At 44.2% G+C, this 70,926-nt stretch overlaps 4 protein-coding genes across 7 annotated transcripts; 1 reads left to right on the top strand and 3 right to left on the bottom strand.

Moving 5' to 3' along the window:
- The first annotated feature begins 35,450 nt into the window (after window positions 1–35,450).
- On the top strand, window positions 35,451–38,171 carry LOC111601976. Its single transcript, XM_023318855.2, has 2 exons — window positions 35,451–36,915; window positions 36,981–38,171. The coding sequence occupies exons 1-2, from the start codon at window positions 35,809–35,811 to the stop codon at window positions 37,836–37,838; spliced, it is 1,965 nt and encodes a 654-aa protein (XP_023174623.2). The 5' UTR covers window positions 35,451–35,808; the 3' UTR covers window positions 37,839–38,171.
- A 1,508-nt stretch (window positions 38,172–39,679) lies between these two features.
- Window positions 39,680–41,235, bottom strand: LOC111602021 (cAMP-dependent protein kinase catalytic subunit 2). Of its 2 annotated transcripts, XM_023318920.2 has the most exons (5): window positions 41,155–41,235; window positions 40,654–41,089; window positions 40,418–40,583; window positions 40,073–40,350; window positions 39,680–40,008 (listed from the first exon to the last, which is right to left on the bottom strand). In XM_023318920.2, the coding sequence occupies exons 2-5, from the start codon at window positions 41,046–41,048 to the stop codon at window positions 39,792–39,794; spliced, it is 1,056 nt and encodes a 351-aa protein (XP_023174688.1). In that variant the 5' UTR covers window positions 41,049–41,089; window positions 41,155–41,235; the 3' UTR covers window positions 39,680–39,791. The 2 variants fall into 2 exon arrangements, with proteins under 2 accessions (XP_023174688.1, XP_030080727.1); XM_030224867.1 differs by having other exon boundaries at window positions 40,654–41,162.
- Window positions 41,236–41,240: 5 nt separating this feature from the next.
- LOC111601975 (cAMP-dependent protein kinase catalytic subunit 2) lies at window positions 41,241–42,951 on the bottom strand. 3 transcript variants are annotated; one of them, XR_003944302.1, is made up of 6 exons: window positions 42,582–42,950; window positions 42,292–42,521; window positions 42,057–42,222; window positions 41,715–41,992; window positions 41,378–41,662; window positions 41,241–41,323 (listed from the first exon to the last, which is right to left on the bottom strand). XR_003944302.1 is itself a non-coding variant. In XM_023318853.2 (5 exons), exons 1-5 carry the CDS (start codon window positions 42,756–42,758, stop codon window positions 41,654–41,656), a joined length of 855 nt encoding a protein of 284 aa, XP_023174621.1. In that variant the 5' UTR covers window positions 42,759–42,951; the 3' UTR covers window positions 41,576–41,653. The 3 variants fall into 3 exon arrangements, 1 of the variants encoding a protein (XP_023174621.1); XR_003944303.1 differs by lacking the exon at window positions 42,582–42,950 and having other exon boundaries at window positions 42,057–42,242; window positions 42,292–42,373; XM_023318853.2 differs by lacking the exon at window positions 41,241–41,323 and having other exon boundaries at window positions 41,576–41,657; window positions 42,582–42,951.
- An 8,948-nt stretch (window positions 42,952–51,899) lies between these two features.
- Window positions 51,900–52,988, bottom strand: LOC111602006. The gene has a single exon (XM_023318893.2). It carries the CDS (start codon window positions 52,736–52,738, stop codon window positions 51,983–51,985), a length of 756 nt encoding a protein of 251 aa, XP_023174661.2. The 5' UTR covers window positions 52,739–52,988; the 3' UTR covers window positions 51,900–51,982.
- Between the last annotated feature and the right edge of the window lie 17,938 nt (window positions 52,989–70,926).

The following is a 70,926-nucleotide window of genomic DNA, read 5'->3' as shown; positions in this document are numbered from 1 at the left end:
TTAGCTTATTTTCTATTGTATGTTGGGTTACAACTTAAATATAAATGTTAATTCATTTTCCCATTTCATAATCAAAGTAGTAAAGTATAGAATTTCAATTTGAACTACATCAGGAAACGAATCGAGCTTCAAAGCTTAAAGTTTGATTACTTAAATCAGATTCAATCAAAGCCAGTCGATTCACTATTGATATGGATTTCTGGAACAGCAGTTTGAAACTGATATTCGAGCGCTGTTTGGAGAGGGTTTGGCGTTTTCGGATTGGGCGTAAACATTGTACACCTAAACACACAAAACTGGGCCATGCACCACTTGAAGCATAATTCCTGTGGTGGTTGTAGGCGCAGCAGCACCTTTTGAGGCCATATCAATTTCAATCATGGCTCAGCGTTTCGTTTGATGACCCACTGTGCTCTGCGCGGGGTCGTAAAACTAAAGCGCTTAAGTTACGACATTTTCCTTTCCATGTTTTTCGTTTTTTTTTTTGCTGGCAGTTGAAACTTTAGTTGGTTTATGGGCTCGTTGGCAAATTCAAATCAAGTGGAAGTGCTGGAACAGGACTTAGAACGACTTGTAAGACAAAGGCATTAATGGCGCCTGGCGTTGGCCACGCGAATCTTTGTGCCACAATCTTCGCATTAGAAATCAATGTCGAGCGCTGCAGTTATGATTATTGCAGTTGTCAAAAGTTGTCGCGCTCTCTCCCACTCTCTCTCTCTCTCTCTTTCTATTTGTGTGAGCGTAATGGGTTATCCCGCTTGCTGGCTAGGTTTATGCAAATGCGAAACGCTTTAGCGCTGGCAAACAGACGTCCAAGTAAATGTGACCAGGGCACGCTAAAAAATGCTTATGACTTGTGTAAACAATTTGGCATTCGCCAAGTCCAACGCCAACAACCCCCGAGGCTGCTCTGCTCCTTTTACGTGTAGGTATGTGGCCGTTGTGAAGCTGTATCCTGTGCCTCGATCTGCTGCAGCCGTATAAAAAATATTTTATGGACTTTGGGTGCAAAAGTAACTTTGTGTCTTGGACGATAAGCGAAGTTTGCGTATGTGACTTCCGTTTGTCCTTGCATGTCCTTTCGCACATGAGCGCCAGCATGTGTGTGCATATGTGTGTGTGTGTGTATGTCTGTCTGTCCTGCGCGTCGCTCCTGTTTGCTTTCGCACAATTTTTATGCATTTTCTTAGCGGCCATTTTTATGCCCGCGCACGTTTTCCATTAGACGTCAACGGCTGTCATTTCCGCATTCGCCTGTTTGATTTTCGATACGTATCCTTTTCGAGGCGTTTAATTGAAAGTGGGTCAACTGCTGGACGCCCATTAATCACATTCGCCCTCGGCACTAGCGCAATTTGCATTCGCGCTCTTAACACAATTATCATGTTCCAACAATTATTCTTTGTTAAGCGAAAGTTTCTTCCGATCTAATTGAAACGGTGAAAGCGGCATTAATCTTCATAAGGTTGACAACTTCATTAGAATGGCGACAACAACAAGCCCGCCATTGATTTGCTGGAACACAGTTTGCCAATCTCAAGCAAACACGCCTGGCCCCCTAGCTCCAGCCTCATCAGCTCTTCTGCTTTTCTGCTAATTAAAAATGTAACACACACACACACACACACGCTTACACATAGAACTTAAACCGCTCGCAATTTATCAAAGGCATAAAGCGGTGCGTTTTTTATGCCGCGGATATAATTTTTTAGCAAGGCGCTGAAGCGCGGCGCGTATAATGCGCATAATTTCTATGCCACGTTGGTCGCCCGCAAAATGAATGTAGACGCACAGATCCAACCAAGCGGGGTGGAGAGGGCGGAGGGGCGTTGCAAGGCACTAGCCGACCTTTGTGCCAGCTCCAGTCACAACAACAGGCACAAACATGGCGTCAGTTTTTGGCAATGAGCAGAATATTGAACGAGGAGCTGGGGTAAGGCGGGCAGTTGGGGGGAGGCGGGGCCACATGAACAAAAGAGGTACACGCGAAAATAAAACCTATTACCGGAATCATAATTATCTTTTATGGCCGCGTCTGTCATGACGACATTATGGCCAGCACGGCGCGGCCTTCTGGCCTCGGCCTGCACCGTGCCAACACGAAGCAATAAAAAACCGCGAAATGCGGCCAAGTAGCAGCAAAAAACGAGCAAGTGGGGCAGCTGCAAGCGGTTGGCAATGACTTCTCAATGCCCGCTCACAGCCCTAGAAGAAATTGTAGAAAATTGCAATTGAAGTTCAACCCAATCTTCAGCTGTAGCCAGAGGCGTTGCCAAGAGTAGTTGGCTCTGTCGAGCAGAAAGCGGGTATGTCAAGATATATAGAGGATCTCAGAAGATATATATATATATATAGAAATGTAGTTCAAGTGGCCAGCAGTTGCCCATGCAAAGCTGATATACGCCTTTTCACCTCACAAACAGAGTATAGAAAGCATAAATTACAAGCAGACAGACACACACATAGGTAGGAGCGGGCAGGGTCAGGCGGGGGGCAGACAGGGACACCAGCCCAGCACAAATTATGTAGTCGGCATAATATTGTGCTTATTTTCATTACGCGTTGGCTAGTGGGTGGCGGGGGGGTCAGGCAGCTGTTGACAGCGACGCTAGAAACAGGTGTTTTCTAATTTATTGAAACACCCCAGCAATAGACGCACTCGACTGGTGTCCTGAATGTTGTCCTGGCAGTTGTTCTGGTTGTGTTTGACTTTGAGTTATTAAAAGTGCGGCGGGCGGGTTGGGGCTTTGTTAGCGCCTGTCTGCGGCTGGCAGACAAATCAAAGTGCCCCGCGACGCTTGTCATGTGTTTTTTAATTTCTAATATTTCACGCTGCAGCCAGAGCTAATGCTTGAGGGGCAACTGGGTAGGGGCAGGGGCAGATGCAGGCGCAGGGGCCGGGTAAGCTGCGCTATTGTTGTGCACTTGCAGTAAATTATGCGAGACACGTTGCTGTGGTTCTGCGACTCGTACTTTCATTTGCTGGCGAGGTGTGCCTGAGGTGATGCACACACACACACCCACTACAACGTGTGATAATTCAGCGCGCCAACAAAAGTTTTCTTAAAAATTGCCCAAGGCCAAGTGTGTGTGGCATGTCCCTTGCTCCTTGCCCTGTGCCCCTTGCTGGCTGAGTCTGGTCGTCTCTCCAACGAAAAGCGCAATGCACGTGCGGCCTTTGTGCTCCTGCTGCTGTTGTTGTTGTAATTGGTGCCTGTTGACAGGACACTTCAACTATTGTTGTTGCCGCTGCTCCACTCCTGCTTAATTCAGCATGAAATTGGTTTGTATTATTATTTTTCACTCGCCGCTCGTCGCTCGTCGCTCGTCTCGCCTCGTATCGCCAGCGGCGCTACAGCTACACCTCAGCACGCTCCACTTTCAACTGCCAGCTACACTGGCTTAAAGCTTTAAAACGCGCCACAAATCGAAATGGCATACGAAGAACGAAATGCCACAAAATAATTCTAAAGCAAAGTTTGCTTTGATGCTGTGCGCTGCTTTAATTAAAAACTGCGCGCAGTGAGTAACTAGCACTTGATTAATTTTTGGTTGCACACAAAAGTAACGGAAAAAAATGCGCAAACACACATACACACACTTACACACACGCACACCACAAAGCAGCAAACAGCAACAAATTGCTGGCCAGTTGCTGGGCGAAGTAAAAAAGTGGTGAAAAAAAGGATCCAAATTAATTATGTCCATGGCGCGCTGTTGGTGGCGCGTCGTACTTTACGTTATCAACGCGTGCTCTGCATACGTGAACGTGGATCTGCACCCAGCTACATAGATGCATAGATACGTAGATAGATACACAGATGCTATGTGCTTCTAGAGCGAACTCCAAGCGCTTGGCCATTGCATGCTTTTCAGCATGCTGAGACCTCTGGGAGGGCGGGCTTACGTTTGCATTGCTTTGATATTGAATTTTTATGAAATGAAATACGACTAGATGAACCTGCCTTCTATCTGTGTGAGTGTGTTGTTTGCTGGGGCGTGATCACCGTGATTTAATATCTGCTGTGATTATGCGCGAAATATTTGAAATTAAGTGCGGCTTAGCTGAAATGTCTAAAGAGTCTTTGAGAGCTGCATTAAATTAAAAAGCACTGGGCAAATAGCACATCAAATAAAAGTTCACCAAAGAGTCAATAACTGTTGCAGCATTTGGCAATAATTGATAAGGCAAACAAAGAGAAGCTATGAAGTAGCTGTGGTCAAATGCTCGACAATACTTTGGAAGGGACTGGAAATATATGCAAGACCAGTTGTTGCTACCTTTTATAGTTACTCTATAGTGTTGTAAAATATATTGAGAAACTGATGATTGATGATTCGAATCTTTTAGACAACAATTTATTTGTAAGTTGTGCAACACTGCATCATATTACGAGTCACTTAAAACACTCCTTAAAGCCGCTAATTGATAAAACTTTAAAGACCTGCTGCCTGTAAATCCTGTAAATATTTATATCAAGGGCTGTTGTGGCTTAAAGGCTGCACGTTGAGACATGCTTAGCTTCAGACACTTTTCATTTATGATTGGAAACAGAGCAAATAATGAAATGTCTCCGGCATACACACATATTAAATACAATATTAATAATCTCGCTTGCCATTGTCATGTGTGTGTGTGTGGAGAGATGAGAGGCGGCTGCGAGTGCCAGTATAATCATGCCGACATTGTCTGCAACTACGCAGCACACGCCAAGAGTCATCACTCATTCACTCACACACGCACTCACACACACTCGCATACGCAGCAGACACGCCTGATTTTTACCTAGAGCACAAAAGTATAGCATACTTTGTGGCGTCGCGCGCCAGACTGGCGCCAGGCCAAACAAAAGCGTAGCCCGGAGTGGCACAGAGGGTCGGTTAATAAAGCGACGACATGAACTTCAACTTAAAGCCGAGTCGAGTAACTGATAGAGCTCATACCTAGACACACACACACATACATATATATATAACTGCCTGTGCTCCAATGCCAGAGGCAAATGTTAATGTAAATGTTTGTCTGCTATTTGAATTTTAATTACTTTTCTTGGTTTTCGCGTGGTGCAAAAACTATTTATACCTTGCCCCCCGTCAAACAGCTAGCTGCTCTCACCCAAACTTTATAATAGAATCTCGCCAGCAAACCGTAAAAACTTTCGCAGCCAATCGAAGGTAGGGCCCAGCCCGGCACAGCCAAAGGAGAGATTGTAAAGGCGCATTACAATTGAAACAAGTCCCAGACCAATTGTGCCGCGCAGCCACTTAAGCGCGTCCAACAAGGTAGACGCCACAGTGGCTCCCAGTTGCACAATCAAAAATCAGCAGTCGCTTGCCGATGGGTAGCATAAATTTTCAAATTGTTAGACTGCGCCCGCAGCCGTGGACCACTTGAACGGAAACGCCTAATTCCAGCCGTTGAGCTTGAGACTGCCTAGCCAGCAGCCCCTTTCGCTCGGCCAAACTTGAGTTGCCTCGGCTGGGCTGGGCGTCTGGCAGCTGTTTCCAGCCACAGACAGTCAGCTGCCATGGCCAGCGAATAGAATTCCTATTCTGCTGCGCTCTCACTTTTATCGGATTCAGCTTGGGGAGGCTGCGGCGCAAAGTTCAGCGCGAACACAGAACGCAGAAAGAAATTCAATCAAAGGTACAAGTTAATCCCGCGTGAGTTCATAAAGTTCACCAAGCCAATTTATATGCCAAGCGCAATAAGTTTCAAAGTAAACGACAGCGAGTCGCCCAACGAAAACTCAATGTTTGCCAGGCAGTTTAAGTTTTGGTAGATCAAATTTTTACTATTTCTTCGTAAACAAAATGCTTGCAGTCTGTAGATTTCTTGAGTTATTTCTGAAAGATAAAGGCAAATATAAAGGTATCCAAGGTCAGCTGATATTGAATCCTTCGACACTGCTTTAAGTTCTCTATTAGCTGAGCTTCCGTAATTTAACCTTTAAAGTAGTTCGCAAAGTAGAAACTATTGAAAGTATTATTAAACTCAAGTTGCAAGCTATTGGCAGAGCTCTTTAGAGCTAGCAATATTGAACTGATTTATCAAAAAGCACGCAGAAGAAAGAAATGGCTCGTTTACCATCTTGCAACTCGTTCGAAAATCACGCGCCTTTGAAGTCGTGTGTAGTGCGCATCATTATGGAGTCAAAAGAAGTTGTCTACAAAGGCAGCTTTTGGTGATTCCTTCACATATCCTCAATTAGTGTTAAGAGCTTGTCAAACAAGCAGCGAGATTAAAGCGGCATGCCCCACCATCCCACACCCGCACGCAGCTAAGCGTGGAGAGCAGGTCTGGCAGGGCATAGCGGGGCGGGCGTAACCCGACATCGATTGCCAATAGCCGGCAGCTCAGTTTACCTTCCAGAGGCAGCGGTAAAAACAACAATCGCAGCTGGACAGACAAACGCAAACATCTAATTGCCTGGACAGAGCAAATATAATGGCAGAAGACACTGGGGACTACTTAGGATGAACCTCGTAGCAGCAGCTGAAGCCAGCGTCGGGCCAGGGCCAAGACCATGGGACCACATGTTACAACAATAAAAAGGTGAAGGATTAATAGCAAATAAATTGATGTTGAAATGGCGATTAGAGTGGACAGTGCAAACGATAGATAAAGCGAGCTTGAATTTCCCCCATCTCTCTCTTTCAGAGTACTTAAAGCCACTTCACGTGCCTGGAGTGTGGCTTCAAGCGAGTCCAGCTCATAAATCAACTGAAATTTACCTATGAAAAGAAAATGTCAAAGCGTGGAAATGTGCAAAAATCAACAAGATGGAGGGGAAAAAATACAAAATCGTGAATAGCCGCATTATCATATGAATTTTTGTGGTCCACCCGCAGAACAACAACAAAAGCCAAAAGTTGTATAAATTTGCGAGCCACTTGGCATGCATGTGTGTGAGCCAGTGTGTGTGTGTGTGAGTGTGAGTGTGCTGCATGTAGCACAACAAAAGGTAAAGCAAAGAGGGTCAACACACAAAGCTGGACAACAGAGCAGCGAGCAGGAGGCAGAAAGGAGAGAGCAGGAGACGGCAGGGGCAGAGTGAGTGCATAAATTTTCATAAATTTGTGGGATACGCAAGAACTTTGATTTATATGATATTTGGTTTTGTGTTAGTTTTGCAACATGCTCATCATATCTGAGTGGGAGCATGAGATTTGGGGCGAGAGTTGGGGGCTGATTGCCATGAAAATGGGACTGGCAACGTGTGACGAATCGCATAAGAGTTCAGCAGCAAATCGATGAAATCGAGTCGAGTTGCGCTTTAAGTTTGCCTAAAAAGATTTGATGGAAAAGCCAATGTGGACTGACCTTTGGCCCGTTCACTTTTCACGTTCATTTCCGCAGTGAAAAACGACAACAACAACAGCAACGAGAGCTCGGACAAAAATGGCAGTGGTTTGCATGTTCAACAGAAACAATCAAATCGCAATTTACTGGCTCATGGAAAAGCGATTTATCGCTGGGGAAGTTAGTCGGTCATAAAACATCCATTAACTTCATGTCAATGTTGCATATACGCACAGCCAGCCCCCCCCTAGCACCCCCCGTGCTGGACCGAGCAGAGCATCGGTTAGTCAACGGCCGTTCATTTGCGGTATTGGTCGTGCATGGGAGTCAGAGTCCTGGCCGCATCTATGTCCTGTGCACACTGCAAATTGCTCGGCTCCGCCTCTGCAACATGTCAGCGTTTTATTTGCTTTTGTCCAAGAACCAAGCCCAATGACACGTGATAAGAAATGGCAGGCGCCGAAAAAAAAAAAACAACAAAAAACTGAACAAAAATTCTACTAAAGAGAGGCAGTGCCCGACTGACAGGTACTCTTTGTAACAGCTGTTCCAGGCAGCCTGCAGTCTTAGATATTCAAAGACAATAAGATGCAGCTATATGAAGTGAGTATGCTTTGGTGTTGTTTAGAGTCTTTTTTATGATTAATGATTTGATTTATCATAAATGCTGACTCTAACTCATATGACTCTTGAGATATGGATTGTGCTTGTAATCTGACTAGGCAATCGGAGCATCTAAGCTTCAGCTCGTATTGTCTTTTAGATTGACTATTCTCGGCTATTTATGCTGAGATTTCGACTGCCTTCTGCAGACTGCAGCCTGCTTCATTTGGATGCAGTCGCCATAGCCATTTCTAACTGCTTTCAATTAATACAGGGTATCGAGAATCAGGCAAAGAACAGCCCGGAAAAACAACAATTGCACACGTACGCAAAAGCAATTTTCCAATTGCCGCAAAGAAATGTCAAAATTTTTGTCGCACTTTTTACTTTTTCCTATTTCTTTCTTTTTGGGCAGACGCACAGCAGATTTTTGGTGCTGCAGCCGCTTCAGTGAAATGTGAACCACTCGACAAGAGTTAATTGTTGCTGGTGGGGCATTACGAGTGTCTGGAAATAAATACTTTTGACTGTCATTGCCAAAGATGCTCAGAGCGTGGGCTGGAGTGCGTGGAGAGCAGCGGAGGCAAGTCTACGGCTGTGGCTGCGACTGCGGCTGCGGCACTTAGCCGTAATGTGTTGCGAGTTGCGACGCCTCGCCGCAAACTTTTGAATTACCTCAGTTACAGGCACAAAGCTGAAGAAGTTGCGGCTGTTACCGTTACAGGCGCGTATCCCCCCTCCCTTTAAGCAACCTCCCCCTTACCAATCCCCAACTCATTCTCATTTATGCCGTTTCAAGTTGCGCAACGAAGCTTGCGCCGCCCCAGTTCGCTTTGGCTGAAGCCCAATGTTTGTCTTTCATTTGGTCCCATCCCTGGCTGCGCGTTCTGCTCTACGATTATTACCTGCTGTTAAAAATTTCATAATCTAACAGATAATAATTTAATGTGCCGCTTTTAGTGGTTCACATTAAAAAGTTTGCCAAGAAATTTTGGTATTTCGTGCGGGGGCCAACAGCAACAGGGAGGAAAACGTCTTTTTATATTGCTGTAAACAGGTAATTTTCCTTAGCCGAAACTTGGTTTCGTTTTGGGTGTGAGTGGAGTGATGGGCGAGGATATGTAACAAATGTATTTATCTATATCATTTCAGATATATATAGCTCAAAGATTTATCTGATTTGCGTTAAATGTTGGCATTAGTTTGAAGAGCTGCTAAGTGGCATTAGGCTATGTAGAAAGAATAAATTAAAGCTGAGGTTCAAGAGAACTAATCAGCGACAAATGAGGTCTTCTAGTGTTAATTATTGAGGCTTGATCGAGTCTGCTCTCTAAAGGGAACTCAACGTGGCACTAGCAGATAGACAAGAGGTTCAGCCGGCATATGAGAAGAGGCAAAACAACATAAAATTGAGACTTGCCGTGTTCTGAGTGTGCTCAAACGTATACGAAACAAAGCATCAGAATCACCCTCTCCCCGACAGAGTTATATATATATATATATATTTATCAGGCTTGAGCTATTAGTTTGCATCTTTACATTTAACTCTATAGCTTTGCGTAAAATAAATAAATTTTTGTTTAGATTTCCTCCTTAACCCAAGTTCAGATCCAGTAAATATGAAAAGCTTTCTATGCAAAGGAATAAATTATAGTTTAGATTTAAATAAGAGATTAAATAAGCATTCAAGACATATGCTAAGACAAAGATAAAGTTAGATCAAGCTGCATATGCTCGCTCAAAAACTAAGCCAGTTCGACAGCTAATAAGCAGCTGTTTGCTGGCTCAGCTTCTTGGCCATAAGTTACTCAACACTGATCCTAAATCATTGGCCAGGCGAAACACTTGTTAGCCTGTCATAAGTTGTAGCACCCACTCTCTCTCTCTCTCTCTCTAACTGCTGGTGAGGATGTGCGAACATTAGCACTGCAGGCAGGCAGCGCTGTCTATGCAGCAGCGGGCGCAGTGAGCCGCCAATTGAAGGTATGTCCAGGCTTCTATTTGTGTTTGAGCGTTTGTGTATAGGTAGCTACTGTCTCGACCGTCTGTCGGCATGTGTGTGTGTGTGTATGTGTGTGTGTGTGGAACTTTTCGAAGTTATGCGCATTTCTGCTGACCATTGGCATTCTGCAGCTTTTGTTTTTGCTCCCGGACATGGGCAAAGGTCGACACCGGCAGCTGTTGCCCGTTTTGTCCGATTCGTCCGTCCCGTGACTTTGTCTGTAGCAGGCGATTGGTTGCGCATCCGCATCCTTGGCGTGCTTGGCAAACGATTGGGGATTAATACGTTTTTTGCCACGGCTTTGGCTCATCGTTTGGCGCAGTTTATTGAAAAGGTGACACTGCAGTGTGCCCAGGACATTGCCAAAAGTTTAGTCCCTGCCCAGCAGCAAAGTTTTGCGTGTCTGCGATTCGCTTCACAGAACGTGCGCTGTTTTTCTCGTCGCTTGCTTGTGTTCTCGATATTATCGACGTGTAACATATGTGAACATGTCGTTTGACACATTTGTCAGTTGGCTTAAAGTCTGGCGCGAACAAGCCAATGGCAGCTTTAAGGCCTTCTACTTAGCCATTTCGGCTGCAAAGCTAATTTCAATTGTCGCACATCCAAGCCTAATTGTTAGCTACTTTGCAGCCAATTAGTTGCTTTCAACAGCTTTCAACATACAGTCTGTTCACACACACACGTACGTTGACAAATGACGGGCAGTGTTAACGGTGTTTGGCAGCATTTGTGCGCCTCATTATGTGGCATTTGGGCTAACCGCTTTAATTAGCTCTGCAAGCGGTGCACACACGCACACACGCCTACACACATGAAATGCATGCCTGCACTGGAGCTGCGCCCAAAACTTGCATGTGGTCAACGGCAGCCGACCCCAAAAGCCACTTGGGTCCGTCGAGTGTCGAGTGTCGAGTGCTGAGAGTTGAGTGTCGAGTGCACTGACTAAATGCTGCTAATACGATGTTGCAAGCACCTTCCTGCCACGGCTGTCGTTGACTTTAATTGAGTCACAAATCAACTAAAATATACTACAGCACACACACACATGCCTCACTAATTTATTACTCAAAGTGTTGCATACTTTCGTGGGCTCTGCAGGCAGCGCTGTGCGCGCGGGCACCTGCTGAAGACGTCGGCGTTAATTTTCCAGCTAATGAGCAGCAGAACACGCACAGCAGACCTTGAGACACGGCGCTGCTTCATTATGCTAATTTCGAGCAGCTGGCGCTGACAATGCGGCGTATACGCAATTTCTTGCTTGCGCCGCACGAATGTCCAACTATCAGGAAATATTTTTTATCGCCTTGGCCGAATATTTGCGCTGGCGCCAGTCGCCGTTGCGAAATATTTTTAAAGAAATTTGCCAGTGCGCAGAAAAATGATTTGCAAACCGCATAAAAACGAAATTTGGTCAACCCCTGGGGAAGGGGGCTGCTTGCCCAAGGGTGACAAAGAGACACTGGCTTGTTGCTGCGGATGTTGTTGTTGTTGTTGTTGTTGTTGCTGCTGTTGGGTTGAAAGTCAGCGTCACAGTTGCTTCCCTGGCTTTCATATTTTGAATACAAATTGCTTTATTTGCGCTGCTGCGCCAATTTGACATACCCCCAACTACACAGCCCCGACCACCCCCTCTGCCATCACCCACTCCAGCACACCCTTCGCGCTGCTCTTTGTGTTTGCTGTGCCAGTTTCGCTCCACTTCATTGCGAATTTTACATAGATATAAACAAGTGCTCAGGCCATCGCCTACCTTTTTCACTCTGTCTCTTTTCTTTATTTTTTCTCGTTTGCATACCCTGTATGAAGTGGGTATGCCAGACTAGTTGGAGGCACGTCTGCAGCAGACGTTGCATTTCTACTGCAGGCTCTGTCTGCAAATCGATAAATATCGATAATATGTGAAAATAGAATTAAAGATATCTGATTTAATAAGATCTTATTATAACGACATTTTCTGAGAAGCTGATAGGCTTTTCAATCAGTTTTGTCTCAGTTTCATTGAATTTATTTATGATTGTAATGAAGAAATTTTCCAAAATCAACTCGCAATGAAGTACAGGGTATCTGCGAGTCCAGCACTCCCCACAACATCACTCTTTCTTGTTTTCCCTCGACTATTTCTTTTGCATTTTATTACAAGCCACACACAACGCTTTGATTCGCCAGGGGTTGGTTGTCACTGCTGTCACGTGATGATCAGGGGAGGACCTAGTGGAAGGGGTGGCAGCAAGGGGTGTGGAAGGGGAGCTAAGCGGGTCTATAGGTAGTTCTGGTTTTGAAAAACAAATTGCTCCCCGGTGAGCGTTTGGCAGCATTTGGCAAAGTTATTTGCATGGCTTTTCAGTCGAGCTCAGCGCTCGAGTCGCCAAATACATAATAATTTAATAATATTTGTCAGCCAGATAAATCATCTGCAGTTAATATGACAATGACTGACAGCGACTTTTTAGAATGCCAAACAGAAACTCAAAAAAAAAAAACATAATAAAAATTTGTATCAAGGTAATATGACAACATTGTTGACAAATTGCCTCGTGGCATTTGTGACTCAGTTTTTTATGTGGACAATTTCTATTTCATTTTTTGTACGTTGTTTTTTTAATGTCAGGCGGCTTTACGATCTAGATCTGGGATGGCCAGCTCCTGCCCTAGGGCAACTATGTTGCGCACATAAAAATGCTGAACGCAAATTAGCACACACTGAGCCAAAAAGCTGAGCACAGTTTTACGACTTCATATATGCAGATTTTGGCTTTGCCGAGGAAGTTATGCGTAGGAAATATGTTTTAATTAGCTGCTGACAACAACAACAACAACAACAAGAGCAACACGAACTGAAACACGATGTGGGTTAGCATCAACAAAGTAGCGTCAAAACATCCGTTCGCTAATTTTAGCGATCGTCTCAGCAAATGCCCGAAACCCCCTCCCATTTCACAATCGTAGCTGTAGCTTGTTGCAGCACGACCTTTGGGGCGGGCGCGCTCTGATCTGTTTGGCATTGTGTTTACATTTGCTACAGACCACAGTCTGATTGGCGTCAAGCAGGTGCCGCGATCAGAACATAAACAACAACTCCCAGCGAATCACTAAATAGTATTAAAATAAAAAGAGGAAAAACATTTTTATGGCCTCCAAAATGGGAGGCAGCGCATAATTTGATGACAAATTAATACAATGGCCGCCCCCGGCTAAGCGATGGGCAACGTATGTGGCTCAGGCGATTTATGCCTGTATTTATCAAATGAAACAAATTATTATTATTATTATTATTGTATTTTGCACAATGTGTAGAATCGCACATGATTCATTCGCTTGCCATTGTTCAAAGTTAAATAGATTTCGCGACATAAATACTAAGCGAGGGCAGTGAAACATTCAAACAACATTAAGTGGCCTACAGCAATAAATAATACATAATTTACGATCAATAATTTAATACGCTTAAATTTGCACACTAAAAACATAAAGGCTGTGGCCAACACTTGTACTTAATATAGTATATAATCTTTCTAATCAAGGCAGGTTTTTTTTGATTGTGCAAAGCACTTGACTTTTGTTTAGTTTCTGTAGACACTTAAGTTTAATTGATTTGGATAGACAGCGAGCAGAGTATAAGCTGATAATGCTCACTACTTCAGCGACATTCTAGACATATTGTCAAAGCTGTTAGCTGATTGCAACTATCGTAAGAAAGTCTACCAAAATAAAAATCAAAACAAAATGTATTTTTAATATGAATGTATGTAGACAACAATATATATATACGTATATAATTAATATATACGTATATAATTAATATATAAACATTGTTTAATATTTTAAAAATATTATAAAAAATATGTACGTTTTTTTGACTACTGTAAGTTTTAAATATTTATTTTGCTTCATTTAATTTTAATATTTTTTTAATTTCTTGTGAGTTTTTAGCAAGCCAAACTCAATTCAGAATTTCTCTAGCATATATCGTATGGGGAAATGGTTTATAACATAGCGGTAACAGCAGCATGGCTGTTAACAGTGGCGCACTGTTAATGTTAACATAAAGCATACAGCCGCTCGGCCATTAGCCGCAGGGCCATCAGTCGGGGAACGGCCTTTGGGGCTGCAGCAACGTGTTTGAGCCACACAAAAGCTGGCCAGAGCCCAAGCAAACGAGCCAATTGGCCAATTGTAATTGTAAACACTGCGACTGCCACTGTGACTGTGACTGCGACTGTGACAGTGACAGACAGACAGCTCGAGTCACATTTGCAGTCGCTCATTTGTCGCTACATCTATGGCCAAAGTTTGGCCATTAAACTCTGTCCAATTGCTGTGATTCATATGCTGTGTGGCCGTGAGGGCAGCGAGCACATTTTATGACAAACGGAAGGCACTTGAGCGAAACTTTGCGACGCGTCGCCATTAGGCGGCGAGGGAGTGGAACCTGAGCGAAGCTTCTGAAATGATCCAAGTCCTTGGCGACAGCTGAGCTTCATTTATGGCGGCCTTTGAACTATTGATGAGCCGTTTCAAACAATTAGTGCGAAAATTGCTGCTGGCTGGCGGCCATTAGAGATTGGCCCAAGACAAGCGCCTACGCGCTCCATCCCTTCCCCCTACTCGCGCTGTTCTTAACCCTTTCACGCCTCGGGCATTATTAATGGGCTTGGACTCTGCTAATACTTGAAAAATGAGCGTAGACAATTTCGCGCACCTTTTCCGTCTTTTTGGGACTCTAATGAGTTTGTTGCTTATTCTATTCCACTTTTTTTGTTTTTACTTTTTTCTAATTTGGTGCTGTTGTTGTATTTTATTTTTGGCAGCCAACATTTGGCACTGGCACTTCAAAATGCTCCGCACGTTGCGCGCTTATTGGCGCCGGGGTTGGAAGTTGCAGCACAACTTGACAGCAATGTGAATGATTGAGCGCGTGTCCATCAGAAATGCGTCTAATTGGTTTTTGCCAGCCGCGCAGCATAAAAATGTAAAAAGACGGAAAACGCCAAAGGGTGCCGCTGTCTGCCAAAAGGTAATTTTTTGTAATTTGCCATTCGTGTATTGCCTCGAGGCAACTAATTTGATTTGCTGCTGACACATTTAAAGAGGCGGCTCTTTAAAGTGGGGCCGCCTTATCGCCAGGGCCAATAAACTTGGCCAAATGGCAATGGCTATCAACAGCTGCGTTTCATAGGCGCCGTCTTCAGCAGAGCTCGTGTTAATGTAATGTAAGTAATTTAGCTAGAGCTACGTCGGCCAGCTTAATTTACGGCCTACTCACACACACACACCCGCATACTCACTCTCACACATACATACACTAGTCGTACACATTTACGTGTTATTCAATTTTGCAACCTAAACGTAAAAATATCATGTTTCCGGGCCCCAAAACAAACAACAACAGGAAATGTGCCAAGGGAAGGGGCTTACAAGCAGCAGCAGCAGACAAAACACTTTCACTTACACTTTCGATCTATATATATATATATATATATACGTGTGTGTGTGCTTGTACTTGAGTGTGTGTACAGTAAATATCAGGTTAATGGATTTGACGCCTGCAACGTCGCACGCAAAAATTTTCACTTTCACTTGGCATCTGCTGCGGCTGTTGCTGTTGCTGTTGCTGCAGCGATTCAACATTTTCCACTCAATAAATTTTTCTTCCGTAGCTGCGGCAACATTTTCCCACCGATAAGCAATTTGGCTCAAACTCCTTTCGCGTCTGCCTCATTTGCTGCGTTCAATTTCTGGGCTGGCTTCATGTGTTTTCTGCTGATGCCTACCAAATGACGCACCTTTCGGGGCGGCTTTGTCTTACCACGCTGCAAATTGTTAAATGTGCCACAAGAAATTGTTTGCCAAGCTGATGAGCAATCAGATTTCGCCCAGAAGGTGCCAGCACAGTCGCTTCAGAGCCACTTTAAACGGTAAATAATAACATAACTTACATAACATAACATTCTATGCTAACTTAGTGGATGGAGTAGGGCGTCTACTGCTACTGGCTTCTACTGCTTAAGGTTTGCCAATATTGAAAGGCTTGAAATCCCTGCTTCTTTGTCTAACTTTAACTAGATTATTATTGGATTTTAAAGTTTTTATTAATGACAAATTTAAATATTTAATGGTCTACTTTGACATATATCAACTGGACTCTTACAGTTAAATACAATAAAATCATGTTTAAAGTATTTTGTTTCGAAATAGTTCTTAAATAATATAAATAGATTTTGAATATTAAAAAAGAAAATAAAATAAAAATATATAATTTTTGATGCTAGAAATAAGCAAATAGAATCTTGGAGGGATGTTAACTATGACAGAATGCTTTAGGGGATCAACAAATTTTGGAGTGTAATTACAAGTAAGACTTAAGCAGATATTTTTAAGTCAAGACAACAAATAGATCTGAATTTTTGTGATATCTGAGCATTCTCATAGCTGTAATGAAGGGGCTAGCAGATCTTTGGGCTGCAGTATATAGCAAGGCCTTGCCAAGCTTTTTGGCACATTGAGCTCACTCTCATAATCCATGGTTCTCATGTACCAGGGTACTCCAATGATCTTCCTCAGCATTTCCGTCTGAGGAACATGCCTTTGGCTGAAATTCCATACATCTGATTGTCATAAAAAAGCCAGAAACCAAGATACTCTTATAGATTCTAAGCTTGCTTGCTAAAATTCACTTATATTTAGCGGTGTTTCGTTAAGATTGACCCCAGGGGAGGCTGCCTTTTGCTTCACTAAAAGTGACTCCTGATTAAGATCTACTCGAATGAAGTTTGCTCTTACTATATAATTTTTGTCTACATGGTATCATTTTGGTGTTTTTAATTGATTTGACTTGAATATAATATTCCAATTAATCAATATAATCGAATTTCAGCTAACTTTCAGCTGACTTTCTACAAATCGAAAGTGCCGATGAGAAAACAATCTTAAAGCTAACAAAATGATTCACAAAGCAAGTGAGATGTAAACATAGCAATGCCGTAGCATTGGGAGATCGGTTCGCTGCTTATCGCATATAAATTGGCAACACATACACAGCTCTGTCATAAACAGTGCTTACCACCCGATTGGCTGGCATGCAAAGTGGGCGCAAGGTACAAATACAAAATCTCATGTGAACTCGCCCAGTTTGGCGGGCAGCGAGCGATGCGCCAAGTCGCTAAGTCGTTTTAATGGCCAATAAAAGCAAAATGTTGTCACTTTTTTCGAATTTGTATAAATTTTCATTGCCCGGGATAAGCCGATGCTGCTGCTGCTGCTGCTGCTTCTGTTGATGCTGATGCTGATGCTGAAATACTACGTGCAATTTGCCCCTGCCTCGCTCTGGTAAGGGGGCCAAAGGGTTGTTGCCTGGCTGGCTGACTCCTCGACTATGGGCGATGTATGTATTTGTTGTTGTTTACGATGTAGCAAGTAATTTTTTGCAACTTATCGCATGCAGCACCAACACCAACGGCAACGACAACAACAATCAGAGTCGACACTTGCTCGCTGCTCTGATTCCGCTTTTCGCACTTTCTCGCTTTCTCCATTTTATGTTTGCCTTTACTTTGATTTAGTTGCTGCGCCTCCTGCCACGCCCCCGCACACTGTGTGTGTATAGGAATCAATTTGTTTGCTTGTGTGGCGCATGAAAATAAATAAATAAAACGCAAATCGTTGCAAATCGTCGCAAATCGGCATCAGAAGCCAATTTGATAGCCTCAGCTTTAACCGAGCAGCTTCCATTTTATAGCCCGCTCGTGGCTAGATTTCCACGCATTATGTCCTATTGATAATAATTTATTATTATTTACTTAAGCGTTTGCAGTTTTTCAATTGCCCGAGCGCCGAGCGCCGAGCCCTAAGCCCATTTCACTGGCCACGATTTACATGGCATACTTTAAGGCGTCGACTCTGAGCTGAGCTTAGCCCTAAGAAAATATCTATATCTTGCCTATATTAAATTTGGTTTGTTGCAAATCTAAAGTGATGTCTCTCATAAAGTACGTGGCCCATAAATTTGTGCCCCAAAGTCAAAACTCAATTCACCTTCTAATGAAAGCCGGCAACATTTTTACAATCTCATCAAATGCTTTGCCAATATGCCAGCCCGTCGGAAAATCGTTGTTTATGCCTCGGTTGCCGGCATTTTGCATAATTTTCGTATTATTTCACCTTAGGGCCTTGCCTTGCCTTAGAGCCAGCGCTGAAGAAAAGTTTATTGATGTAATAAATTGTTATTTGCTCAAAAGTTGCGCCCTTTGTTTTTCCACATGGCTGGCAAGGCGCCACCGACGCAGCAGCCCAGCAGCGCAGCTGCACCACCCAACCACCATTTCGCTCACCTCTCAATACCGTTTTATGCTGCACAAGATTTTATGTGCATTTAATAGATCGAACAACAACACCAAAAGCTCCTATGCCATATGTCTCTCGTTCGATTTATTTACGAGACACGCGTACGAACGACAACAACAACGGAAGTAGACAGACAAACAGGGCGACACGACTAGGTGATGCCCTGCAGGCAGATCTGTGCAGGTATAAGCAGACGTTACTCGCAAGATATAGAAAGCTTATGCATAAAATATAAATATGTATATATATAATCAAACTCATATTTCTGAAACTTTATTACGTATTACGTGATGAGAGGTCTTATATATCTATTTAGTATCTAGTGCGAGGTTCTTTGTTATATTTTCTAAAAATGCAGTTACTTTTCTATCTATCTATATCAATCTATATAGATGTATAAACATATCAATAGACAATGGTTGAAAGTTCTGTAATCTAAGTGATAAATTCAGAAATAAAAAATAAAAAATTTTAAATTAATTTTAAAAATTAATTTAAATTAATTTAATTTAAAAAAATTGATATTTTGTAATCCTTGTAATACATATGAAGTATTGCAAGCCTTATCCAAACTAAACACTATGACTACAAACAAAGATCTAAGATGTTTCTGTTCACATAGACACTTTACAGGGTATCCAGCTACAAGTGCTTGTTGCGAATCGGTTTGATTTGTCTTGTTAGTGATCTAATCGCATTGGCTCAGCGCTTGGCCAGTGTTGTGGTGCAATTAACTAAAATGAAAATGAAAATGAAAATGATATTAAGGCGCATTAGATGTGCCACTCCCCCAACGCCCCTGGCTAAGGCCGCTGCCCCCGACCGCATGCATTTGGCCTCAATCCAAAAATTATATGCAAAATGCGCGTAAAGTGTTTTTAATTCGCTGCATCACAGCAGGCAGCGTGGAGACGAGAGTCGAGAGTGAGTTGTGGGCGGGAGGAGGCACTGCTGTCCAGAGGGGATTCGCCTGGCATGAACGCGTCATTAGCGCGTCGCCAAGTTAGACATCAAATTTATTAAAAACTATCGCGAGTGCGACTGCGTTCCTCTGGGTGGGCCACGGCACTGGCTGGCAGGCGCTGGCATCCATTTAATTGATTTAATAGGCCAACAATATTGTTTTTCTTTTGTTGTTTATCATATACCCTGTATTGTTTTTTGTTTTATTTTCAGATCAATTTTTTATTGGTTTTTTGCTTTTGTTTTTTGTTTGTTGCATCATTTCGCATTTGGTTTATCAATTAATGCGCTGCATTTTATTGTTAAGCACATTAACGCAGTCACGCGTAGGCCAACACCAGCCGCTGGATACCCTGTCCCACACCCGCTCGCGCCAACATTGCCAGATAATTGCGTGTGTGGCCGACGAGGCTGAACTGCGTGTAAATTTTAATCCAATTGTGTGCAGCCAAAAGTGTGCAGCCCGCAAATGCAAACAGGCAACACACACACACACACACACACATACACATACACATTTACATGCTTATATGTGTATTTATTTTTGCGTACAGCTTTTCCAGCTGAATGCATTTGATTGTATTTTTCATTGAGCTACATGACCCACCGCAAGCCGCATCGCTGGCCACGCCCTCTCTATTGAACGCGCCCAATCAGCTGCCCACGTGGCGTTGTTCATTGCATTCGCCAGCAAATTTGTTTTGGCGCTTTTATCGTTATGCGTTTTATGCTCAAAGGTGAAACACCAACAACAACAGCAGCAACAACAACAGCCACAGCAACAACAACAAAGTCAACAAATACTACAAAAACAATCACATTTGGTCATGTTTCACCATTCACAATAGACAATGTGTGTGTAAGTGTGTGTATTTGAGTGTGTGTGCATGAGTGTGTCTGCGCTAGATAAAGCTTTAAGTGAGTATCGGTAAATTACTCTGAATTATTACTGATTCTGCTGTCTGTCTCTTTCTCTCTCTCGCTCTCTCTCTTTCGTGCCATACCACTATTCGGAATAATTCAAGAATCTTCTTGCATCGTATCTCAATACACATTATTGACTTATTATTTACTGACCCCATATAATTTTATATTATAATACCAATATATCTTTAAACCCTACTTACCTTTTCCGTTACTCAGAATTCTTACTGATCCTTCTGTCTCGACCTTTCTCTATATACTTCCCTCCGAAAGCCGGTGAGAGGTTTTCTTTAGCATTCTCTCTCTCTCGCCCTGTCTCTTTCACCTTGTCTCCTCTTTCTGTCTCCTTTCTCTCCTCTCTCTCTCTCCTTTCTCTTTCCTTCTCTCTCTAATTGCTTGTCTTTTGCTCTCCCTCCTTCTCACGCATTCTCTCTCTGTCTGACCTCTGCCACTGTCTTACTCTCTATCTGTATTTCTCCTTCCCCATACGCCTCTCTCTCTCTCTCACTCTCTCTTTCTGTCTCTCTCTCATTCTGTCTCCTTCTCTCTTACCCTCTCTCTTTCGCCCTCTTTCTCTCTTTGTCTGCCTTTTTCTGTGTCTTTCTCTCTCTCTCTCTCTTTCTTATTCTTTCTCTCTCTTTTTCTCCCAAGCTTTCTCTCTTTCTCTTTCTCTCTCTCTCTCCCTCTCTCTCTCTGCTTATGCATATTAACATCCTTTCATTATATGTATTCAATCTGAGTTTTTTAGCTATAAAATTACCTCATTTAATCTGGATGATCTCATCACTTTTGCATCCTCTTAGTGCAGCGAACACTCCTGGTAACACCTCAAAGGAGCTGAGAACAACAGCTTGAAAGTGTCTCTTCAACTTCTCACCTCAATGCGGCTCGTTTAAGCTCGCTTTGGTGTTGTGAACTTTGCTCTTGGTATTTCGCTCACTTCCTGACATTCTCGCTTTCTCATTAATAATTCCGCTTAAATGCTTTCTAATAATTTCCGCATAATTCATATCGATGAACGTTTTATGCGGCACTTACGATAAGGGCAATTCCGTTGTGCGACGAGCTGCGTCGTTTCTGGCTGTTGTCCTGGCTGTTGTTTGCTCGCCAAACAAACAACACGTACAGGCGCACATACAGGGCCGCACACACACCGTCGCACACACACCTAGGCTATGTATTCATACTCGATTGATAACCTTAATAAAATGCTTCACATTATGCCAATCGATTGCACACCATGAATGTGTTTATCCTTTGCCGTTGCCTCGCTAAAGTCCACGCTTGCCTCGCCTAATACAGCAGCCCGTTTGTGTATGGGTGGGTGGCTAGGTGGTGCTCCAGGGGCAACCAGATGTTGGGGCTGGCACATCAATGCCGGCTGTTGCCAAAGCGCAACAATGACGAGGAGCAGCAGCAGAAATTTGAACGGTCCCACGTTCGTATACCTTGTTGGCCTGCTCCACCTACCGCTTATGCTGCCACGCTCATTTAGTGCTGCCAGGAGCTGGGGGCTTGTGGGTCGAGGCGGGGACTCGGCAATTGTGCAAAAAGTGCCAATAAAGCACATTCTTTGTTCGGCTTTGGCTTCGGCTCGCAAAGTGCTCAACAAAGCGGGCGGGCTGGGCCAGGATAACGTGTTACGCTAGCTTACGCCTGTCTGTCAGTCGCTCTGTGTGTGTGTGTGTGGGTGTGCCTGAGTGTGCAAGGATAATAATAATAACGTATGAATAGGTAAAAACGTTGGCGCGCTGTGCTCAACGATCTAACCAGGAGACACAAGGCAGGAGGCAGGAGGTCAGAGTCTCATCAGAGTATTCTAGTTGGCCATTGCCTGCGCTTGATTGCTTAGCTGTTGTGTCCATGTGTGTGTGTGTGTTGTCTGATTGTTTGCCTTGCCCTGAATGTGGCTGAGGTGCAGCGACAGACACACACACAGGCACACCTCATTGATTTTATTGTGTTTTTTGCAGAGCATTCAAAGTGCTCATAAAAATGCCCACACAATAAAAACGATGATGCGGCTGTTGATGACCCGACGCCAGGGGCACCAGAAGCTTAGTCACATACACACAATGGAGCCAACCTGAACTAAGATATTTCGTATGGGTCTCCACCCATGTCTTGCCCATTCCAGCTGGCAACCTGATGTCTATTTTAGTCTCAGCTTCTGCTCGGCCGGCTGCTGCTTCAGGTCGAAAATAAATAGTTGCCATGGGTTGGATTTCAAGCATCCGTCAGGCGGCTCGTCAGCCCTTTATTGTGGAGACACGTCGGGTCGGCGGCGAGTGGGTCAGCCTAATGAGCTCAGTCAGCAAATGGATTTTTGTAACTCATCCGAGTGCCGTGCAAATGCTGATGCTGAAGCTGATGCAGCTGCAAATCTTGCTGCAAATAATGAAAAATGCATTTTCAAACTCTCGCTTTTCGAGAATATGCGATTCCAATTTGGCAGGCAAATGCATTTCGGGCTGGCACAGCTTGTGCAACAATGTTGCCGTGTTTTGTTGCAGCAGCGTCTCTGGTGTTAATTTGTTAGCACATTGCAGTCCGGGCAGACAGTGATTAATTACAGTCCAAGTCCAAATATAGACGAGCGGCCAAGTCATTTCTGCCTTTAAAGTTAATTAGTTGGAATGCTCAAATAACAAATTTCATATAATCAGAGCCCAGAAATAAATACAAATGGCGACATATACGTCTGTCACCTCAGCCTCTGCCACAGTAGCCTCTCGCCACTTGCCACTCGCTCGACTGGCGCTTTACCTGCGCGCATAAATTTTAAATCCGTCCTGACCACAATTTGCGCATTAAATCATTTCCAGGCCATTTCACGGCACTGGGCGCCACCGCAACGCCGCATTCATTCATTCATTCGCTCATTCATTCACACACTCACATTCAGTTATTCGTTTCGATTTGCAGGTGAGCAGCCGCCTGGAATGCTGCACGAAATATGCAAAAATTATACAGACCAATGCATGCAGCGCATTGAGCATTGAGCATTGGGGATTGGGGATTGCGGATTGGGGATTGGCAGCGGATGCAGGCGAGTAGCTGCTGCTGCTGCTGCTGCTGCTGCTGGAGGCCACTTCAAATATATCACGCGTGAAGTGTCTGTCTGGTTCGCGTGATTGACAAACGCCGCCGGCTACCGACTGCCAACTGCCAACTGCCAACTGCCAAGTGCTGGCTGTTGGCTGTTGGCTGTTGGCTGCTGGCTGAGGTGCATGCAACGTTTTAGAAAAGATAAATTTAAGTAATTGTCAATATTTCAAGCGACGTAATTGCTGCCCCGTGGCTGCCGCTGACCAGTGTTGCAAAATAAAATAAATGCCGGGCAGCTCAACTCAAAAGCAAAGGCTCGAGCATGCCCCTTGGACTCGCCTCGCTTCGCTTCAATTCATGCTGCGGCTTTATGCAGCTGCAGTTCTATGCGAACTCAACCCCCAACCCGTTGCCATTTGCACACTTGACGTTTTACCAATTTGCTGCATAACACTTCTTTTTTTGTTTGTTGATGGTTTTGTTGGGTTTTCCAACACTTTTTTGCACTTTTTTGCTGCACTGCAGCAGACAATTTTGTTGCGTGTTAACAACTGCAACAATTTAGGTTTAATTGATGCCCGCTGCAACGCTGAAGTGTCGCCGCTGGCAGTGCGCGGCTGGCGGAGGGCGGAGCAGCAGTCAGGCGCTGGCTTTTGTGCAAGTTTCGGCCATGTAAAGTGAGGGACGGGTAGAGGAAGGGACGTTTTTTTTGGTCTCACTGCTTCCGCTTGACGAGTTGTTAGATAAAAGCTATTTACATGTTGTTATTTATGATTTTGCAGTTAAAATGCGCTGTGAAATATTTGCGGCGCTGCCCGTTGCCGCCGAAGGACTCGACTTCGGGCTATATTACGCATACGTCATGTTGTGCGCACTTCACATTCGCTTTATTTATATAGCTTTAAAAGTTGTTGCACTTGTTTTCACTTGTTGTTTATGTTTATGTTTATGTTTATGGACTGGCCAGCGCACCTTCAGCCGCGTCTGGGCATATGCCACGCAACGGGCAACAGTTGCACAACGGCTGGTCAGCAAAAAAAAGTTTCCCCTTAGTCCTGCGACTATAAACTTGCGCCGGGGCATTATCGAACACTAATCCATATATGAGCACATTACATGGGGGATAATAGCCCCCAGTGCCCGCGCCTGTTCGGCTTTTGCTCGCAGCAACTTTATTACTTTATGCTGACTCACGAAGTGAGTGGAAGCGAGACTCATGCAAAGGTTGCCTTGTTGATTTATCACCAGGGTTGGCTGCTCTTCACATGTGTGCGCACTTTTTCTATATGCCCCACTGTGCGGCCGGGTGCTCGGGCGCCCGGGGCGTATGATGAATATGTAATTCCAGTGTTATCCACTGAGTTGAACTTTGATTTACTAACTGCGAAATAAATATTAAATTTTCAATTACAACGACTAAAGCTGCTGCACAGCATCAGCAGCAGCAGCAGCAACAGCAGCCAAGCAGAGCAGCCATCGCTTTTTCCATGCAATTACCTTCGCCTTCGGCTACAGGACACGCCCTGTCCTCACACGTGGCTGGCATCCTGGCTCCTGTCCTGCTGGCTAATGGCGCGAACACTGCTGCATTGGCCAGGACTCTCGTTGACTTTGACTTGCCACTAGGACTTGGACTTCGACATGGTGTCTCTATGCTTCGACAGGCAGCGAGCTGCAGTTAGTTACACGAATTGTTGTTGTTGTTGTTGTTGTTGTTGTTTTAGTTTGCTGCCATTAAAGGAAATTGTCTGTAAAAATGTGGCCGTATTTCTTTTTGCAAGGTACTTAAAATTAAATTATTGGACACATTAACGTCTTGACTTCTGCCGTGAACGTAGACGTAGACGTAGACGTCGACGTGAATGTGGCTGCGACTTCTTTCATTCATGGTGGTGCACGTTGGCTGCTGTGGCGCAAGTAAATGCCACGTAATGACGTCATTAAAACAAGTGAAATGTGCTTTTATTGTAACGACTGCCAGCCGTCCGGGGAGTCCGGGCACTTTTCAATTTTCTATATTTTGCGATTGCAAAATCTCATGCACATTGTCATCAATCTTAATAAAGTTAACAGCGCGACAAGTTTTATTAAAGCCAATTCGGCGCCAGTCAAAAGTGTCAATGTGTGTGAGAGTGCGTCTGGCTGTGTGTGTGTGCCTGCTTAAGGTGTTTTTGATTCTGAGCTACGATAATCAAAGTGCCCCAGTCAGCATGAGTCAGCGCTACTCAACAAATGCTCATTAGCATAAGCAGCGACTAGCTCCAAGGACTCATTCGCATTAGCATTCGCATATTGAATTGAAATCAATCGAATCTATCGCGCATAAAGATGTGCGGCAACAGGTTGCACGTCAAGTCTATGTGTATGCGAGAGTGAGTGTGTCGCTGCCACGCCCCTACTACAAATTGCCAGCCAAATTCCGCCGAACGAAGCCAACTGACAAGCGACAAATGAGGCGTAAATGAAATTAAACGCAAGCGCGAAAATTGCAACGCTTTTATTGGATTATTGACAGTTGCTGCTATGCGTGGGTGTATGTGGAACAATGCGTGAATTGTAAGCTCATTTGTTGAATTAGCTTAAGTGAATTTGTCTTAAACACGCTGCATACAAAGTGCGCCGGCCTCTGTTCCAGAGCTAATCAAATTTTGAGCTAGCAAAGGCTAAAACTGTGAAGGCGCTGGCACTTTAAAGGCTGCCCGCAGCAGCAATTGCCAACTTTTCATTCATTCCTGTTTAGGACAGTCCACGTCACAAGCAATCACACACACTAACACACACACACACACACAGTCTGTAGGCAAATGTCTGCAACTGTTTATTGTTGATAAATTGCTGCTGAGGAATTAGTGGGAACTGCAACGATGATGGAAGAGCCGTAGCTGGTAGCGAGTCGCTTCCAGTTGCTGTCAAGTGGCTGTGGCCAGCTTAACTGGGCAAACACCTACGACCACGCCCCACAGCCCAAGTGGGCAATGCCATAGCAGCTGCTGCGGGCTTCAGAGTTCGCAATGTTTTTAGAAAATGCAAATTTTTGCCTAGCCCCAACTTGACCAGCGCTCAGCTCGAGAACGAGCTGGAACTGGAGCTGAGCAAATCTTTATGCCTGCCGGACTGCAGAGTGACACATGTCGGCAGCATGGAATCAGAATCTGTGCGTTTTATTTCGGACAACGCAGAGCTATGGCCGCAGCCAAACGCAGATAGTCCTTTCATTAAGCACACACACACATGTGGGAATAGTTATATATATTTTTACTATATATGTTGCCTGATCTGAGCTGGCAGGCGGGCATAATAAAGTTAGTCAAAGCTCGAGGGTGTGACAAGTTTTTCGGCTTGTTTGGCATTTATTTAGTTTTAGTTTTAGTTTCTGACACACGCAAACAAACAAAATGAGATGCAAAATTTGAGTAACTGCGAAATGCAATTGAGGTGCCTTTTAGCCTCGTCAGCTGCCTCATAATCAGCTCTTACTTGATTCAACCAGGCAGCGCTTTAAGCCTTAAGCTGTAGTGAAACGCTCAGGTATTAACCTTTTATAGTTATCTAAGCCCAGAAGTGGCCCATAAATTGCCAGCAAATCGTTGCGCACAGCGCATAAATCTTCGATTGTCCACTTCTCTTGCTGCTTCTGTTCTTTTGGTTAAGCGGAAATGTCCAATAAATTGTAATTTTTCCTAAGCTCCCACTCAGCTTCACTGTGTCTCTCTCTCCTTCCCTTTCTCTCTCTCTCTCTCTCTCTGTTAGTTGCAGCTCAATCATCGTTTAATATTTATGTGCTGTTCGATTGTGAAGTTTATGGGATTTGTTGAAGAGTTCCACTTGGCTCCGTCGATAATTGCAGCGTTTGCCCTTTGGGCAACAAGACGCGACGCCGGGCTGCAGGTGTTGTGTGACCCGAATTTGTTGTGTATCCTGCAGAACAGTCGATTTGTGCCCAATTGGCTTGATTAGCTGTTATTTATGGCATTGCTTATTGGGTTTACGTGTAGCTGAAATCATTCTCTTCACACACATTTATCACGCAATACCAGAAAAAGTTCCTTAGAACTGGAGCGTAGCATAATGCGAATTTATCTTTTGAGAAATGTCGCACTTGGAATAGAGTAAAGAAGGTATTTAAATATCCTTATAAACTGGAGTATGATTATGAAAATTATAGCCATGTTATTTATCTTAAATAGGCAAGAAAACTTTAGTCGAGAGTGCTCGACTAAGAGATACCTGAAACTCGCAGGAAGATTACCTCTAGATAAATGCCACAACTCACTGTTAAACAGATCGCCGTAAGTAGTCTGGCAGCCGTGTGAAGAATGCTCTGACAATCAGGGCTAAGAACACTTGGCCATCGATCACCAATCAGAATCTGCTCAGAGCAAGTTGATTCCATCTTCAAGTCCTGCTGCTGAATCTGCTGATTCCAGATTGGAAGATATATCTATCATTGTCTGATTCTTTCAACTATATAATTTCTTCTATTTAACTTGAAACAGGAGGAGTTCGAATTACTCACGGGAGTTAAAGGACTCAAATTATTATTGTTATGCTTCTCTCACGCTCCTTCTGAAATCAAGTTCTAATTTCAATAGAAATTTGCATCGGCCTTATCTAGGCAACATCTTCATAGCGAGATTTCATTATTTGTATTCAATTTGCGAAACATATGCAAGATATGGGCCATCAATGCCGTCTTGTTTCACGATATCTGAGACATCAAATTATCAACAATGCGGCGAATAATGAAGCCATTCTTTTTGATTTTGCAAACCCTAAGCACTGACTACTCCATTTTTCATAGGTTTAATGCTTTGACTGTGTGGCATTGTGCCTTCATTAAGCGGCAAGTGGCGCATTCTGTGCATATGTTGCACATCCCTTTTGCCCCATGTTTCCATGTGGGTGGGCAGCATCATCGCATAAACGTGTCACATCAAACAACATTGATTAAAATCTAAAATGAAATAGTAGCTGAGCTGAGCTGAGCTGGAAAGCAGCCGCAGCACGTACACACAAGTACTCAAGTGGAGATGGAGGAGAATAACTCGTGGCAATCCCTAAGTGAAAATCCTTTTTTCCCGCTCTCCGAGGGGGACTTCAATTCAAATTTCAATCAAATGCGACTACAATACCCAATACCTTTTGGGCACATATGTGTTGACCACAAAGTATTGTATCATTCGCCAATGCGAATGCGCCCGCTTGTCCAAAATCAAATCAAAGACTAGCCACAGAGAGAGAAACATAAAAAAGGATGCAGGATAAAGGAAAAGGGTGCTGCATAAAATTGCCAACTATTGGCAAAAGCGTGTTCGCAGGCGCACATAAAATCAGATACAATTTTCATTACCTTATGGCCGCACATTATCGGCATGCGGCCATCGTCTTTGGTGACTCGAGCTGAAACTGGAACTGGAACTGGAGCTGGAACTGACGCCGACTTCGACTCCCAAATGGACACAATGTGCTGCTGATGACGTTCACTGTGCAGGGCAGTTGCTGTTCTCGATGTAGTTGTTGTTGTTGTTGTTGTTGTTGATGATGCTTATTGTGCGCTCTTTGGCGCTGACCATAAAAAACGAGTGAATGCCCTAGTCGATCGGGCCTGACTACAAAATTCCCTGCAGGCAGCAGCTAGCTTGGCTTGCTCTAGCTGTTTTACGCTTGGGTTAAATGTAGATTGAGATTCTCTATAACTTACTAAATAATATTTAAGTTCTCTCGATCTCTAAGTTTTCAAAAGGGCTGCATCAACTCGACCTATATAGCTCGAAATACCTGTCTCCATCAATTGGTATTGTCCACAGGGTATAGCAAGACAGAATTTTAACGTGTGAACGGGACAGCGCGAGCTTTTGTACAACAAACGACAAACGGAAAGTGTCCAACAGGAAATAAGCAGCAGCAGCAACAGCAGCAACGGCAACGGCGACTTAGTCTAGGACTCGTATTTGGACTGGGACTCAGTCTAGGAGTTGCCCAAAATAAAAAGGGTAATAATTTTATCTCGCATTCAGATCAGACACACGTCCGTCTGCCGTCCACTCCACTCCACTCTACGCCAAGTCCAAGCATTGTGCACGCTCCTGTCCGGCTGTGGCCTGTTCGCGTATTGCGAGTGTTTTTTTTTTCTACTTTTCTCTACTTTTTCTTCTTCTTTTTTACGTATTTGCCGCATCCTTGTGGCTAGTTATGTGTGGCACTTCAAAAGGCTGCTTGAAACTTTGTCAACATGGCCAGAGCTTATGAATATCCGAGAGCTACCCCGCAGCCCCGTCCCGGCACGTATTCAATTACATGTACCTCAGACAGCGGTAAGAAGGCAGCTGGCAGCTGTGATAAAGTGCGGCCCACTACTGCCGCCCTTGGCGCTGTGTGCAGTGCGTGGCTTTAGTGGAGCGCCAATCTATCAACATAATTGATGGCATCGATTAGTTACAAATTTTTGTGTGGAGACAAACGGCGTAGCTCAGTGCACAAATCGTCGATTAATTAAATATTTACTTCGACCAGCTCGCCTTTTGGCAATTAATTTGACCAAACGAATCGACTAGCTGATAAACCCTTCCACAGCTGCCGCATCTTTGTGTTCGCCTAATGAAGTGCCGTTTGCGACGATAAACTGTAGCTGCTCGACAGGAACCCCCCTCGGCTACACGTTTAGCTCTTATGCATCTCGTGTTCAACTGCACGGAAAAAAGTGCAAAAGCAACGCAAACTGAGACGAAGACGGAGAGCCGGAGAGACGGGGAGCTGGAGCTCAGAGTCTGAAACTGAGACTCTGACTGGAGCTAGGCGTTTATTATATATTGTAATATGTATTTGTGCTCTCAACGCGACTGAGTTATTGGGTATGGCAAAGTGCGTTGTCGCCAGACTGCGGCGCGCCAAGCTCATCAACGCCCCGTGCACTACGCTGGGGGGCTATAAACACACCAGGGGCACCGACGTCGCATAATTTTGCCATAACATTTCTTTTGGGCCCCGACTCCGCGTCGGGCTACCTTGAAGCGCAATCGAGTCACTGCATTGTCGTTGACGTTGTCCTGCCCCGGGCTGGTCGTGGCCTGACGTTCGTACCTTGGTGCCATAAAAAGGAAACAGGCCAAACAATGGCGTCAACGGCTCTGCGAATGGAAATGCTATTGCTAACGCTGAGTTCCTTTCCATGTATCGTCCTGTTGGCTGCTTGACAAAATCTAAAAGTCTCCAGCTGCTAGCCGAGTTCAAAGTCAATTGTAATTTTTATGGCAAATGCGACGCATTATGATATATATTTCATATGCAGCAAACTAAAGTGAATGCAAACTCTTTGCCTAACTGGACTGTGGCTGGCTGTAGGTCTGTGCTCCACCTTATGACTCCAATAGGTATTGGATATCAGCCACAAAATGTTGTAGAAAAGCTTAACGAATGAGAGTGTTCTTCAGCCTGATATTTGATTTCTTGTAAATTACTTTTAAGCCGAAAACGAAGTCTATGAAGAATTATCTACTTATTATTTCAGTCTGATGATGACCTGAAGCAAACATTTACTAGAAATTGTTATGGAAATTTATGCTTGCTGGAGCTCTGAATCTATCGTTTCTTAGTAGCTTCCATACCCGATTAAGTTGCCTTAGCTGAGTCAGCAACGTTTGCCCTTTGTTTTGTGCTTATCAACGATAGCTAACCCCAGCACATGAATTTTTTCTTGATTCACATTTCCCACATAGCTCAAGATCTCATTTACAGTGTTATCTTACAGTTTGACTGCCAGCAAATTCAATTAAATCCAGCTTGGCACATAATTGAAGAAAAAAAGCTTAGCAAAACTCCAGAGCTTATCAAGAAACTAGCCCAAAAGGTATGGCTGCACGTGAACGACCCTGCTGGAAGAGCGCTCATTAAACCCTTTAAAAAACGAAGCCCCGCTTTAATCCCATTAAATGGCTGAGCTTCAAAAAACAAGACAAAAAATGGCCAGAAAATTGTGGAAAAATATTTAAAAGAAATCAGTGCAAGTGCCCAACTTGACGATACCTTCATTATTTTGATGGTTGATTTAACCTGACGCCGGCGACTGGGCCTGGCCCTTATCAGTCCATTCTAGAGAGCAGAAAGGCGGCGGAAAAGGGTGGGCTGGACGGTGGGTAGTTTGCTCAAACAACACGTTGTTTTCATTGCTCATTAGCGGCGACAGCGCGAGTTTAATTAGCATTGACGTTGCGTCTGATTCTTATTACGGCCCAGAGAAAAGGGTTAATGCCAATTGCTGCTGGCAGTTGCTGCCAAACTTTCATATAATTAGGGGAAACGGCCCAGCACTCAGCAACACCTTGGCCAAAAAATAAATCGAAAAAAGTGGCCAAGAAAAATGGTGCAACGCTTTGATTCAATCAGTCCCGCCCCCAAAAGCAGAGCAAGAATCGAGGGTTGCCCGAGCAAAAACTAATTGCCTTTTCGACATGCATTTAATCTCTATTAGAGTACACGAAATTGATAGAAAAGTTGCTGGCCTGGCCCCATGTGTGAGCCCGCCTGCTCCCTCGAGTGTCATGTTCGTGTCCAGAATCCAGGCTGGTACAGCCAGTCCAGCCAGTCCAGCTCGTCCTGCAGCTGTGCAGCACCTTTGCTCTTTGCTGTTTCATAAATTATTAAGGGGTTTGTTAGCTCTTTTTGTTCATTTTGGCATTTAAAACAAATTGTTGTTGTACGTTAGTTCGATTATTTGCCAGAGGGTGGCAAAAAAGTTTTGTGTGTGCTGATAATGACGGAAGTCATCACGTCTGACGGGCAGGTCCAGCTACAGCTACAGCTACAGCTACAGCTCCAGCTCCAGCCCCAACTCCAACTACAACTGATAGATGCCAATTGGCTGGAAGGTGTGAGCACGCCTCTTACATATCAATAACGTTTTAGTTTGCCTCACGTGAACAGGATACCACGAGCTCGTAGTCCCTGGTGTGTGCAGCAGCTGTGTCGACTGTTGATGTCCTTTTAATTGAAGTGGCAGCAACAGCAACAGCAGAGTGTTGTAGTGTGAGCTATTGTTCGTACCATAATTTGATCAAGCAGCTGCTGAGCATTGCTGTGGCTAGTCTCAACTTTGTTGCCAACGGGGAGAATGTGGAAATTTGGAAATACGTAAATCTTTTGGGACTGCTCAGTGGAGCACACAAAAATGCAAATAAACGCGCATCAAACAATTTGAAATCAAATTTTATGATAAGGGCAAGCCGCGGGAATCCTTTAATAAACAGGCAGCAGGGAAAATGTAAGTAGGCGAATTCCGCGTAGCCAGCCACGCCCATTGGCCGCCGTTAATTAAACCGAGAGCTGGAGAAAATCTTTTGGCCAACCACGGCGAAAGTTTTTCCATTACGGCCGGCGCCAGCAAACGAAATCAAAAAGTAAAAATTTATGAAGCGTTTAATTGAATTAATTAAAAGCAATAATACCTTGAAATAATTGCGCCCTAATAGAAAAAGTTTAGCATGGCTGAAGCTGCACCACAACTTGCCACAATTTACCAACTGTAACCAGAGAATGGAAGCAAAAACCAACTGTAGACAGACAATGGAGAACCTTTAGCCCAACACTTTCAGGCGCTGGTTTACTTCGAGCCGTGGGCGGGGCAAGAGTTATGTGACAAATCCTGCGCACGCATCTAGCAGCCAGGCCATAAGTCAAAATTATCAACAAGACGGCAAACGAACGGCGTCAGTGGCACACAGAGCCGTGTGTCCTGTGCGTCCTTGCAGCCTCTCCCTGTGTGGCAACTGTCACGCACGTAGGCCACGCAACATTGCGAAAAATATGTCTTTGATGTCATAAATCAATTAGGATTGGGCAGCAAGTGTCCTGGCCAGGATCTGCGCCTTAACAGCAAACAACTTGCTAGGCGCTCACCTCCTTCCTCCTTTCCGCTGAGCGCTCTTTTAAACACAGTTACAACTTGATTTCGAGTTTTAAACGTGCTGCTGCTTTGTTGAAATCAAGCGGCGCAAATGAAGCAGATGAACTTGAAAAACAATCCACACACACAGACGCTGCCAAAAGTCCTTTGTTTGCGTAATTATGTCGCAGAGAGAGTGGGAGAGGAGCTGAGCCTGCCCGGAGTGTCATGTGTGCCGTGTGTGCCTTGTGTGTGTGTGGCTGTGTCGCGTGCCTTTGTGTTAGTCTATCAAACATAATTAAGAAGTTGCACAGCCAACGCACGATTGCTTGACAATAAACAGAAGTTTAATTATTTTGCCGAGGCTCAGCTCAAGTGCTGCCCGCAGGACATGCGCCTGGCAGCTGATTAAGCCCAGGCTCACCTTTTGACTTATGATGAGTGCCGCTGCTGCTGGCACTGTCTGATGTATTGCCCGATTTATGACAGCTGACAACTGACAGCTGACAACTGGCAGCCCAGGCAACCCAGCCACATCATTAAAGCCCAAACACTTGCCGAAGGAGTTGCCAACTTTAACGACCAGAGCAGCAGCCGAGTTGGCAGCGCATTTGCGTAAATCAAACAATTAGTCATGGCATCTACATTATCGAGTTGCCCAAACATAGTTTGCCAACTACTTGAATTGTCCACTATTCTTTGGCCTTTCTTTAATGTGTCCCCGCGGTGCTGTTTGCGCCTCGTCTTACACGCACTGCCGGAGCAGCCGAAGGTGTTGTCCTGCACTACTGTTAATTTATGCGACATTCTCGTAGTTTTCGCCAGTTGCCTTAATAACTTCTAATATCACACACAGCCCATCCAGCATCGGCGACCCTTTGGGGGTTGCTGCTCGGGCAGAACTGCACAGAAGCTGTACAAAGAACAACTCGCCACTCGACGCATTCATTAATTTATGGTTTTGGGTCTCTGGATTTATGTACTGCACAAAAATACAAAAGTATTTGTTTTCAAATAAAAGGGGCTCGACCCAAGGTGACGGCATGCTTTATTCCTGACAGCCCACTAAACAAGACAGTTGCAAATCTGTACTATTTTGAATACTCTCTTAAATACTCTCTCGCATATTTGAATATGAAAATTTATTGTTGGATACAGCAGCTGTTAAGCTTTTTATGTATTTAACTCTTTTAAGATTTTGGAATATAAAGTGAACTTGAATAATTGATCTGATCTGAATATCTCAAGAATATCTAAAAGTAAAAAAGCTTTTCAGTCTTCACATTCTCAAAGATACAGTGGGCCTTCTGTAAATATTGCACATGTACTTTATAGCTTTAAGCTTTCATGTGCTTTAAAAGCTTCTTAAGACATATTTTTCTAAAAACCAAGTTAGTTGATTATGAATTGGCTCTTGAAGCTTAAAGCTTAAAGGTGCTTTTAAAGCATCTTGAACTAATTGATATCTACCACATTTTCATCCAAGCTTCTTTAGGGTTAGAAGTCTTTCCAGCTGCTTTAATTTTCCTTTGAGATCTTCTCTTCATGCCTGTTGTCTGCCGAAGCTCTTTAAAAAGCGTTGCTAACGAGCTGTGTTAGAATATCTGCTGAATTGATTGGACTGCTGGTTAAATAAATTGCATAAGAGTTGCTGCCGGGTTTGTTTTCCGTGTAGAGTTCGCTGCCCCGAGGCTGGCAGCATTACAAAACTTTGCCCGGCCCCTGCCGCTGCCGCTGCCGCTGCCCCTTGATTAACATCGCCAGCATTGCAATTGTGCAACTTTTTGTGCGGCTTGTTCTAAATGGCTGGAAACTCGTTTGCAAGCCTCTAAAGCTTGTTTAAGTTGAACATTTTATTAGCGACTCACACCTGGTGCTGGCGGCAGCGCAGTCGACGTGGAAGTTCTGCTCGCTTTCGCCCGCTCTTCGCATTTGATAATCAAAATCAAGTCGTCGCCGGCGCCGGCGCCAGCGTCAGCGCTAGCTTCGGCTCTGATGATGGCCAAGTTCAGTGCCCTCGAATTGTGTTGACGCTTTTCGATCGCTGTTCGCTTTACGCTTGACGATTTGCATTGAAATTGGGTTAAGCGTGTCCAGGTACACACAAAGAACTTGCTGCGAATCGATTGTTGCATGATCTGTGGACCCAGTGGATAGGTAATCTGTGCAGAGATTGCTTAATCCGTGTGTCTGCCCATTGCCACAGCGTCCACAACATGAAAAGGCAATTAGCCCAGATCGAAGCCAGAAAATCAAATGTCCCACACGTAGGCCAAGTGAAAACCTGTTAACGTTTCAATGACTTTGAACTTTTTGGAGTTTTAGAGTTTTGGTTTTTCTTCTGTTTGCTGCTCGCATTTGCATATTGATTGTTTTATTGATGTTTGCTTGACCCATTTACCGTGTGGCACTTGGAGCTGTGGAGGTACTGGTGCTGTCTGAAGCCCACGCCACTTCCACTTTCGTTGAGGCGCGACTTTCTTTAACAATTGCCCATGGTTTTTTTTGTTTGTTGGCCCTCTAGCTGGGCACCAGTGCTTGTGGGATTTGTCAGAGCTTGTTGCTGGCGCTGGCGCTGCCACTTTGTAACCAGTTTAATGACGTTGACGTCTGCGCCTGCGTCGACGTCTATTCTCTACGCCAACGCCGACGCTGGTTCTCGGCTGGCTGTTTATAAAAAGTCTTTGGCCAACTTTCTTGAGCTTCATTCGCGTCTCAGACGCGATCGTCAACGTCTCGTGCACAATGAAAGCAGTGCTCTACTTTTTGCCGCTGCTGGCCAGTGCCAGCTTTGTGTCTTCTCTGCCATCGCTTGCTGCCAAGGAAAGTGCACTGCCCGGCTCATTTGTCAGTGAGGTTTCCCAGCTGATTGCCACGCAGTTGCTGAATCACAACAAGGACATCGACGCCAACCAGGTGTATTCTCCAGTGGGAGTGGTAACCATTTTGGCCACGCTAGCAGAGGCAGCTGATGGCGAAACCTACTCAGAGTTTGGCCAAGTCCTTGGCTTTCCCAAGGAACGCCAGGACCTGAGAGCAGGCTTTGAGCCAATTTTGGCCGGCTACCAGAAGAAAGATACAGGCACTGGGTTGCCCTTGTTCCATACCTATTTCTATGTCTATCGCAACAACAGCGCGCGCGAGGACTACAAGGAGCTGCTGCAGCGTCACTACTACACCGAGATGCAAGAGCTTTATAGCAAGGAGTATGACTTGGAAGAGCAAAGCAACTCGACGCCGGAGGGCAGCGGCACAGATGGGGACAGCACAGAGCCGAGCAATAGCAAAGATGTCATCGGCTTTGAGACACTGAAGCGCATTAACCTGGACGATGATGCTCCCGTTGGCACCCCCAATGACAACTATGGCGAGGAGGTAATCAATAAGGAGGCATCCAAGTTCGATCGCGATGTGGATGACAAGCAGTATGTGGAAAAACCAGTTGCCCTAGCCGAGGAGGAAGAGTTACAGCGGGAGCGGCTGACCACCGAGCAGACAGCAACGGATGCCGATAGCAGCAGCACAGATGCACCACTGGAAAAACTAGAAAAACCAGCTGAGATCACCCTGACCGTAAAGGAAAATCTTGCTGAGAAGCAGCAGAACAAGCGCAGCGATGCCAATGCCGAACAGAATCCAAATGTGGAGGAGAACGAGACGGTGCAGGAGGATGAAAAGCTGCGCAAGCTGCCAAACGAGCCAAACACTGCTGGCAGCCAGGTGACCGACAGTGAACCCGAGAAGGTGAGCCTGCCACTGCAGAAACTGGAAAATGCTGTCAAGACAATGGTCAAGGAGGGCGCCGACGAGATTATGATTGCACTCGAATCGCATCTCAGCTCAGTGGCTCGGGTATGTTTTAGGTGCAGCATTTTCTGGTGAATCTTGACACTAAGTTCGCTTCCTTTTCACCTCAGGTCTACGGGGCTCGCACTCTCTTCGGCAAGAATGACATTGCCTGCGCACTGAGCGTCAGCTCCGTGAAAGGTCGGATGATTGATGATAGGACTAAGATGTTGCTCTTCAATGGACTGTACTTCCACAGCAACTGGAGTCAGCCTTTCTATCAGCTGCGCGACGGCAGCGACGAGTTCTTCTTTATGACAAATGATGACGCCATGAAGGCGCCCATGATGCACTCCCGAGGCAAGTTCAACGTATCCGATTTGCCCCACTTGAAGGCGCGCCTGATCTCTCTGCCCTACGAGAACAACCAGTACAGCCTCTACATTGTGCTGCCCAACGAGCCCGAGGGCCTCACCGAGGTAATCGCACAGCTACAGCCCAGCGACTACAAGTATGCACAAGAGCATATCCATCTCAAGGAGCTGCATGTGACGATGCCCAAGTTTCGGGTGATTGAGATCTCTCGTTCCGAGGCAATGTTCAAGCAGATGGGTCTCAAGCGTATGTTCTCCCGCACCGAGGCGCAGCTAAATCGGCTGTCCGAGGAGCAGGAGCTGTTTATCGATGAGATTGTGCAATATGTGAGCGTGCGCTTCGACGAGGACGGCAGCAGCATCAATTCCATGTCTGCGGTCAACGTTCAGGGCCGTTCACCGATTGCCACCGAAGCAGCTGCCTCGCTGCCAGTGCCAGAGCCAGAGCCAGAGCCAGAGCCGGGCGTAGAGCGTTTCGATATCAATCGTCCATTCGCCTATTTCGTTATGGACTGCAAGAATCAGATTGTGCTTGCTTCCGGCAAGGTGTACGCGCCCGAACCCGTGGATGATGTGCCGCCTGTGACCGTGGAGGTGGAGCTGGAGCAGTCATAGATCGTCCCGCATCAATCACTAGCTCTTAAGTTTCGTAACGAATTTTCACCGATGCGCTTCGTGCAATTTTCATAATGCTAAGTGCTCACAAGCAATAAACAAGAATTTCATTTTCCACAAAAAACGAAAAATCAGAAAAAAAAATAGAAGTGGAATCCTGCCGAGGCCGCCTCGGATTTTCCCAGCCACTTGAGCAGACGCAGCCTAGCGGACTCAGCGACCATTTGCTGCGCAATCAAAACAACAATTAATTCGCTTACTCGCTGACTAACAACAACAATAATAAGCGCCTGACGGAGCGGCAGCAAGATCAACCCTCAGGATTCAATTGTCTGTCTGTAATATGAAATGTATCTGGCGGTGGGCATCGCTAATTTCCGTGCAGCAAATTTGTCATTGCAGTTGGCTCGAGAGTGGGCAAGGGATTGGGGGATTGCTTGGTTGGGTGTCTGTGCGTGTGCGTGTGTGCCGTGCGTCTGCTTTGTTGACTTTGCTCCGAGTTCCATCAATTCTTAGGCTACTCAAGCGAAAGCTGCGCATCCGACACGTGCCCCTGGCTGGATGGCTGGCTGGCTGGCTGCCTGGCAGCCCTGGCGAATCTGACAGGCTTCCCTTCAAGTGGTCAATGGACTGCAATTAAAAGTCTCATTAGAATGCATGATGTCTTCTTTTTGCTAACTGCTAACTGCCAACTGCTAAGGTGGCCAGCCAGGTTCTAGTTCCGACTAGAGCACGCCCAACAACGCTCTTAACACAGGGCGAAACACAACACTGAAAATATATGTCTGGAGAGCAAAGACGCAAACACGAATGCGAATGGGAATGCGGGAAGCTGGCGCCAGGCTGGCGGGCGCCAAGAGTCAGAGGTAAAAACAGGAGTAAATGCGTGCCATGATTATAGTGATGACGACTGCCACCCCAGACTCTCGCTCTGGCTCTGCCTCTGCCCGGCTACGCCTCTGCGCCTGGAGACGCAGACCAACTCCTCGCCCGGCTGCTGCCTGCCGGGCAGACGATGATGTTTCATCTTTTCCACATGAAAACTCACGTAACAAAAATTATGATAATCATAACTTTTTTTTCCTGTGGACTTTTTCCTTTGGTTTTGCCTCTTTGTTTTGTTAGCCGCTGGACAAAGGAGTCGCTGGCGTTTGCTAAGGTATTTTTCGGCCAGGCTGGCGTCTGGCGTTCGCTCCATTTTTATTAAGTCTTGCATATAAATCAATGCTGCCAGATATGCAGAGTAGCCCCGAAAGGTATAAAAGATTTATAAGGACTTCTTTCTTTTCAGCCACATTTTTTGTCGTCAACTCGTTTAAGCATTGAGCAGATGAATAACAAGCGAGAATCTGTTGTTGTTCGCTTGTCTCTGAGCTCGGAGAATCAGCTGTAATGAATAGTAAAGTTCTTTGAGATGCCTACCCACTACCAGCCAGGCACATAAATAAACGAAGACGCAATAAATTCATTCAATTGCATCAGAGACAAACATTTGCCCGATGGAAATGGTAATTTCAACAAAGCGTCACGCATTGTCTTAATGATTTATCTGACTGCCTCAAGTCCAATTACAAGTTAAGTTCGACGAATTAAAAATGTGCCTGACTGCAGTCAACAAGTGTGGGAAATCTGTGGAATTTCCAGTAGGGCCAGCTGTTTTCCGAGAAAAACTAAACCGAAACAAGACGATTTTTCCAGCAGAGTATTGACGTTGACACTCGCTGCGGCGGCGGCGGCGTCGGTGGCGTGAAAAACTAATGAACACATGTGGATGCCAACTGGCGAAGTGGAGCGGCTGCTCCACTCCAGCGGAGTGAGTGGGTGTCAAAAACTGGCCCAAGTCTGTTTAACAATATAAGACAATTCTAAACTTTATTTCTTGAAAATATTTAACTATTTACGACTGGCTTTAGTTGGTTGATATCCTGTAATCTGCAGCTGTTTTTTCTGGCTTCAGAAGTCAATGAAAGCCTCTTCATGCTTGACGGTCTTTGCCTTTTGCTTCGGCTTACCTTCAGGGTGCTTATCGAAGTTGGAAATATCCTCGGCACTTGTGATTGTGGGCGTGTACGGAGGCTGTAAGGTCTGGTTAAGCAGTGGTATCCACTCTACCTCTTTAAACCACTCGTGATTCTTGATGTCCTTGTTGCCACCGATCAAATTACCAAATCTGCAAATACTATGACTATTCAGTTGTGTTCATGGATGTATGTTAAAAGCAACGTTTGACTTGCCGTTTCGAAAGATCGACTTGCAACAAGTGATCCACCAGATTCCGCAGTGGGGCCGAGAAGCTGCTGGGCATCTTGTAGTCCGCTTCGCATATCTTGTTGTACATGACCATGACGTCACGACTGTGTACGGCAAACGGAGATTGGCCAGCCACAAACTCGTAGATTAGCACACCAAAAGCCCACCAATCCACGCTGGTGCCATATGGCTTTGACTGTATAATCTCCGGTGGCAGATACTCGGGAGTCCCACACAGGGTCATCGTACGCGTTTCGACTTTCTGTATGAGAAAAGCGATAATAATTTATTAATTTCAGATCAAATTCAATTGGCGGGTGTTCACTTACTTTTGCAAATCCAAAATCGGTAACCTTCAGATAACCGTTCTTATCAAGCATAATGTTCTCGGGCTTCAGATCACGATATAATAGACTGCAAAAATGTAGATACTCCAGAGCGAGGAACACCTGAGCGGCATAGAAGCGAGCCTGTTTTTCGCTGAATTTGCGAACTCTACGGAATCGGGAAACGGTACCCGATCAAAGGCAAATACACATATATATACAGCATCAGTCGGACTCACTTGCGATGGTAGGTAAACAGTTCGCCGCCCATTATAAGAGGCAGAATTAGGTAAAGGCTGTCGTTGTCCTTGTACGAAGAGATCAGATTGACGGTGAATGGAAAGCACATTGAGTTCAGTACTTTTTTTTCGCTCATGACATGAGCGATCTGTTTGGTCTTAACTATTTGATCTTTGCTCAACTGTTTCGAGGCGTAATAGTTATCACCGTCCCTTTCCTTGACCAGCTGCACCTTGCCAAATGAGCCAGCCCCTAGGGTCGCTCTGATTATAAAGTTATCGAGACCACACGACGGCGACGGGGTATTACGGTTAAATTTCTTGTTGAATTCGTCTTTTAGCTTTTCCAATATGACACCGTACTCAACTTTGGGACTAAAGTATTGCGGATCCATATTGGAAACCCGCCCATTAATTTAAATTACTTTGTTACTCTCTATAGTTATACGTAAAAAAAACTATTAATAAATGTTCCAAGAATTTCGAATAAATACTACACACATTTTGGAGTTAAGCCAGTTAGATAAATAATCAGTTGTGAAAAGTAGCACCAAGGCTACTTGTCTACTCTGAAACTTTTATTGGGGCGCGATTCGTAGGTTTCCCCAAATTCGATTAATCCCTGGCTTCAGTTACCGTACTCTAATGGCATGCATGTGATTGGGGGAATCTAGAAGTATTTCTTGCAGAACTTACAAGGATATTATCGTTATCACATACGTACAAGGATACGTTTTCCCCTTTTGAAAGTGAACAAATGTCCAGCGAAAACAAAACATATTGGAAGACCAACGTTTAAAAATTATTAAACAAGTCTGGGTGGCGATTTATTTTCGATTTCTGTTTCGTTTTGTTCTCAAAATTTTCAAAGTTTGACAAATCTTCAATATTCGATACAGTCGGAACGTATGGCGGGGTAATATCTTGATTGAGTATTGCAAACCAATCGACGCCTTGAAACCATGGATGAGCTTTGATTTGTGCGGAGCCCTCGGTTGAGTTACCTAAACTGAAGAAGCATGCTTGAAATGCGGCCCGAAAAATGTCTCCGGTGTGCTTACCGCTTAGATGGCTCATTCTGCAACAAGTTCTCTACCAAACTTTTCAGCTGACTCGTAAAAAATGAGGGTATCCGGTATTCGCCCAAACAAATTTTCGAGTACATCAATATGACGTCACGATTATGCATTGAAAAAGGTGAATGACCAGTCACAAACTCATACATCAATACGCCAAAAGCCCACCAGTCAACGGACTTTGTATAGGGCTTTAGTTGAATGATTTCCGGTGCCAAATACTCGGGTGTGCCACAAAGTGTAGATGTTCTATTGTCCACACGCTGAGAAGATCAGTCTCCTCTAAATATAGATATGCATAACGATGAGGGTGAAATGCATTCTTACCTTGGTAAAGCCGAAATCTGTCACTTTAATATAGCCACGAGCATCCATTAAGATATTCTCGGGCTTCAAGTCGCGATATATCAGACTCATATGGTGCAAATACTCGAGAGCCAACAGAACCTGGACCCCATAGAACCGCGATTGTTTCTCGTTAAACTTGCGCACTCTTGGTGCATAGGGGAAGGACTGTATCTATGTATTTGCAGACATAGTCGAAGTTCAGGCTAAAACTCACTTGCGATGATATGTGAACAGCTCACCGCCATTTACGAACGGCAGCACTAGGTACAAGTAGTCAAAGTCTTTGGTAGCATCGATCAAATGCACTAGAAATGGGAACCGAATGGCGCTAAGTACGGTCTTCTCATTGTGCACATGAGCGACCTGTTTCAGTCGTACCAGATCATCTTTATTCATCATCTTAGCTGCGTAATAATTCTTGCCTTTCTTCTCCTTAACCAAAAACTGCGATCAGATGCCGACAGTAATGAGTTGATTATGCAAATATTCAGAGGGACAACTCACAACAGTGCCAAAACTGCCAGTGCCGATGACCGCACGCTGTACATAACCCTCTAGGTTGGTGTAGGGCGATGGTTCCTGGGACTTCCAACGCTCGTCAAATTCCTGCTTAAGATTATCGAGTATGGCAGTGTAGTCTTCCTTTGCATTAAAAGTTGATTGCAAGTTCGGGCTACTCATAATCAGCACGCAGGCCTCTTAATCATTTTCCACAGTAAGGATGGACAACACCTAGGAGTAGAATATCTGTTACCTTATAATTGCAGCTCAATAAACTAATAATTTGGGAATGCATAATTTTGTTTACGTTTCTGTTATTTCAATTGTTTGACAACAGAAGAAACGACAAAGGCAAAACGTACATATTTACTCTCAAAAATATTTCAATTAGTTGGGCATGCCGGCCCAAATTAGGCCAAGGTATGACAAATAAGCTCAGGCCCTCAGCCAGACAGACACCACATGACCGCCTGACCACATGAGCGCATCAAATGCCAATTTCCTGTGCGTCGGCCACACATATCAACGTCAACGTCAACTTCACAGTCGCAGTCACTGTCAACCTTAACGTTCACGTCACCGACTTCTTGATGCGGTCCGGCAAAAGTAAGAAAAATTGCAAAACGTCCAGTTGATAAATGATGCTAACCAAGATTACATAAGTTCGTAATTTTCTAGTACATTTATTTCTACATGTCAGCTAGTCAGCTCTCGGCTCTGGGCTCTCAGCTCTCAGCTCTCAGCACTCAGCTCTTAGCTAGGAGCCTCGCCACGTTTGCAGTTGGCATACGATGATGGACACGTCGACCATTCAGCTCTGCAGCTGAAGCCTGATGCTGATAAGAGCGAACCGGATGCTCCGGTTGTTGCATGGCTTTTAAGGTAACTAGCGAGCGAACGGCCCGTTATTGGCCACTTTGGCCATGTGTGGGACGTCTGCCCGTTGTTGGACGCAAATTGACAATTAATCATTATCTTTCAGCGTTTTAAGCCTTAGCTTGTGACGGGGGCTTGGGGCTGGCAGGCAATTACGGAAAGGTTAGGCTTTTGGATAGGCTCTTAGCTTGGCCTATACAGATGGCTGTGTGTCTGTGTGCAAAGGCATGTGCAAATGTCTTTCTAAATATGTTTGGGGTTGATTCTAATGCGATGACATTTATTCTCGAAAACTTCATTATTTATTGACAAATACTTCAGCTGCTAAGTCTGAAATTGAAAGACAATCAGACTGTTGCACAAATACTCGATAAGTTTTCGAGACTTGATCAGTTTTTAATATTAAATAATAGATTTTTTGGAAAGGTAGGCATATCATAAGCTGTTCAAGCAAGTGTAAGCTGTACTCCTAATAATATAAAGAATATGAAGCGCTCTGCTAATGAGAGCTGTTCTTTGATCTCATAGAATTTCTTGCTAATCATTTTTATTAAAGTATTATGAATAGACAGTAAGGCAAAAGGTTATACAATTCGAGTTAAGTATTACAACTACAAGCAAAGCTCACTGGGGTCTACTTAGCTTGCTCTCATCTCATATTGTCCGCCAGCCCAAAGGCAAGCCAATTGTCATGGAAATTTAGTATATCAAATCGACCCCAACCACTTGACAGTGATTCAGCCAAATAATTCACTTCATACTCCTCATGCTCATATAGTTTTTAATACACTTAAAATTTAGAAAATTTGTCACGTACTTAACATAACGCAATTGCTGCTTTACGTTAAACCAAACCGCTTTCACTTGCACTCTCAAGCGTTCTCTCACTGACTCTCCCTCTCTTTCTCTCTCTCGCTCCCTCCTTCTCTCCCTCTCGCTTTGAGTCTAACCAGTAAATTAGAAATCGTGCAAAAACTAAACAATATCACTTAGAACGACCCAATCCAAAAGCTTGGCTCATTTAACATACAGCCACAAGATGAGCCTCTCCCCCCACACACACACACACACAAAGAGAGACAAGATAAACTCCAGTGGGCTAAGATATGTTAACGACTGCAATAAATAAACGGATAATATCTAGCATGCTAGGCCTTTCCATAAATACACATATCCACGTCCATTGGCCTCGGCTACGACTGCGTCTTGGACTTGGCAAGATGCGTTCGCTAAGCGGCCCAAGACCAGATTAAGTCATACGCACACGTATCTCCTCCAGGCGGACCAATTGCCATTTCTTTGGCTGCTCGGCAACACTTAAAATTCATTAGCTGTATTAGCGGACTGTCTCTGCTTGGCTTATGCAAAGTAATTGACGCCCCGATGAACTGTTGACACGCTTCACATTTGTCTTGGCGCTTTGCTGCTCTTGGCCAATATTTGGTTTAGTTATCAGTGACATTTTTTGGCTCTGGCTTTCTGGGCTTAAGTAGGTGAAAGTGAAAGCAGGGCACAAAATGGCCAAATTCAATTATGCTGAAAGGTTTCGCCGTTGTCTCGACTCGCGCCAAACATATATGCCACATTTGCGAACAGCCCTCGCCATTAGCGCTAATCTCTACACAAACGGGATATGAATCATGTCACACACACACACACAGTTACTGTCTCTCTCGCTTGTACATGCTGCATGCTGCATGACCGGCAAATGCATTCACTGTACACAGTTCAGCAAGCAGCAACAATGTCAACGTGTTCCACCTCGACCAAGTCCTGCCCTCCCCTCCCGCCACGTATGTGTTCAAAAGGTGTAACTAATCCGCAGGCCATGTGACTTTTGTCATGCGCCGCTGTCAGTCACTGGCGTTAGTCTCCCCCAACTCCTGCTGCCGCCCGCCTCCCTTCCGCTACCTTTGCCCGAAACCCTTTGCAAGTGCCAACGGTTTCCAGTCAATTCCACCCCAATGTCTGCTCAAAATGCGAACCTGCCACCGTTTCGCTTCATCTTCCGGCTGCACCTTCAATCATCGACGTGGACCGCCCGCCATTGTTGTAGCTGCTCCATGTAATCCATTGATTCGGGCCGAGCCCACGGCCTGCACTGCGGGTGGCAACGCTGACATTTCGCAGCTGGCTGAGTTTTGTCCATGTTTGAGGTAAGTTTTGGCATAAAAGAAATTATTATGATTATGATTATGATTATTTTAATGCGCATTTACTTAGTTTTATTGTTGGTGCACTGGACTGTGCTGACAATTTGACTTTTTGGCCACCTTTTGTGCTGTCAGATCGTCATAAATCAGCCATAAACAGGATCCCCATTGATGATATCGCCCCAATAAATCAATTGCATATGACATCAGGTTCTATGTGTCCGACAAATAATTTACACATATCAAAATTATTGCAAGAAAAAAGACAGAAAATAAAAAATATATAAAAATAAATTCATGTTTTTAATATTTTATAAAAATAAAAAGTAAAATAATATTAATAATATTTTTCAATCTAATTATAAATACTTAACTCTATAACTCTTCATATCTAAATATTTGATTCGTTTTGACCATAGAAAATTCTGAATTTTCATGACTGATCACAATTTTCTTTCAACTATTTGTATATGGGAATTTCTCTGCGTGTACTTATTCATATTCTAAACAACAATTTGTAAGCCTTGCAGAATGAAAACAAACGCATTCAAATATAGAGCTGGAAGCTGTGGTAACCGGCCGGCTAAATGGCTTTTGGCATATAATAAAAACAATGCTGCGGATAAAAACAATTGCTATTGCTACAATTTTAACATTTGCCATAAATAAACATGAGCCGGTGGCAATTGCCAGTTGCAGTTGCAATTGCAGCCATACAGCTTTCGTAGGAAATGCGAAATGCTGAAACATTTTATTGAAATTCAATTAAAGTCGTATTTCAATAATTGGCCACGCATGGTGCGCATTTCCGTGCCGTGCTCGATTTCGAAACGGCGCTCGAAATTTATGACTTTTCAATTTTTGGCCAATTGTGAAATGTTGCCACTTGGACTGTGGCATGCCCCACTTGCCGTTGATGTTGTTGTTCTTGTTGTTGTGGCTGCTGTCCATTTGCCAAGGGGGAAACGGAAATTGGTGCAAAATTGATGCCCGCCGTCGAAACTCCATCACAAACGCTACGGTGCATTAGGCTGCAAGTTCTTATCAGTTCAGAGCTCACCCTCACTCTCAGCCCTTGGCCTTGGCAACTCCACACTCACACACACACACATACTCGCAGCTACCCTTAGCATTTCTCTCACGTTAAGTGTGCAAAATTTTGCGTGATTTGTGCGAATTTCGTCTCATTGAAACGTAGATAAGAGTCCCATTACAGGGTATTCCCAGAGGGTTGGTTAGTTTTGGTCGTCATCTTGTTGTCGTTGTTGTTGTTGTTGTTGTTGTTGTTGTTGTTGTTTAGTGCCATAAATTCGTTTTTGTACTTGTCATATCTGACTCTCTATTTAGACACAGATCATTAAGTTTTGCCATTTCTATCTGATTTAAAGAATGCCAGCAATGGGAACATGTGTTTTAATAACTTGGCTGAAGCTGAACTACTACAATATTTCTTTTATATTTTTCAATCTTAATATGTGCCATTTCCGTGCTGAGTGAAATTTCAATTCAAAAGGTTATTTACCTCAAAGTAGATATAAAGACATCAGTTAAAAGTTTAGTGGAAATATGAAACTAAATTTCTCAAACCTATCTGTCTACAGATAAAATCTGAAGATCAATTCTTGATACATCTTACATATCCTATATAATCTCCAATACTTCTGAGATTTCACGAACTCTGTCACACTGAAGCAAACATTTTTAGAAACATCAACCTGAGATGTGTTCAAAGCAAGATGCCAACTGCAGCCGCTTCGGGAATGATGACATAGATGAAGCTATCTATATATACAGACAGATATAGCTATAGGCTATAGCCACAACATCATATGCATCTCTCTGGCTCTTGCCAGCGCCTTCAGATCTTGACTGCTCGCAGATCTTATTGCTAGAGTGCGGCATTTAAATTTGACATGGGCGCGATTTGCACGCTTAATTGAGACAGGTGCGTAGAGGGAGTGAAGTGGCGGAGTTTGTGAACACTGAGCAACTGCGACATGTGTTCGCTGCTGTTGCACAAGCCGCAAGATTTATCATCGTGCCACGTGTGTCATTATGGGCGCTGCGTTTTTCACGGGAATAGCGAACGACGCACGCCAAATGCAAAATTAACAACCTAATTAATACCTAGACCTGTCAAAAAGCACCTCGACATGCCCATCCGCTTAGCCGCCCCACCGCGGGCAGCTGCTTCGAAAGTGTTTGGGGGCGCATGGATAGCTGTGCCCACGCCTGGGCCTAGATAGTTGGCATAGTTGGATTATGGGAACTGGGCAAGCCTGGGGGTGGGAGATGGGGGACATTCGCGTTTTTAATTGGTGCCCAGAACGTAGCCCTGTCGAACACATGAGTAGCAAGCGAACCGCAAACTAACTAACGGCCAGCGGGCAGTCGCTGTCAAACTCAGCTGCTGCAGAAACCGGCTGAAAATGGCTAAAATGCAAAATTGACTGCTGCCGTTGGAGAGTTTTAGCCATATTGAAGGCGTTTGCGGTCGCTTGTCTAACAGCACTTGACCGGACGTTTATTGAACATTTTTACTTGCGGTTCTGTTGGCTCCGCTGTTGGCAGTCCTCTTGGCCAACTGGCAGCTGCTTTGGCAGGCGCTTTTATTAATTTCGCCGAGCGCGTCTCAATTTCACGGACAGTCATCAGTATTAAATGCAAATAGCTACAAAATGGGATTTGCAAACAAAAAAAGGAAAAGGAGAGAGGAAGAGAGAGAGAAAAGAAATGTGGGCAATGACAGAGAGTGCCATAGATTTGGCGGTTGTCCTGAACGAAACGAAGCCAACGAAATTGGCCAAAAATGCGTTAAATGCAAATTGGATAAGAAGTCGTGTCAGGCACGACCAGGACGAACAGGCGCTGCATATGGCTGCCAAAAAAAAGAAAGAAAAAAGTCGAAAAGAAGAAGAAGCCGCAACTGTAGCTGAGGCAGTTGCTGAAGGATTTCCGCAAGGATATGGCACTCGCCTCACATGAGCGACGAGCACGAGGCCGCGTTTCGTGTTCATTTCACAAATGAAAGCCGCGACAAACTTTAAAGTGGATTACGTTTGCCTAGCCGGGCTCCAAAACCAGGAAACACCCGTCACGCAACGCCCCTCATGCTCCCTTCCCAGCGCCCTCCACACTGCTCTGTATTCGCGCCGCAGAGCTCTGCTGCGAACCGGACCGCTTGCTATCTGCTGCCGCATGTTCTTGCAACATAAATCCGTGAGTTTTGCGCGCGCAAATTTATGGCGCTGGCGACACTCAGCTCAAACTTTGCTGCCAGCGGCATTGTTGTATTTATGACCGCGACATGACCTGATCCTGCACCAGCTACTGCTCCACTGCCAGTCCCATTGCCACTTCCTGCATGCTGTGTGGGCGACTGGCGCCGAAAAGTGTTGCGAGTACGTGCAACCTCAGCCTCAAACTGCAAGCCGCAAGACTTAAAAGTGGCGCGCGGAAATTGGATTTACTTGCGAGCCAAACTGCCGTCTTAAATCTGCACGCCTGTCAATTTGCTCCTGTTTAAGCGCAATTTATATGGCAGCTACCGCCCCGCCCCGCCTCTTGCGGCGCTGCTGCTGCCTAATGAGCGCCGGCCGCCTTTGTCCCTCTGCAAACAAGCCAAACAGGACGCTGGCAGCGTGCCCCAAGACTCAATTGAAGTTAATTACGTGGAAGAGCCTCACTGTTACAGTCGCAGTCACAATTACCGTTACACTCTGCTATTTACATGTGATACTCCCCCACAAATATTCCAGCAAAAAACCGAAGAATGCAAAACATTTAACTCGACTTGAAGTTACTCTGCAGTGACAGTGAACTGGGTGATAATGTTCAGATTGGACCAAGGGCCAGAAGGAAAAATGCTTAAAGGAAAAATACTAAGTATTTAAAAAAATACTAAATTCCTTTGACAAGCTTATCAATAACTGAGAGAAATCCATCTAATTAAAGTTAGTATATTTATTTATTGACTTCCCATAAGGACCTCATGTTAGTCTTACCAATTGATAATCAATAGAAATGTCTTGGAGCTCATCAAAAGTTTGTTTGACTAAAGGAAATTCTAACTCTCTGTAATTGACATTCAATTAAGGCTGAATGAATATGCTCTTTGTTAATTTCTAAAAATAGGGTATAACAAAAAAAAATGTTCAATTCATTGGCTAAAATCAATTCAACCGGATGCATAGCGTCGATGGCGACTGCTGACCGTTGGCCGTTGCCCGCCGTCCGTTTGCCAGCCGACGTCCGACGTCCGACGTCGGTCATCCGATTGCCGTTCGCCGTTCGCCGTTCGCCCGTCGCCTGCCCCTTGGCAGGATGTCAATTGTGATTGAGCGCGTTTTGCTTATGGCTGCAGAATCCCATTTGTAGTTTTTGTTGTTTGCGCAATGTCTCAGCATTCGGGCAAATGGGCAGCCAAAACGTAGCCATAATTATTGTTATGTTAATAAAGAGGCCTTGTCCAGAATAAGGCTTTTAGTTATTTAGAGGGTGGCCAGGGGCTTTGGTCATGTGTTCGGCCATTGATTTTTACGTTATGTGTTTGCGCATCGACTTTGCATAAAAATGGCCAAGTGACACAAAACTTTGACTGCGTGGATAAAGATTCCGAAGTACTAAGCAGCCAACGAGCTAGCGGGCTGTTTGAGTTTGGGCTAAACGCCTGCAAGTATGCCACAAATTTCAGCCGCACGCCATTAACAGCAGACTCTCGAGTCAAGAGGCGTGGCAGCCAGCACTCCTTTCACTTTTTTAGAAGGAGAGAGAGATTCGCTACAGTTGTTGGTAGCTGCAACTGATACGAAGCGCCGGCTCCACGCCTACCCCGATAGGTGTGACAGATCGTGTGATTGATGAAATGTGGGCAGCAAGCAGCCTCTCGAGCCGCCTGCGGACCACCAAACTAATTTCCACATTTTTCACATTTACGAAGACAAATTGAGGTGCGAACTTGGGTCGAGGCAATAAAATTGCCGAATATCAAAACAACAAAATCTTTTGCAACAGTCGGCCATAAAAAAGACGAGCCGAAAGGAGTCAGCCAACAAGAAAAAACAACAGCAACATAAAAGGGTTTGAGTAACTGAGCAGCAGAGACTGAGGGGAGGCGGGCTGAGGGGGTTAGGGTTAGTGCCACATTTGACACAGAGGCTTCAAAACATCGCCAGAGACGCGCTGAGAGTGTCAGGCATGCGAATGCCAATTGTTTTTCGATTTCGGCGCTTAAAAATGCGCAAATCCGTGAGCGCCGCATTATGCGAGGGCTGCGGGCGGGCTGGAAGTTGGACTTAGGCCCGCTACACTATAAAACTCAATATCTACAACAATAAATTTCAAGTCGCACACACACGACGCGACGTCCACAGAGCAGTTGCACAGCTGGGGAAACGTGGCGAATCGATGTCATTGCCGATTTCTATTTCTATTTCGATTTCTTGCCTTCATTTTGTTTTTTTTTTTTAAGTTTTCCATTTCATTTCGTTTTATGTGCGACTCGCCAAAAGTTGTCAACGACAATTCGCTAGCCATAAACGTGGAAAACTCCCTCGCCCAAACCTCTTTGGCTTTTCAATAAAACTCAACACCAGCCGCAGACACGGCCTACCCGCTCTGGCCATTATTTCTATTAGCATAATGTTGTTTCGATTCCGATCCGATCCGATTTGCTACAATTTTATTTATTGTTTTTATTTTTATATTTTATACACGACAAAGTTAAACATTGCGCTCGTAAACAAATCGAAATTACATTTTAAATAGTTCTTGTTTCTCTCTTCTGTTTTTATTGCTAATTTATGCGCATGGCTGAATCGAATCGTCGAAGGTTGAAAGCCATCAGAAGTGACCGCCGGGATTGCTGGCCAGAGATCTCCAGCAATTGCTAATTGAGCTGCCTCTCAAGCCCAATGCCATGTGTCGTTCACAATTGATAGTAATCCACGGCGTATACGGATTACTCAGCTGTTCAGCAAAGACTGGTCAAGGCCATGTCAAAGGCGACCTTGAAGCATGTGCGAAATGAGTTAAGATCCATTATTATTTTGGCGTCTCGCTTCGTAACATTTCCCCAATTCTCAACAGTTGTGCTTCAAGTGCAAAAAACAAAATCGCACAGTTCATGAAAGCAGATGAAACGAGTCAATAGAACTAGGGCAGCGGAGCAGCAGGGCAGACGTGGCCAAATTTACGAAAACTCTGCACAAAAATAGATTGCATATGGACAAATGATTATATATATATATTGTACAGCATCTGTTTTGTATAAAAAATTGGGAAATTAAAATCAAAATCCAATGTTCCTCAACTGCCTGACAGACATTTTAATGCGCCCGCAAACAGAAAGCGCCACAGGCCCAGAAGTCTTCAAGGTCAGCGCCAACGATTTAAGAGCACACGCACCGCACAGTGATCGAAGGGATCCAGTGTGCCGCTGCAGACATGATAGAGCAGAGCATGCAGATTGAAGGGCAAACGCTGGTCACTCTTCAGGTTGAGCCAGGTGCGCCGCACCACGGTGCTCAGCTGGCGCACATTGATCTGGGAACCCTCTTTGAGGTAGCGCGTGATGAAAATCTCCCTGAAGTTCGCGTAGGGCGTCGAGCGCAGCTCGTGGCCAGTCAGAGCCTTCCAGTGGAAACGTAGCTTTTGACTCGGACTGAGGCACTCCCAGCTTGGTTTAGCAGTATTCTCAGCGCAGTTGCTCTGCTTCTGATCTGCGAGTTGGTACAGCGCCTTGGCACGAAGCTCCAGCTGTCGCAGGTGCTTCTTCGTATACTTCTCCTTCAGGTTGAAGGGCTCACAGCATTTGCTTAGCAGCTCCGCATCGGTGTCTATCTGGCGGGAAGGCTTTTTCCGTTTCTGGCAATCTGGTCTTATTGTATCTGCAGGTGTGGTTATATCCGAAGAACGTATATTTCGTGGCTCGCAACGCGCCTCGGCATCGTAGGTGACCAGGCGCTTGGGATACTTGTGCCGAATGGTGTAGCTCAGACACTCCACGGGATTTACAGAATACCGGCTCGAGCTACCCGGGCCAGTAGTAGCGTCAGCTTCGCATGAGATATCGAAGAAGTCCGCCAGCTTACTGCCTATATCTAAACTCAAGAATTTGCACAGAGCTTTCATAGCAGAAAAACACGTATCTAAAATTTAGCTAACAGGAAAGTCAGAGATATTTCAAGAAGCTTGTGTGTGTGAGTGTGAGTGTGCGTGTGTGTGGATCGGAATGTTTTCAATTGTTTTATCAATTTTGGTACACTATAAAGAAGCCCCTGGCGGCGCCTAGTCAGCCGCAAGCCGCCTCATAATTTACTGTTCATGAAAATATATGGCCCTATATTATAAATGCGAAAAATAGTCGTTGCTATTACCAATAAAAATCTTGCTCCAATGGCTGCCTCGCTCGACAGCGCGAAGGGGGAAGGGGCTCCAAAATGACAGCTATATTAAAAATGCTGCTGTTTGTGCAAAAAAACACAAGTGACAGGGCGGCAAGCGGTAGTAACTGACTGTGAGATGCCCTGTAATCGGTATTAAGTAAAATACATTTGTCCTTCTAAAGACCAGATTATAAACTTTGGTATTTGCAGCTTCATGAACTGACTCTTCTATACCCTGTAATCGGTATTAAGCGGCAGGCATTTGTCCTTCTAAAGGCCATGTTTTAAGCTCCATGAATATGCAACTATACAAACTAATATAAAATATATATCACTTAGACAAAGCAGCTGTGCAGATGAGATATATTTTAAGTTGGAAATTCACTCTATGTATACGCGCTCTGAGATCGCAGCAAGGTAGCTCAACTGGGCTGGTTGCTGCTAGCCGATATGCCCCACAGTTTACGCACTTTCAATGGGTACAGGGCATTCAAAGGAAGCCGCCAACTGAACATTTGAATTTGTGCAAATATTTTGGTTTGGCTTTTCATATTTCCCCGGGGTATTTATGCTTGGCGCTTATTATCTAGTTGAGGTTCCCAGTCCGCGGCAACATGTTCATGTTCATATTCATTCTTCCGATTAAGCAGTTTTCATGGTCATCATTAAATATGTTCATATAGTCGCAGCAATCTGGGTGCTTGGCGAAATAAAATAAGTGGCCTAAATAAAAATGTTGGCTATATTTTTACGCTGTTTACGAGTCAATGCGAACGAGCGATTCGAACCATTCGCCCGGCTGTCTGCGCCCCAAATGAAAATCGCTGCAATTATGAAAATTTATTTCATTTATTACATCATGAAAATAGCTCAACGTAAAGCGTTGCCCCCCAAAATACTTAATGAACGCGTATGTATCTGGCCACAAGCTGTCACAGCAATTAAGCACTGAGAAACAGCCATTCCGCATTGTCCTGAACATTCATTGATTGCCCCTCGCTCCGGCCGCCTTATTACATGCCATTCTGCGGCTTTTTCGCCATTTCTCTGCCTGCTAATTTCAAGTTAATAACGCTGAAATATATTTAATGCACATTCGATTTTCCATCGTTTTCTCTCTCAATTGCCAATTTCGCAGCCATTTGGCGTTTATTTTGCTATTGGCTGGCTTAGCGTAAGCAACAACCAGGACTAACTATTAAATCAGTTGACAGTTCGCAATTGTTAGCCCATACCTTTTCAGTTTATATTCTTGAGAATACTATAAGGTGGGTTACAATGTGATATTAAATCGAACTAAGATTCATGAGCACATTTGATTCATTTTCAATTAAAACTTATCGAAAATGGCTGACCTCATAAAGGACTTCTAAGCCAAAGCCTCATAGTCTTTTTACAGAAAATAAATAGTAAAAGCTGAGCAACTCATTCTGAAACCTGTACAATGTCGAGCTTTGAACAGACTTTCAATATTTTCTGAGAGAATGTTTCTTGAAGAAGAATAGGTAATAAAACAGGCTAACATTTCGTATGAATATTTGACTCTACTCGTTCTTAACTCAAACTCTCTGCGCACTCTTACAGCAGACGCTTTTAATTCCCTGAGTTATTTGTAGCTTTTATGACGAAATAGATAATATCTGGCAAAAATGAACACCTTCCCCTTGGCGCTTAGGTGAGTGGCAATGCCGTGTAGTGGCTAATGGCAGTGCGTCGCTTGCAGCTCCCACAACAATAAAATTCCCATTTAGACGCGAATGCCAGTCGCGGCAGCTACGCACACTCTGCTTCCTCAGCTCTCTCCGCCAATGAAAGCGAAATTGATTGCATTTCTTTTTGATTTTACTGCCGCCCCAGAGCAGGGTGCCGAGGCGGGGCTTAAAAATGCACTCAAGTCAAAATGTTGGCCAGATCGTTAAAACTTTGCCAGGCAGTTGATTAGATTTTCCTAAGGAATATCTTTTTGGACTTGGCTGCGTCTCAAACTTGATTCAAAGCTAAAAATCTAATTTCAATTATATGTCTATATAACTTCAACTGAAGATTGATTCTTCATTGGTATATTTTGCATAATATTTGTTTTGAAGGCAGTCTACTCTGCCTGCTAGTCCCAAGCACCGTCTTCTTACTTAGTTCTCAAATATGCTTTTCAAATTTATGGCGCTTAGGTGAGCTCCAATGCCGTGTTGTGGCTAATGGCAGTGCGTCGGCCGCAGCTCCCAGAACAATAAAATTCCCATTTGGACGCGAATGCTAACAGTCAGTAGCCAGCAGCAGGCAGCTATCCGCACTCAGCCTCCCTGCCCCACCCCCTTCGCCACCTTGCAGCATAGTGTAGCAGCAGCAGCAGTTTTGCGTTGTGTTTTGTGTTTTGTGTTTACGTGAAAACAATTTTTATGGCATGTCAAAAACCTATTTTAATGCTTTTAATGAAAGCGAATTTTATTGCATTACTTTTCGATTTTACTGCCGCCTGGCGAGGGAGGAGGCTGAGCTGGTGGCAGCATGTGCGTAAAAATGCACTCAAGACAAAATGTTGACAAGCTCGTAAAAACTTTGCACGGCATGCGAATTGGCAGCCCGCACTCGCAGCAAAAACAGGTGACGAGGCAAAAAGAAAAGCTAAGAAAACAAAGAAAACCGCTCGCAGTTTATCCATAACAAACGCCACTTAAAGTGCCAAACTGTGGTTGCGTCCTTGCCCTCTGCACCACACACAAAAACAACAGTTTCCGTTGACATTTTTTTTTTGTTTTTGCATAAATTCAACGGCAGCAGCAGCAGCAGCAGCGGCTCCCCGAAGTATGCTCGATTTTTGGAAATTGTGAATTTTGTGCGCTTGGCTTTGGGCCTGCGACTACCTTTGCCAAATTCATTTGACCAGAAACTTAAGTTATATTTTGGAGTCGCGCCAACGGGTCGAAAGAGACATGTTTAGTGCCACGGCAGCAGCAGCAGCAGCAGCAGCAGCAGCACCAGCGACAAAAGCTTTCAGCCATAAAGAGCCACCAATTCCGAGGACGACATTGTCGACGTCCTCGCACACGTCGCCTGTCGGAGCACTCAATGTCAGCAAAATGCACATGCAACTCGACTGCTTAAAGAGGGTATCGACGGGGTCGCTGGGTCTTGGCTGTGTAGCTCGAAACAATGCCGCCGCAGGCACATGAGCCCCCGGGCTAGCCGGTCTGCTGCTGACAGGGCTGACAATACTGTGGAATTGGACGCACTTTTGCGATCCATGTGGCATGCATTAAATATTGCATATGCACTAAATGGATTAGGGTAGAGCAGACCCAAGACAAGACTATTGACAGGGTCAGTCATGCATTGTTGGCCGGCCAAAAGCTGTCCAAGTGTCACAGTCACAAGGCAACGTCTTGGCCAGTGAAACATGGCTTAAAGCAATGCACTGCTCGACCGTTTCACTCGCAGCTAACTTGCCGGCCCACATTCAAATTTTGATAGGCAACTTGCCGCTCAATTAGGGGTGACTGCGCTGGGTCTACACTGAGCTCTATCTATTTCCTTCCCTTTGACTGTGACGAATACGTGGACTGACAATACACTGTCATTAGGCTATATATATTGGTTGGCATTTGCATCGTAAAAACCAATGGCACTCGCTCAAGCCACAGTAAGAACAAATTCGTTTCATAAGCACATAAAACGACAACAGCCAAATGCAAATTAGCTAACGATGAGACGCGGCTGCACAACTACAGCGAAACAAAAAGGTGGAGCAGAGCCCAAAAATATAAAAAAACAGCAACAACTTTTTCGCAAGTACATAATTTTCAATGGCAATGCATAAAAAGTGGAAGCAGTTTGGAAAGATAGCTTTCACCAGACCCTAAGATACCCTAGAAAAGGCAAATGCAACTTTAACTGAGAGGAAGGTTCGCAGTCTCCAATGCCAATGTTTTTCCAAATAAATATTAAACTTTGTCTGAGGCAAGAAAAAAACCCAAGACGCATATACCCCAAAGTAAAATCTGTAGCAAATATTTACCCAAAATACTCTACGCATTTCTAATAAAGGATATTAAAAAGTGTCATTTAGAGTCTTGGGTCGTTGGGGCTGTTGTTTTCGTATCTGGGGTTGAGCTCAAGAGCGCCTGACGCAAGGGCCTGACATTGTTCTCGTTGGCATATAATTACAGTTATTTGTGTAGCTAATTAATTGCTAATCAATCATAGACGAAGACGCCAAAAAGGACTCGTCCCAGTTTGCTTTGTTGTTGCCTGTCACAGGATGTCTCAATGTCTGTGCTGCTGCTGCTGCTGAAAGCTGTCGCTGCGAATGCCATTGGCACTTCTAAGGCGTCGGCACTGCCCTTTTGCTGTTCATAAACAAAAAAGCCAGTGAAAACAAAAGCTTAGCAAGATTGATCACAACGGTCGCTGACGGCACTGAGAGCGAACGGCACCTGTTCGCTTACTCACGGTTATTATCCAGGACACGCTGGCAAAGGACATGCAAATGGACGTTGGCACTTTAAGCGGCCTCAGTGGCAGCTTTTTTGCACCTTGCAAGGATTGTCGAGTGTTTGAGTAAGCCGTCTGTCTGACTGTCTATCCCTTCGTCTGCCCGCCCGTCCGCCCGCCCGTCCGTCCTCCCGTTCGCCTGTCACTCACTGGCTGACGTCAGCCTAGTCGTTTATCCTTTTGGCGCACATTTTATTTTACATAATTTGAACATTTAAGACGTGCCTGGGCATAGCCAAGAGGCTTTAGTTTTAGTTTATGCAGCGAGTGCGTAGTTCTTTTTCTATTCGACCATTTTATTATTAAAAGGCATCGCATCCTTTACGCCCCAGTGAATTTTATGGGCCCCGCAGAGCTGTCTCGGCGACAACTCGAAGAATCACATTTTCTTCTACACATTTTAGTTAAAACTTGCACGTTTGCCGTTTGCCGTTTGCCGTTTGTCCTTTGCTCAAATTTGCAGTTAACCCAAATTGTCGGCCATTTGGTCAGCCGGCTGTTGTTGTTGGCTATCTGTGTGGGCTATATCCCATTTTCAATTCAATTGTTTTTAGTAGCGAGCGGGGGCTGTCGTCTAAGTGATAGTAATGCTTTGATGGCTCAATATGAATTCTAAAATCAGCATCGCATGTGCGCTGGATCTTGGAGAGGGAGCGGCTGGGTAGGCGCCGTTTCCCACCGGGCAGCGTTCGGTGCAACGCCAACTTACTAAATTGGCAAATCGGCAAATCTAACACCGTGAACTATGAAGCCACCCCGGCGCAGGGTCGCGTAGGTCGCGTGACCATGTCACAACTTCTTCGGGGCGGGGGTTGGCAACTGGCTTTGTATTGAATGATTGGTAATTCGATACAGTTGTTCGATTGCCGTAGCTGTGCGTCGCATTGTTTTGGTTCATTTGCCGCGCATCGCAAATTGACAGTGCATTGCCCCCGCCCCTGTGCCACTGGTTCTGGTCCATGTCTATTCCCCTTGCCGCTGAGCGCACCCAGAGGAAAAGCCGTCGATATGCCCTGTTCGCACTAATTTTCCTGCTTGTCGCGCCGTGCGAAACGTATAAATAAATTTATTTCATTTTGCTTTCATATCGAAACTATTTATTGCTAATGGATTTATGGCCCGCTTTCAGCTGGAAGTACAGCCATCCGGCCAACGGCTCGATTGTATATCAATATCTCTCATATCTGCTCTGTAACGGCACGTGTGCTGGGCCCGTTTCCCGTCGCTCCTCGGGGAGGCCTTGCATTAATGCATTTCTATGGGAAATCTATTCGGCAAGGAGTGCTTGCTCCTGCTGCTCCTGTTGGTCAACAATTTGGGAGGAACGTTGACGGCTTCTTATTATTCTTTAATTTTGGCAAATTGTTTTCGTTTTATGAAATTTTCTTTTCACTTGATATTTTTTTATTATTCCTAGGATTGGCCAAAAAGGTTTCCATTTCCCAACTGGTTGCCAGCTCGTTTCGCCTTTTAATAAATGTCCAGCAACGGCAGCAGCAGCAACTGAAGCTTCGTATTTCGTCTGGGCGCTCAAGAAATATGCACAAATTAATTTTGTTTTATTCCAGCTGAAGTAAAATTTAAATCAGGCAAGTCGAGAAAGAAATACGTCATGTCCACACTGCCACAGCCGCTGTGGGTGTGGGGTCCAACAACAAGAAAAGGGTTTCAATTGCGTTTCTCTTCCTCACTCACTCTCTCTACTCTCTCCTCTCTCTCACTGTCTCTCCCTCTGTCTCACTGTCTACGGCGAAGACAGGAGCAGCACACAACTGCCAACTGTTGTCCTACGACTCGGCACGGAATTGCCATAGCCTTCGCCTTCTCCTTCGCCTTCTCGTCGCCTTAGCCCTAACTCTTGCCCATTCGAAAAGCAGCCGCCTTTGGTTTTTCCCAGAGACGCGCAGGGACGTGTAGGTGGACGGGTCTGGTCTGTTATGAATGCAAATTAAAAGTATACAAATCTAATAAGTTCCATTTAAGACGCTTTAATTTGTTTCATTCGCTTCTATGTTTCAGCTTTCTGCTTTTGCCATTTTTCAAAAATTGTTGCTAATTGTTGAGCTTTTAGCCAGCGCATTTTTAATGCAAAGTGCACTATTTCCATTTCCATTTCCAAGCCCAACCCTTTAGGCCCCCTCGCAGTTCTTTTTCATCAAAAAATTAAATGCATTTTTAAAATGAAAATTGCATTTTGATTTGTTAGCCAAGCACTTGGTGCATTTTGCTGCCAAAGTTATTGCACAGATTACAAATTAGTAAAAGAATCCTTTCTATAGAGATTAGTAGAGTATGGGTAAATAATATTAATTGAAATTACTTTTGAGTAGAACTAGAAAGTTTTTAATTTAAATATAATGACAATGCAGCTGAATATTAAATGTGAGCTTACAACTTGGCCTGTGGAAGGTCTAAGATGCAGGAATTGAGCAGTCGAGAGATCCAGATTTTGAGCCGTCATGAGCTCATATAATATGCTCTTGAGATATTTATTTCTAAAAAAATGCATGTATCTAATCTAAGCTCATAAAACGAATAATCAATAAAAAAATTTTAAATAATTTTGTAAATAATAATTCTTAAATAAACGAATCAAAGTAGCCCTTAGCAACAGCTTATCAATACTTAAAATTAATTAATTAAAATATAATCGAAGTTTCAGTTTGAATCAATGATATTTCAACTCTCATGAGTCCAAAAGAAGTCCGAGTATTCAGATGTTGTCTTTATTCTCTTGTTCCAAACTCAAGTATTCATGCTTATGTCCCAATTATATATATTTATACGAAAATCTTTCCACTTTCGATAGAGTTCAGAGTCATCAAAAGAAAGGCAGAGTTTAATCAAACACCTCAGCAAGAAGCTGCTTTAAAGGCTCTACTTTCGTTTTGTCTTGCCAAAGTATCTCAACTGTGGCAGCTAATGAGATGCATGTTCAAGTATTCTTTGATTGACTAATAAAATGCTACGTGATCTGCGATAGACGAAATGCCATTGTTTTAATGCGTAGCTAGGTAATTTCCTTGGGTTTTTATTTGGTCTCTGGCAAAGGTAATTTCGTCAACTAAACTCCTGGACCAGTTGGCGGCGTATGTGACTCACATGTTTAAGCAACACTCCACACGCCCTCGGGGCAGGCAGATGTCATGCGGGAAAGGACTTTGGGGCGACAATGTTGATGGCTGTTGATGATGCTGACAATGAACGCAGCCAAAGCACAACGAATGCGAAATAAACTTTGTAAAACGTGAAGAAGGGCAAATGGAAGCGAACCCCACTGGCCCCCACGCTCGACGGCTGACCATATGTTGCCGCCGCAGGCGCGCCTAGGTGTAACTACATGCCATAAAGTAGTTGTGTAATAGACTAGCCGCCCACCCAGAGCAAAGGGACAGAGGACAGCACCTTGAAGGCGCTCGCAACACCTCAGGGGCGCTTTTTGCTGAAATGTGCACAAATTTTCATGCTGGACCCAAAAATCCAAAATCGTCGTCGAACGTCGTCACATTGTTCTATATCCTGTGTGTGGGTGTCCTTTATAGTTTTGCTCATTTCATAAATATGCGTTTTGTCCTTTTTACGGGTTGGGTTGTGTCGGGCTGGCCAACAGCCTGCGGCTTTCATAACTTGAGATGGCCGGGCACACCTTTTAGCTGCCTGCCCTGCCCTACCCTGCCGTGCCCTGCCGTGCTCAGTGCGTCCTGTCCTTTGCCCATAAGGAGATTCATAATTTGATCCTGGGGTAAATACATTTTATTATGATTTTTATGTATATGCGAGCCTGCAGTTTATATACGTTAGCCTAACCTAACTTCAGCCTCTTCAACCTTGCCACAGGTTGAGCTTGTCCCATCTCCCGTGTCCTCAGCTGCCGCCGCCTTAAGTGCAGACTTATGAATTGGTCAGGCGGCGACATATGCGTGTGTGAGCAACTGCTTGGGGGTGGCCATTCGGCTTGTTTGTCTTTAATATTTTGCACATAAACATATCTTTATTTATTTAGGTCGTCGACTACCTCGGCAGAAACTGTCGGCTAGGCACAAAAATTTATTAAAATATTGGCAACGACCAATTGGCCCCGACACAGCTGCACTTGATGCGTCGCCCATCATCGGTTACTCCAACATATAGTCTGTATTTATGTATGCGAATGGCGAATGGCGAACGGCGAATGGCACGCGGTGGCTGCCGTGACGCAAGTCGCCTAACACTTTCACTTCAACGCTAAATTAATTAAAATTTATAGTTAGCGAGCAGGAAAATACAAAACAAATTAAGTAGGCGTTAAAATAGTTCATATTTCATTTCGGTCTTTCACTGCGCGTTTTTATGTGGAAACCTCCAATGGCGCAGACGAACAATTGGCAAGTGTTGACAAGCGCCCAGACAGGCATATAAATGCTTATATATCCATATATATATATGTATATATGTGTATATATATCTAGAGAAGTTAACACTATGTGGCACCTAGCACTTGGCGGCGCAAATGTTGCAAGTGCAACAGCATTTTGCAACTGGCAATTGCATCTCAGTTTTCCTGGTAGTTTTTGATTTATTTGCCACAGACAGCGACAATAGGCGAAATGGCTCAGAAAACGTATTCCGAACATTTAAGCATGTTCCAGTTAGGGTTGCTTGACTGGCAGTTACCCTGTATCTATCTGGGCATGCCAACAAGACTGACAGCTTACCTGCATTTATGATATAGATATATTTATATAGATCTAGTTACATATATGCATGCTTGCTCTTAGTCTATATATATACTCCAATAGCTACGATTTGTTTCTGTTACTTAACTTTAAATCAAATATCAAATATATAGCTTAAATTTGATACAGGGTATGGGCAATCCGAATGGGCATCAGTAGAGGGGCCAGCTGGCAGCTAGCAGCTGCCTCACTGCCTGACTGCCTGACTGCATGCATGCGGGCTAATTGGCTAGAGGAAACACCTACTCAAGTGAGCCATATAGCCACAGACTGTGGCCAACGGGGCCAAATGGCTAACTGAGCCGCCGCCAGGCATTGCCAATATGAGCTGCACATCACGTAGTCAAATACTTTTGCACTTTCGCTTTTATTTCACTCCAGGGAGCTTGTTAGTCAAACGTGAGATGCGCATACAAACCTTGGAGACTGCGAGTTGAGAAGGATCATGAAATCGGTGTGTGTGTGTGTGTGTATGAGTGAGGGTGTATACATTTTAAATTTCACATAAAGCACTGTTCGAAGTGTTTGATTTGTGTGCGTGTGTGTGTGCTGCATCATGTTGCGTAAGTCAATAAAATTTTCATATTTATTGACCATTAGATGCGGCTCGTTGTGATTTTGTGTGAGAGTGCTTCTTTTTTGGCACCTAGGGCGCAGCTGCGTCTCGCTGATTGCTGGTTGCACACTCGCGCCCAGCCACGCCCTGCTGCACGGTCCGCTTGACGTCGCTGTCGCTGTCGCTGTCGCTGCTCGGCAATGCGAACAATTCGCGCTGACATGTTGTCTGCATAATTGCAGTACACGAGACTGACGCCAGCTTGTCGGAGCCGACTGACGTTTGCCCGTGCCCCGTTTCTAGGTGCGAAACTCCCCGAATCGTAACCTTTGTGAAACGAAATACCTAGGTGGCGTCAACCTACTTCGGCGTGGCCGTGTCTTTGCCGCAAATAGACGCCAATTCGGCCCACTGAGTACCTTTGCGGCAGGCAGGGTGCCGGCTGTCCACTTGCCCCAGCCGCCATCCACGAGATGCCCAGGCGCGAACACCCTGTGCCAAGAGGAAAAGGTGCAACCACTTAATGGCGGACTGTCTGGCCGCTGTCCACTGTCCGCTTAGGTGCTAGCACTCGGGAAATTCTTGCGCATTTAGGTACGAATTTGCGGCCAACGAAATGTTCGTCGGCATTTTTGGGGCCAGGCCGCTGAGTAGCTCGTCTCGTTGGCGTCTTGTCGTCGCCACCACCACCACCACCACTACCACCACTAGAACCACCAGCCACACATCAGCAGCGCTTGGCTAAAAAGCAAAAACGAAAATCTAAATGAAAAATCATTTCATTTCAATCCATTTCACTTAAAAATACGCCACACACCGTTCGAATGCTCTCGACTCGGCAATAAATTAAATTTTGTTCTTCTTTTTTGTGCTCAGCGCCAGAAACTAATTTCGAATTGAACGCACATTTCCTGAGAATACGTGAAAATGCAGCCGGTACATTTAATCGAAGGCGATACGCCCAATCCCCACTCCACAAATCACACAGGCCAAATAAAAATCAAGAAGCAAAAACTGAAACTGAAACTAAAACTGAAACAGAAACAGAAAAAGAAACAGATTCAAATCAAGCGCGCCGTGTGCCACACTTTTCGGCCAAAAATTGAAGAAAAACACGCCAAGAAATCGGCCCCCAAAAAGCATTTTTCAGTTTATTTTCAAATTCAATTTCAATAATTTTTAATGGCCAACGCACGCACGGACGTCTAGTCTGGCGTTTCCTCCACATGAAGCCCACTCTATGTGGATCTGCCTCAACAAGTCCGCGATCGTTTGGCTAATTAGTTGAAATTGTTTTTGTTTTTCGCCTTTTCTCTCCCCATCATCCTTTTTGCACAAACATCATATAAAATTTCAAGCTCAATGCGAATGATGTGCGCCATTCCGCCGAATGGGCACAATGAGTGCCCGGCCATACATGAGTAGTATATATAGATATATGTAACTGAACGATCTGGCCGTGCATGGCTGGGGCGTGTTTGTTTACAGTTGCTGCCGCTTCATCAAAGGGGCAACAAGTTTATATTGGCATTCGCTTCGCTTTGACATTTTTCTTATTTTTACTGAAAAGCCATATAAACTGCTAAAGGAAAACACCTTTGTGCGCGACCGCTATTTTCCACCTATAAAACGTCCAGTGCTTGGCGAACTTTACGAGCTGCCCCACAGTGAGCGACCACCACCCACGCGTGCGTCCCCGCTAGCCGCGTAGAGCAGAGATGTGAGCGCAATTTTTACGCATCGGCAACTTCCACGAATTCCACGCCGGAAATTATGACCGCCGCCGACCTCCACTGCGTCTCGGGATTGTGCGACAACAATGTTGCCAAAACATTAAAATATGAAAATTCACTTAAAAACGTAAACAAGCTGCTGCTGCTGCTGCTGTTGCTGCTATTGCTGCTGCTGCCACTGCTCCCATTCAATGCATATTTCGAAACAGAAGCAAAAAGATCAGAAAGCAAATAAAACAAAATTTTAAAGGCGGCCGCAGAGGTGGTGCCGGCAATGGAGGCGGCCAGCAACACTTTACGATCGATCGTTAAATAAATTGGCAAATGAATCTAAATGAGGCATGGTCAAAACAAAACATGTCCGCACTTATGCGGCTAACTATGCAGCAGCCATAGCTCTGGCTATGCAGCTAAGATTGCAGCGTTGAACTTATCATCGAGCAAGTCTTTGAGTTACAGAGAGAATCTTGAGCTGTAGCACAACCAGAGCCAATATTAATCCCTAATATATAAGAGAAAGAGAGTCAGGCGAGTTTGCAACAATCAACTAAAACTGCATTCCTAACAAAAGCTTGCATAAAGCAAAGTCCAAGTCCAGACTACTTGAAGAAATTTTAATTGAAAATTAAAATTATTTCAAATCAAAAATATTCAAAATCTGTGGCTCAAATATAAAAATAATACAAACTAAAATAGGTATCTGTCGAGTTAAGTAATGATAAAAATAATCAAGTGTAAAAAAAGAATTTTTTTTAATTTAATGGGAATGTTGTAAAACATATAAAACAATAAATAAAATAAAATATATATAAATATATATTTATAATAATAAAGACGACTATGGCGAGCTTAGCTTCGCTGGTAATGCTAAACAAGAATAAATATACTTGATGTTATCTTCTTCTGCCCGTTACATGCACTTATAGAAAACCATTCTATATATATATATTTATAAATAACAAACAATAATGAGTAGGTCAGTTGGATAAGTCGTTTATCGATGACTGAGGAAAATCAAGTTGGCATATTCTTCGAATAGATTTGACCCCAAATGGCATGTGGTGTGGGCTTAATCAAATTGCCAGCTGGCTTGCAAAACGCTTAAGCAACTTAAGCTGTGCCACTAAATAGTTGAATATTAATGAGCAACATTTTTAACGGGCACTTGGAATGCTTTTATCGCTGAGAGAGAGAGCGGAACACGGCTAAGTCGGGATCGGGATGTGGGTTTCAATCGCGCACTAAAAGCGCAGAAATCACTGCAGCAATTAAAGTGAATTTATGAATCTCAGAATGACTGACAGAGAGAGATGGAGAGAGAAGGAGGCAGAGAGATAGAGACGCATTGATGCGGCATTAGGGCAGTACGTGGGCCGCCAATATTGTATTAAAATTTTGCCATCATAAAGATTATTATTTTATGAGAACATCCACGAATGGGTCGCAGTCATCTATGGACACGCGTCACAGGCAAATTCTAATAAATTTTTAATGCACTCGTTCGCCCCAACCCCAACTCCTTGAAGACAACTTTTACAGCGCACTTTTATTATTGATATTTACAGCTCGCATATCGATGATGCATAATTCAATGGACGACGGCTTGTCACATGTGTGTGTGCGTGGCATGACGTCAAGGAGCAAACAGGCAACGCAGCTCCGTAATTAATGAAGCCATAAAAACTACAGTCAATTAATTAAAAATTCAACTGAGCAGCAAGCGCAGATCCAATGGAAATCTCGTGTCCAAACCTACGGCCAAAGTTGAATGTGCCAAACTGTAAAATGTGTTTTACGACCGATCTGCACTTGGATGGCCATTACCCATTGCCCATTATCCATTACCCCCTCTAGTCGATACCACTCCCTTTGCATAGCCCTTGCTCCAGTCTCTCCAGTTTCTATTGCCCCTCAATTGCCTTTGTTGTAAAGTATTTGTCAAGCAAAATGGCGTCGGTCATTGTAAAAATTTTTATTATGCACTCGTAAATGTCAAATGTAATTTAAGCGCCACACACATATGACAACTGTACAGCTGTGTGTCTGTGTGTGTGTGTGTGTGGGTGGGTGTGTTGGCCAGACATTCAACTAAGTTAGGTTAACCGTTAGCCAAGCGCTTGATTGAGCTGTAAGCCAGCAACTTCTAGCCACATTGCCACAACTATATCTGAATGTGTGTTTGTTGAGTTTGTCACCAAACGCAACATGTACCAAATGCTGCCATAGACAGGCCGTAGAAATTACAAATTAAGTGAGACTAAGCAAACACTGAAGCACAGCGAACTGCATCCAGGCACAGGCAGCCCGCCAGAGCAATGCAAACAACATTTTTACAAGAACTAATCAAAATATTTAGAAATGAAGACGCCTAGACTCACCCACTGAAAGGTGCCAGTCGCAGGCAATAGACGAAGAGTTTTTCACTTCCATTTCACTTGCACATGAAACTTGCCAGCTGGCTGCCATGGCGGAAAAACTCCAAAGACTTTCCCGAACATATGGTAACAGGTTAGACCAATAAGGAAAAGACGCGTCGAGTCAGTTGCGGTCTGTCTCCGTGAGACGCCGAGGCACGACAGATTCGTGCTCAATTGTTCTGAAAACATTACAACAGGGCAACGATTGTATAAAAAAAATGTAATTTATACACATATATATATATATATATATATATATATATATATATATATATATATATATATATATATATATATATATATATATATATATATATATATATATATATATATATATATATATATATATATATATATATATATATATATATATATTTAATGTGTAGGCAACTGAAAACAAATATCTAGATGCAGACCGCAGGTTAGTAGTAGTTAGTTGTCAGTATATATTTATATATATGTGGTATTAGTATTCATTCTTAAATTTCAGCTGAATAATATAGTAGATCTTATTCAACCTAGATACAATTTTAAAAGTCATAGAACGGTTCATTCAACTCGACTTTGTATCTGTAGATTGTATCTATAAGATGTGCAAATCTAGTTGGTTAACATAAGAAATTTTCTACTATTCAAAGAGGAAGCTTGTTCGACTGGTTTGCTCAGGTTTAAGGCTACTTTTGACAAACGCATACGAATACGTGTGCTCATTAGCTCTACAAATGCAGCCTCGCTACACAATAAAAATTCATTAATACTCGATAAATATTTATAGTTTAGTTGCAGACGTCACACAGCAGCCGCAGCAACAGCTGCTCTCAATGCAGTTTACTTTCACTGTGTTCTCACGCTCTCAAACATTTGAGTATTAATTAAATTAAACAACTAACTACAAATGCATGTCAACAGAGAGAAGTAGGTGTGGGGGACATTAGGGCAAACACCTTCCACATGCTGTGGCACGTGTCGCCCACTGAGCTGGCCAAATTAAGCAGCTCGCGCTGGCGCTGGCCGCGTGCTGATGAGCAAAGCAAACCGTAAATTGTCACATTACCAACCCACTTGCCCCACTTCGCACCACCCCTGGATCACCTTCCAGGCAGCTCGGGAAATTGGGAAAACAGCGCATTGATTTCAACGCAACGTGTGTCGGGCGTGTGTCCGGGGACAGCGCCGGGCAGAGCTCACTGACACCCTGTAATCTGTACTCAGGAGAGCATTTGCGCGTCCCGTTGACAACTGCGCAGCAAACAGAACACCTGCCACGCCCAATGCCACAAAGTTGCCGCGCCGAAAGCCAAAACCCCAAATATGAGAAATTTTGAATAATTCATCCAAAAATAACAAACGCGATTTTTACCCTTTTCGACGTTTATGTTTCGGGAACACTTTGCGCTGGGATGATAATGAGACTCCTGAAAAATAACCACTTTTTGGAACTGGCGCTGGCACTGAGACTGCGACTGCTACTGAGACCATTTGGCTGTCTCGGTATGACGGATGCATTGACACAGCAAATTAATATTAATTTTTGTCACACGCGCCAGCGACACTTTCTACGCAGCGAGTCCTTGAGCGTTGAGCTCAGGCAAAAAATAACACGAAATTATTTTCAAAACATTTATTTTTGTCTGCTGAAGTAGCACTCGTTGGCGATGATGAGGCCGATGATGAGTCTGGGCCTAGGCCCAGTGCCTTGCCACGCATCCTGTGACAGGATATCAAGTGAAATGATGCGCGCGTCCGACCAACGGCGAGCGACTTGAGTAATTAGTTTGGATTTTGTGGCATTATAAAATCTCCGACAGCCGCACAAATATTTATTCAAGTGTTAAAGTGTCTGCAGCAATTCTTTTCACGTCTTTTTTTCTTTTTTTTGTATCTTGAAAATTTTTGATTGCGCTCGACAACGGGCCGTCAATCTATGTCTGCCATGAAAAATTGGTCACCTTATGCATTGAGCAAACACAAAAAATGAGCTTGAGAACTTCTGCTTGCACTGTGCTGCGGAAAACTTTTCCCAAAAACATTTTCATACACAATCAATCCTTGTAATTGGCCGTTACGCGTTTTCCTGCTAGCATTTTCTCTAGTTTTTCCCATGAAAAACGTAGCGCTAAATGAAACTGAGAAGAGCAAAAGCAAAAAAAAGAAACCGAAATGCCGCCATTTTTTGCAGCCGCGCGAAGAAATCAAAAGGCAAAAGCAAAAAGCAAAAACCAAAGCAAAACTCACGCGCAGCCAAAGGGAAATGCAAAAGAAAAGTTTAATTTTACTAATCACAGCAGAGTAATTACGTGGAAAATGAATTTTTTTTCTTTCTTCTTCTTCCGTTGCGCGCCACCCTAACCCGGCAGACTTAAGTTGCGCTGACGGAAAGGTGCCGCCCCATCAGCTCGTCCAGCTCCTGCCCGCTCTTGCCCCCGCCGTCCCCTTTCTGCTGGCAAACAAATAACTCGCAATTTGTACGTTTTAATTTTTGTGTGTGTTTTGTAAAATTTTTCAATTTTACTTTCGTTATTAATCAAACGCGTGCTCCAAACTGGCTAAAAGTCAATGCCCAGCCGTGCGTCTTGGCCGGATCGGATTGAGCTGTGTCTAAGATAACTCGAGCTTGCAACTAGACAGACACTTGTTATGCGCTTCAGTTTGTTGCAGGTATGCCCCTTCCCATTACCAGAACTCTATGCAGCTTTCATAGTGGCACATCTTAGTTTAACAGAGTCAGCAGAGCTACCAATAGAAAGTCTCATATTAGCTTTAAAGTGCTGCTTGAACTTTGTCAAATTATATCTGGTCTGACTTTATGGACACTCAAGGCATGCACATTGTACTCAAGTGATTTAAGATTTGTCCTGAATGAGACGAGGTAATTTACAATCAATGCCTAGCGAGACATAGACGATTCCCTAAAGCAGCAAAGCTTTATTTTTTCTAAGGTCTATAAGTATAGAAAATCGCTAGGCATGGATATGGATCCTTACAGCATACTTTGGGCATACTTTGGGCAACCTCAAACATCGAACTAACATTACATATACATATCTTTAAGTATCTCAGCAGCAGGCATAACTCTTTCAGCCAAACCTTGATGTGATAAGAAACAGCTTAAACCTAATTAGTCACTTTTGTATAACCAGAAGTAAATCGCTTAAGGGCCACGCACAAGTCATTAACTTGAGGGAGTAAGGTGTGTGCAGCAGTATGAAAATCATTTGAGGAATTTTTCACTAATTTCAGTGGCTTTCATGTAAAGCACTTAAGATTTTAAAGGTTAGCTTGATACAAGCACCGAACGGCATAGCACAGAGACACTTGTTATGCTCATCAGGCTGTCAGATGTGTCTGTATCTTTGGCTGTATCTGTATCTAATGCAACTGGCGGCACACATGGCCGGCCTCGTTCTCGTGGTCTACACAAGTTTCCCACATTTTCGTCACACGACCGAGGAGTAGGCGGGCTGACAGGCAGGCAGGCAGGCACATAAATTGTTCAAAAACTAAACACGCAATTCAAGAGTCTAATAAAGTTACGCAAACAAATGATGCGGTGCCCCCAAACGGGCAAGTGGAGCAGCGCACCAACACCACCACCAATGGGCCAATGGTGGTGCGAGTGGGGCGGGGTGTGTTTCGGTGCCTAATGTGCATAGCAGATACAAATACAGATACAGATACAGATACAGATACAGATACAATGTCGCATATCCGAGAGCGTGGGGCAGCAACACTTTCCACCAATAAGTAGATTTTTTTAATTGCAACGAGAGGCAAAGTGTTAAAGAGTTTATGTGCAACATTTACAGAAAGGGGAGCGAGCGGCACAGCACACACAAAGAGAGCTGCCCATTCATTTCCCAGGCGGCACTCACACACGCACACCCGCTATTCACACACACTCAGAATTATAAACGCAATAAAATACTTTTCAAGCGAAACTCATAAATTTCCAAAAGCGACAAAGAAACTGACGACGCGACTTCAGCTCTGACTCTGGTGACTCTCTGTTGCCAGACTCCGACTCC

Source organism: Drosophila hydei, unplaced genomic scaffold (genome assembly GCF_003285905.1).
Source record: "Drosophila hydei strain 15085-1641.00,03,60 unplaced genomic scaffold, DhydRS2 tig00008119-arrow-pilon, whole genome shotgun sequence".
NCBI classification, from domain to species: Eukaryota; Metazoa; Arthropoda; class Insecta; order Diptera; family Drosophilidae; genus Drosophila; species Drosophila hydei.
The sequence above is the reverse complement of the archived record's forward strand: the minus strand, read 5'-3'. Positions and strand labels throughout refer to the sequence as shown.

What these genes read in the sequence shown, in the direction of transcription:
- LOC111602006 (XM_023318893.2), bottom strand. Translation starts at nt 52,738, where the DNA reads ATGAAAGCTCTGTGCAAATTCTTGAGTTTAGATATAGGCAGTAAGCTG.
- LOC111601976 (XM_023318855.2), top strand. Translation starts at nt 35,809, where the DNA reads ATGAAAGCAGTGCTCTACTTTTTGCCGCTGCTGGCCAGTGCCAGCTTT. An exon ending in ATCTCAGCTCAGTGGCTCGG is followed by an intron (nt 36,916 to 36,980) that starts GTATGTTTTAGG and finishes TTTTCACCTCAG; the next exon opens with GTCTACGGGGCTCGCACTCT.
- LOC111601975 (XM_023318853.2), bottom strand. Translation starts at nt 42,758, where the DNA reads ATGAGTAGCCCGAACTTGCAATCAACTTTTAATGCAAAGGAAGACTAC. An exon ending in CTGGCAGTTTTGGCACTGTT is followed by an intron (nt 42,522 to 42,581) that starts GTGAGTTGTCCC and finishes ATCTGATCGCAG; the next exon opens with TTTTTGGTTAAGGAGAAGAA. An exon ending in CTGTTCACATATCATCGCAA is followed by an intron (nt 42,223 to 42,291) that starts GTGAGTTTTAGC and finishes CTATGCACCAAG; the next exon opens with AGTGCGCAAGTTTAACGAGA.
- LOC111602021 (XM_023318920.2), bottom strand. Translation starts at nt 41,048, where the DNA reads ATGGATCCGCAATACTTTAGTCCCAAAGTTGAGTACGGTGTCATATTG. An exon ending in CTGTTTACCTACCATCGCAA is followed by an intron (nt 40,584 to 40,653) that starts GTGAGTCCGACT and finishes CCGATTCCGTAG; the next exon opens with AGTTCGCAAATTCAGCGAAA. An exon ending in CCGATTTTGGATTTGCAAAA is followed by an intron (nt 40,351 to 40,417) that starts GTAAGTGAACAC and finishes TTTCTCATACAG; the next exon opens with AAAGTCGAAACGCGTACGAT.